At 52.1% G+C, this 67,583-nt stretch overlaps 5 protein-coding genes across 6 annotated transcripts in view; 2 read left to right on the top strand and 3 right to left on the bottom strand.

Moving 5' to 3' along the window:
- The window catches only part of Efs (embryonal Fyn-associated substrate), an 8,507-nt gene extending 6,857 nt beyond the window's left edge, over positions 1-1,650 (bottom strand). Inside the window, exon 1 of the mRNA XM_038310354.1 lies at positions 806-1,650. Within this exon, the coding sequence (XP_038166282.1) occupies positions 806-823 (18 nt within the window). The 5' untranslated portion in view covers positions 824-1,650. The remainder of the gene's footprint in view (positions 1-805) is intronic.
- Positions 1,651-8,053: 6,403 nt separating this feature from the next.
- Il25 (interleukin 25) lies at positions 8,054-10,919 on the top strand. The gene is made up of 3 exons (XM_038309574.1): positions 8,054-8,062; positions 8,234-8,469; positions 10,664-10,919. Exons 1-3 carry the CDS (start codon positions 8,054-8,056, stop codon positions 10,917-10,919), a joined length of 501 nt encoding a protein of 166 aa, XP_038165502.1.
- Positions 10,920-12,192: 1,273 nt separating this feature from the next.
- Positions 12,193-14,346, top strand: Cmtm5 (CKLF like MARVEL transmembrane domain containing 5). Its single transcript, XM_038309703.1, has 4 exons — positions 12,193-12,318; positions 13,105-13,257; positions 13,709-13,801; positions 13,978-14,346. Exons 1-4 carry the CDS (start codon positions 12,193-12,195, stop codon positions 14,344-14,346), a joined length of 741 nt encoding a protein of 246 aa, XP_038165631.1.
- Positions 14,347-16,752: 2,406 nt separating this feature from the next.
- On the bottom strand, positions 16,753-41,046 carry LOC119799779 (myosin-6). 2 transcript variants are annotated; one of them, XM_038309645.1, is made up of 37 exons: positions 40,846-41,046; positions 39,557-39,700; positions 39,237-39,393; positions 39,125-39,152; positions 38,771-38,879; positions 38,462-38,554; positions 37,681-37,744; positions 37,355-37,453; positions 36,807-36,910; positions 36,577-36,715; positions 35,884-36,152; positions 35,436-35,606; positions 33,709-34,018; positions 33,065-33,135; positions 32,732-32,819; positions 32,527-32,644; positions 32,256-32,379; positions 31,916-32,052; positions 28,874-29,129; positions 28,376-28,618; positions 28,030-28,206; positions 27,616-27,761; positions 27,296-27,386; positions 25,427-25,816; positions 24,960-25,086; positions 24,751-24,869; positions 24,269-24,465; positions 23,575-23,758; positions 23,261-23,426; positions 23,036-23,160; positions 21,981-22,289; positions 21,400-21,603; positions 19,904-20,029; positions 19,527-19,802; positions 18,138-18,233; positions 17,322-17,456; positions 16,753-16,776 (listed from the first exon to the last, which is right to left on the bottom strand). In XM_038309645.1, the coding sequence occupies exons 1-37, from the start codon at positions 41,044-41,046 to the stop codon at positions 16,753-16,755; spliced, it is 5,817 nt and encodes a 1,938-aa protein (XP_038165573.1). The 2 variants fall into 2 exon arrangements, with proteins under 2 accessions (XP_038165573.1, XP_038165574.1); XM_038309646.1 differs by having other exon boundaries at positions 16,753-16,773.
- A 5,164-nt stretch (positions 41,047-46,210) lies between these two features.
- On the bottom strand, positions 46,211-66,666 carry LOC119799777 (myosin-7). The gene is made up of 38 exons (XM_038309642.1): positions 66,466-66,666; positions 66,043-66,186; positions 65,676-65,832; positions 65,564-65,591; positions 64,693-64,801; positions 64,515-64,607; positions 64,345-64,408; positions 63,919-64,017; positions 63,596-63,699; positions 62,877-63,015; positions 62,667-62,785; positions 62,396-62,545; positions 61,961-62,131; positions 61,044-61,353; positions 60,708-60,775; positions 60,273-60,360; positions 59,555-59,672; positions 59,284-59,407; positions 58,944-59,080; positions 58,425-58,680; positions 57,447-57,689; positions 57,133-57,309; positions 56,201-56,346; positions 54,816-54,906; positions 53,526-53,915; positions 53,179-53,305; positions 52,923-53,041; positions 51,197-51,393; positions 50,559-50,742; positions 50,245-50,410; positions 49,987-50,111; positions 49,121-49,429; positions 48,710-48,913; positions 48,483-48,608; positions 48,106-48,381; positions 47,038-47,133; positions 46,788-46,922; positions 46,211-46,228 (listed from the first exon to the last, which is right to left on the bottom strand). Exons 1-38 carry the CDS (start codon positions 66,664-66,666, stop codon positions 46,211-46,213), a joined length of 5,808 nt encoding a protein of 1,935 aa, XP_038165570.1.
- Between the last annotated feature and the right edge of the window lie 917 nt (positions 66,667-67,583).

The raw sequence follows: 67,583 nt of genomic DNA, 5'->3' as shown, positions 1-67,583 counted from the left end.
AGCAGGTGGCGGCTGGCCTTCCCTGGGAATGCCCAGCAGGGCTGGAGAGGTGTCAGGAGGAATCGATTTGCTTGGATTTGTTCTACAGCCTCCAAGGCAGAGCAGAGGTGGGGCTGTATAGCTCCTCCCTGTATTAGGTTTGAATTCTGTCCAATGGGGCCTAGGCTTTGCAGTTTGCCTGAACCCAGGCCAGAATTGCCGAATGATGGATAATGGGTGTGACCACCCTATTCTGTCTCCTCCTAAGGGCCTAGCCGACTTATTCAGGGTGGAAGGGTGTCACTGCATTTTCTGGTAGGCCTCCTCCCACAATCCCAACAGGCCAACACTTTGTCCAGGGTTACCAGTAAGTGGCCCGAGGCAGGCTGATGTCCTCTCTCCTCCTCTATTTTTTTCCCCTGCCTCACTCCATTTTTTTCCAACCCTCTAGAGCTGGACTTCCTTGGCCGTCCATTTTCCGTGGGCTGCCTGGTCTCTGCCAGAAAACTCCTTTTACTTACCTCCCTGCCAACCACCAGGGGCCATCTGTTCCCACCCAGAAAAGAGCAGATAGGACGGGGGTTACACCCCCTCTCCCCCATCTAGTCACAGCTACTATAAAGAAAGAGAAGAGGGAGAGGGGAGGAGGGGCCAGCCCAGAACTGGAAGGCGGCACAGGGAGGGAGAGGGAGAAAGAAAACAAAAGAGAGAGGACACAGCTTTTGGGAGAAGAGATCACAAAGAATGGGTAGAAATAAAGGCGACTGTGCCATAGAGTAGGTTGGAGATCTCTGCCTGGCAAGCCTCCTCTCCCTGGCGGACTCACCGACGTGGCAATGGCCATGGCTCTGGCCTCCAGCGTTGCCTGCTTCAGACCAGGCTCAGTTTCACTGACTTCAGCGACGGCTGCCCCTCACCATGGTTCCCGGCCTCCAAGCCAGAAGGTCACCCCCAAGCTGTGTCGCTTGAGGAGTTGCCTCCCCCAAAGTTGGAGGAAGAGAAAGAAAACCCACGAAACTTTCCAAAAGGGAGGCAGCTTGGCCAGGCTGGAGGAGGAATGGGGCGGGCCTGGGCGTCGCTACGGGACCTCATCCAAGGGGCGCGCTCTAAACTGTCCCCAGGGTCTCCCGGGGGGCACTAGGCCCCCACGGCTGTGGCCTTAGGCTGAAGAGGCCTCTTGGACACACATGGGTCCAAAGCTCACGTCCCAGGCCGGCGAGGCAAGGAGGCAGGAGCTGCTGCTGCTTTCGACGCCTCTCCAGGCAGCTCAGGCTAGCCCCGAGGGCTGGGAGAAGCTGCCCGAGTGGTTGGGCTGGACGAACGACTCCAGGGGCCAACCCTCCCCCAGCGGCAGAGCGGTGCTCCCAGGACTGTGGTCGCGGCCGCCGGGGCACTGCGGCGGGACCCGCGGGGAAGGAGGAGGAGCGAGAACTGAACTGCGAGGCTCCCAATGGCTCAAGTCAGCGCAAAGGCAGGCCGCAGCCGAAGGCCTGAGAGCGCGTGGCGGTGCAGCCGGGCTTTCTGCCCAGGCCCGCGCCGAGGCGGGCTCTCTCGGCCACACTCGTTCTCAGTGCGACCGGGGTTTTCGAGGCGGCCGCCAGCCACTTCTCGGTCTCGGCACCGAGAAAGGCGCACGCCACCCTTTGCCCCAGGACACCCAGTCCCCGCTCACAGTCCCTAGATCCGGCCCTTGGCGTCCCCTTACCTCCCACCCCCCCCCCCAAAGCTTAGGGACGCTCCTGGTATCTGGGGAGCGAAGAAAAAGGCCACAGAGCCCAGGGAGCAGTGAAGGGGAGGAGCGGCCCTGTGGGCTCGCCCGGGGTCGGGGTGCGCACACTGAGGGCTAGAAGAGGTCCCGGGTCGCGCGTGGCCCCGCTCAGCCCTCCCAAACCGCGCCCCTTCCCTCCCGTGCCCGGGCTCCCGCTCCCCCTCCGCAAGCTCGCCCTCTTCCCCTCGGGCCCACCCCTCCCGCGAGGGGCTCAGTCCAGGGGATTAAGAGAATGGGGGAGGGGAAGCTGCGGAGAAGGGGGACGGTCCTTTCCGAGGCGGTGTTGAGTTTCAGCTCCCGACCCTCGGGCCAAACGGCACGCCCCAGCCCGGCCCCTCTTGCCCGCACCTTCTTCCTGGGGACCGCGCGGCCGACCGGCGGGTGGTCTGCTGTGCGCGCTCGGGGGAGCTCGGCTCGGCCCGCCACGCCCCCGCTCTCCCCCCCCCCGCCAGCCCCACGCCTCTCCCTGCCTCCCTTTCATTAGCCCCACATCTGTCCGTCCCGAGGGAGGGAACGCGCTTGCTTCCGGCGCGCTGGGGTCCTGGCGTTTTCACCGAGCTGACTTTGCAGGGGGTGGCGGGGGGCGAGCCGGGGAGGTCCAGCCCGGCCCAGGCTTGGAGTCTGGTGTGTTGGACAAAGATCCTGGCCCTTGAGAGAGGAGAGAGGACGTGAAGCCTGAGCGTCTGGCCCCAGATCGCAGGGTGTCGGGTTGCGCCGCCCTTTAGCCTCCTTTGCCAGTCTGGGCCTGTTTCTCTTCTTCAGGTTGACTCTTGCTGCTACTGGAGCAGTTGGGGTGGAGACCGTGGGCAGAAGAGGGCAGAACTCTCTTAGAGGGCCTGGAATCGAGAGTTTCAGCTCTTTGCCTCCTAAACTCCTCCTACCTGCCTTCCTCCGGTCACCCCTCTTCGCTGGCCCTTAACTTTGAGAAGATACACAGCAGAACTTCTTGGAGGATTGAGAGAGTTGTCTTCTTCCATTGGGGGTGGAGTGTTCCTGGTATTTGGAAAGCAGGCTGCTAAACAGAGGTGGAAAGCTGCAGTGTATCTCCAGTGTCTACGTTTAACAAATTAAAGCACAAGATAGACAGCGAGTTTAGTCGCAACCTCTTTAGGAAAGAACATCTGAACTCCTATTTAAAGACCTTTGTGAACTGGTGGCTTTGAGACCACTCTTTGTCACATTGCAGTATGTGGCAGCCTTACCCACAGGCATTTCCCGGGACCACCTGTGGGGAGAGTGTTTGCCCCAGACCTTCCCACCTTACTCCCTGGAAGCCTCTGCAGAGGGGAGAGGCAGCCCTGAGATGACTTGGAGACAGTTTCTGGAGGAACACAGGATGAATGGTGCTGGCTCTGGGCTCGCCTGGAGTGTAGAACTCATCCACTGGCTGGACACCTTGAACATACTCAGACTCCATTAGAACAAAAAGGAACCTTAAAGTGTCTTGGTGCATCTGAAGTGAGAGTTCTCCTACCCCAGTTCCAGTTTGGCTGGAGGTGTTCACTAGGGAAGACTTTCTATCCTCTAGACTCCAGTTCTGGGGGAGATGGTCTGGTTCAGCTGCCTTGGCACTGCTGGGAAGTGACGTGGTATGACCCCTACCCAGGGTCACCAGTACAAAACAAAGATGGGCAAGGCACTTTGGTCCCCAGACATAAGTGCTCTGATGGGCACAGAGAAATAGATGCAGGCAAGAAGCTAAGTAGAAAAGATGCCAATGGTCCAGGCAAGGTGATAATCTGAGCAATGGGCGGGGCTCTCAGTGCCTCAGAAACAATACAGGTAAGGGGCAGCTTCTGTATTGGGAGTAAGTCCTGGCTTTTTAGGTATGTTACTTTGGAGTTTTCATTCCTCCTTGCTTTGGTGAGAACACAGATGGAAAGTGCCCGGCACATTGCTTTTCTTCAAAGGGTTCCTCCTCCCTCTGACAGGGTTTTCATGAAAACGGGATGTTCTTTGCTGAGGGAGTAGGAGCCTTTCCCAGATCCGTATACCCTTTCCTCTGCCTTCTCTAATGTTGAAGGTACTCAGTTACTCATACTCGGAAGAGTTCTGGCTTCAGGGTGCAGATGAAGGAGAAAACTCAGGGGCTGGTACCTTGCGGAGAGCAGCCTCCTCTCGTCTTATGCCACGGTTTGCCCTGGCTCCATCTTCTAAAGAGTAGTAAGGAAGGAACTCTTTTCTGTCTCCCCAGGCCTCCATCTTCTCTTCTCTTCCCTCCTCCCAGCAGGGTCCTTTTCCCACCCGTATGTTCCACCCCCTCTCACCTCCACTCTCCCATCACCCCTAGTTTTCCATTCCCTTTGTCCTATGTGCTTCTGAAATGTGTCAAACCCTTACCCACCTCTAGGAGTTTGATTAAGCTATCCTTCCTCCAGACCCTTCCCGTCACCATGCCCAAAAGGCGTTCCCACTTAGAGTGGCCTTCCCACCCCCCTCCAGTCTCCTCAGCAACTCTGTGCCCTCCCTGTGCCATAACACCGGTTCCTTTTCTTCACCGCGCTCTCTGTTGTAGTCAGAACGTAGGTTTTTCATTGTTCTTCATCTGTCTCCTAGACTGTAAGCCTCAGGAGGAAGAGGCGCTCTAACGTTTAGGATGTCAGTGCCTGCTGTGTAGTGGGAGCTTAATAAATATTTGGTAAGTGGATGGATGGACATAGAGGCTGTGAATATGGGGCAGAAATGGCACCTGGGGAAGGTGCCTCTCCTGGGTCCTTGCACTCTTCACCTGCTAGCTCCATGTGTTTCCCACATCAAACTTGATTCTCCTTGAAGGCAGTCTCCTGCGCTTAATTGTTCTGTAGTTAACAACTATATTAAAAAACAATTAGCGGGCTGGAGAGATGGCTCAGTGGTCAAGAGTATGTACTGCTCTTCCTGAGGACCTGAGTTCAATTCCCAGTACCCACATCGGGTAACTTACAACTGCCTGAAACCCGCAGCTCCAGGGGGATCTCACACCTCAGACTTCTGTGGGTACCTACATTCATGTGTGTGTCCCCCATCCCTCATTCTAATAATCAAAATAATAAAAATAAATCTCTAAAAATGATTAGCATCGAGGGTCATTATTACCTACAAATCAGAAGTCTCTGTCTTTGCCATTGCCAGGCCCCTGGCAGAGTGTGATAGGGATGCCCCATTGCCAAGAGCAGCACCTGCTTAGCAGCAGGCAGATGAGGATCTCAATATCCTAATACCTCACATCCTAGCTTCTTAGAAGGTGAGTGAAAAGGAGCCCCGTGGCAGCTTCACTGTCTTAGGACCTTAGGTCCAGGGCAACTAATCTTGGTATCTCTAAGGTCACTCACGTCAATGTCACCTTTCCCCCCAGGGATGCATACAGTATACCACGTACACTCTTACCAAAGAGGAAGGACGTGCAGAAGGAGCATCCAAGGTCATGAACAGACTAAAATTTCAAGGCAGCAGGTAGGGGCATGAGTACCCTTTTAATAAGCTTTAGAGTAGTTGTATTCGAACTCACCGCAAGCCTCAAGAGCTTTCTCAAGCAAAGGATAAAAGATGTAGTTCATCACATCTCCCTGCCCTTTCCTGGTAGGTGCTTACCTCCTTTCCCAGGGGTACAGGGGTAGAAATTCCAGCCCTGTTTGGCTACCAGGTCAGTCCCAGGCAAGTAGGGACACGTTGGGAGGGTACTCCTTATGTCAGATGTTGGGCCAACCTTTCTTTGCTCCCGCCTCCAGGATTCTCCCCATTGCCACCCCCACACCCCCAAGGATTCCCTGGAAGCTGAAATGACTCAGGGATTCCAAAACTAGTCACCCCAGGAGGAAACCCTCTGGAAAATGTTTCTCATGGCAGGGAGTCACCCTAAAGAGTCCCACAAAGCTACTAATGAGATAAGGACAGAGGCTGAGCAAGCAGGGTGGGGTGGGGGCCTGTGGCTTAGAGAATAGGTTCATGGGTCAGCTTGGTCATCACCGTATGGGGAAAACCAACACTGGGGAAGACCGTGTACTTAGAGGGATATCCCATCTGCCTTCCAGAGGTTTCCTCTGGCCTGAGCTACAGAGCCAGAGGGAGACCCCAAATGCCTCTTGTGAAGAACCCAGGCCAGTTCCATTCTGCAGTGTCAGCAGCTGAGACAAGTTAGGGATCATTTTTAGTGCCTGAGAGCGCCCCCTTGTGCGTCGGTCAAGCTCTGCTCCCCAGGGTGCGGCTGGAAGAGACCTGTAGGAATCCTCTCTGAAACAGCTCTGCTAGCTAAAGGACCCTACTCTGGGCTTAGGGTTGCTAGGGAACACCACAAGCCACCTGAGGCCATGTGCCAGACAAAAGCCTGGGGAACAGGAAGCTGGAACAATGGATCCCAGCCACCAGGGCTGAACGCCAAAGCGGGCAGGAATGCCCTGTGGTCTTGGGCAGGTGCAAATAAAACATGTCCAACACAAGCGAACAGGCACACATTCCCCTCCATCCACTGCCAGCTGAGAAGTGGTTCATTCTAGGAGCTTAGGCTTCGAGTTATTGAGGGCTGGAATTGAAAACCAACTCAGTCTTTCTACATGCATAACCTTGGGTAGATTATTAAATTTTGTTGGGTCTCACTTTCTCCATCTGTAATATGAGGATTATGGTTTTTCTCGCCATAGTTTTATTATCAGGACATAATAAGATGATGTGCTTGGGTCTCAGTACCATGTCGGGCACACTCAAGTGTGTAGGAGCAAGACAAGGCCAGCAGCATATATAGGGAGACAGTGTCCGGAACCACTGGTGCAAGGGTGGGCACGTCGGGGCAAGGGTGGGCATGGGCATCAGTTGAAGATATTCCTGGTCGTATTGCTCCTCCTAAGTGTCCTAACCCTGGCCACCAGTGGTTTCTCCTCAGTGCCTTCCACTGTCTCAGGGCCCTAAGAGTTGCCAAAGCTGTTTCTTCCAACTTCTGAGAATGCTCTCTGTTGTCATGACAGCTCTCCTTTGGGGCTGTTTTGTCCTATGGCATCTGAAAGAGTGGTTCTTTAAGGATACACAATATTCCTGGTTCCCTTTGTTTACTTTCTGGTCCCTTGGTTACTTCAGGAGTATTTTCTGAGGGAAAGCACATGCAAATCAGCACACATTATTCTAGAGACAATGTGTATGAGTGTATTGGGGTGGGGCATAGATCCCTGGGCAAACAGAGAAAGGCCTGCATGAAGAGTGATGGCCGGTGTCTGCACAGCCCTCCCCCGCAGGCTGGACCGTGACCGACCTGTGTCTTCCTGGGGTTTACACTCTCACCTATCCAGCAGGGCCCCATGAGAATGCACAGGCTGAGTAGGCTGGCTCCCTTATGGCCCGAGAGTGACAGCTGTCCTTGCTGTGTGTTCCTGGGGCTCTGAACAGGGGTGAGACCTCTCGCTAGGTCTTAGATAACACGGTGTTCTTTTCTCCACGATCCACTTTCTCATTTGTGCAATGTGGACATTCACCCATGGCGTCTTCCTTCCGTCTTGCCCACCCAACCAGAAAACTTCTGCATATGCTTCTGGTAGCTCTGTCTGGTGACAGCTGCATCCTTATCCCAGGAAGAGGTCAGGGAAAGTCTAGGGACAGGGACTGGAACAGGGTGGGAAACTGAGAGGGCAAAAGTAAACTGGGGACAGTGACAGAGAATTCATGCTGACAGATGGTGGTGCTCAAAGAGTTGGGGTCATAAAAATGAGGAGGGGTTAGAGGACAGAGTGGATGAAAGTCAAGAGATAAGGAAGACGGAAGTGTTCATTTAGACAGGTGATGGGGACAGCTAGTGAGAAGAGGGGGACAGGTGGAGGTCAGGTCCTAGGAAGGAATAAGTAGCAGAAGTCTTAAAAGTGGTGCCCCTGGAAGGAAGACCAGACGACATTCTTTAATTTGAGGTAATAAACCAACCAGGGAAATTCCCATGATGCCAGTTCACACAGACAGAGACAGAGTTGCAGATGCTCTTACTACGACCCCCGCCCGGAAAGTGGTAAGGAACAGTTTACCCAATGGGCTGCCAGGCTGATAATGACGGCTATTACAACTTCCATGAGGGTAGCATTTAAACACCTTTTGGCAACACTTCCAGGTTTTATGTTATTGTTGGGTGGTTTTTCCTTTTTCCTTTTTTTTTTCTTTTTGGTTTTCTTTTCTTTTTTTTTTTTTTTTTTAATCTTAGGTCACTCCCTCCAAAAGATAGTGGAAATAAATTTGAATAAACAAAACAGGTTTGCTGAAAATAAAACCAGGGCACCTCCACCGCTCCAGTCAGCCTGCTTCCAGAAGGCCTGTCAGGCGGGATAGTACCTGTGGCTGAGTGAGCGAGCCGTGTCCAGCATGTACCAGGTGAGTGGCCCCGGTGTCTGTAGCGGATTGGCTGAGAGGGAAAGGAGCGGGGATGGTACTGAGTGTGTAGGGAGGCCTAGTGAGCAGGTTTCTGGTCCCAGGGAGCTTCCGGGGGTGGCTCATGTGCGACGGGGACCTGAGAGTAGCTTTCTCACTGGCCTTTGCTTATAGGTTGCTGCTTTCTTGGCTGTGATCGTGGGAACCCACACGGCCAGTTTGCACACCCAGAATGACTGCAGTCACTGGCCCAGCTGCTGCCCCAGCAAAGAACAAGACTCCACTCCGGAGTTGCTGACATGGAACACTGCCTCTGTATCTCTCCCAGAGCTTGAAGATCACACACAGTCCTGCAGGGCCAGCAGTGATGGGCCCCTCAACACCAGGGCCATCTCTCCTTGGAGCTATGAGTGAGTCTACTGTTTCCCTCCCGGGTGTATTCATGTGTCCTCCAGGGGATGGATGAGGGACCCAGAAAGTTCCACCCAATTTGACCTATCAGCCTCTTTTAATTGTAAGGACCAGAGAAGTTGGGAGTTGCACAGGCCTGGATTTGAGTCTCAGCTCTGTTCTCATTGCATTATGTTGGGTGATGTTTCCAAGTTCAGGCTGGCTTCTTTCCTTTTTCTCCCTAGATTACTTTCTAGAGGCTAGTATATAGATCAAACGAAACAATGTACGTAAAACTCACATTTGTGTTGATTCTGTTTCTTGTTTGGTCTCTACCATAACTCATATTCTTCTCACTAAAGTGTTAATAAGTGTCAAGCTGTCATATGTGATGCAGACACAAAGCACCACTATGTCAAACGCTGTCACTCAGCTCCTGTGAGGCAGGTGGGTGGCTAGATCTCAGGCTTCTTATCTCTAATCCAAATCATGGTTCTCTTGGTCTTCTACATAGTGTGTCACATAAATATGAGAATTCTCTACTTGTGCCATGATATGAAATTGGGGCAGAGAAATTAAGTATTTCAAATTAGGTTTTTAGGGGTCCTAAGCCTATTTCTGCAGGTCTGTTTCTTCCCAGGGTTCTGTGGTCTCATTCCCCACATGTCTCTGTTGCCTAGCCTGTCCTTTGAGAGGACTAGAGACGTTCCCTGGTATAGGGAGCAGGTCAGTTCTGATATTATGTCTAAGATACCAGTTCATAATACTTTGGAGTAGTCTTAGAGGCTGCCTGGAAGATGTGTCTATGGGGGTGGGCTCAGGTTACCATCCTCTTCTCTGAGAAGCAGTGAGCCCCAATTCCCTCTTAGCAGACCATTTCCTACCTAAGCTCTGTACACTCGTCTCACAAGCTGCTGTGCAGCAAAAAAAGTGATGGTATCGAGTGAGCATGAGAAAGTCGGCACAGCCTCACCTCTAGAGTAGTCTCCACGCATTAACCTAGGCAAGAAATCTACAAGAAGAGACCATCAGTTGTCCCCAAGCTTCGATTGCAGAAGCATTAAAAACAAACAAATAGCAAGAAACCCCCCAGGGTGTTTACTATGGACCCTGCTTTGGGAAGCATTTGCAGTAGCTGGACCCTAGTCTCCCCAGGGCTTGTATGGGAAATGGTTCTACCAGATTGGGGCTTCCTGTTAGGCTTCTGGACACAATACTTTTTTATATCTTCTTTTTAGTAGTTGGGTTCTTTTGTTTGGCCTGTTTTTGTTTTTTTGTTGCCACAAATCCTTTCTGAATAGGTAAAAAAAATTCTTGCCCAAGTCCAAAATGGGCTTGTGATATCTGCTTGGACAATATCTGGAAGGGTAGACATGAAGCAGCTCTCCCTGGGGAGTAAGACTAGTGCTTTGGAAATGGCCAGTGTTGGTTATATATCCGTTTATGCTAGGCTGTCAGGCTGTTGGGTTTTTTTGTTTGTTTGTTTTGTGACACAGGGTCTCATTCAGTACCCCTGATGGCCTGGAGCTCGCTGTATGGCACAGGCTAGCCTCAAACTAATGGCACTCTTTGCCCCACGCCTCAAGTGCCAGGATTATAGGCATGTGCCACCATACTGGTCATATACCAGTTTTTTAAAATATTTATTTATTTATTATGTATACAACATTCTGTCTGTGTGTATGCCTGCAGGCCAGAAGAGGGCAACAGACCTCATTACAGATGGTTGTGAGCCACCATGTGGTTGCCAGGAATTGAACTCAGGACCTTTGGAAGAGCAGACAATGCTCTTAATCACTGAGCCATTTCTCCAGCCCCCACATACCAGTTTTTAGTTTTGTAATAATTATAATTTTAAAACCCCACAAAAACATACAATACCTTACTGAGAAGCCTCGTGCCTATCAGAGAGATGCAGGGCTGGTCTGGTGGAGGCTGGCAGGAGGCTACTCACCTTCTTCTGCCTCTGAAAGAAGCTACTATGGCTATGGCCTGGCATTTGGTGCCACTGGGAAGGAAAGCCACTCTCTAGTTCTCCTACCTATACTATAGTTGGAGAAAATAAATCTCAGTGAGGAGGGGGTGCATTTAAAGGGACACAGTATCGGATGCCAGACCAGATTTAAGGAGCCAAGTCCACAGCCACACCCTTTTCTCCTTCCAACTTCTCCAGCCCACCTGTCCCTCGGGAACTCATCAGCTCTCTTCCCACAGGTTGGACAGGGACTTGAACCGGGTGCCCCAGGACCTGTACCACGCGCGCTGCCTGTGCCCACACTGTGTCAGCCTGCAGACAGGCTCCCACATGGACCCAAAGGGCAACTCGGTACCAATCTACCACAACCAGACGGTCTTCTACCGGCGGCCATGCCACGGACAGCAAGGCTGCCATCACGGCTACTGCCTGGAGCGGAAGCTCTACCGCGTCTCCTTAGCGTGTGTGTGCGTGCGGCCCCTTGTAAGGTCTTAGTCACGCCTGCCACCTACCTGAGGCTGATGTCTTGCCGCGGCGGGCCAGGGTACCTGGGCTCTCAAGCCCTCCAGAGCTCTACTGAAGCACCAGGGTCCTGGGACAAGATGGAGAACTCGGGGAGAAACCCCTACTTTTGCACTTTTGGAAAGAACTTTTGGGAAGGAGCGGTTTAGTTTCCGTTTGTGGCTGCTGGGAGATGCTGTCCTGGCTTCCCTCTCAGAAGAGATCTCCAAGGGCCTGCTGACCCCGGAAGCCACGCTACTGACTCTTCCTTCCCTCTGACTTTCCCTGCCCAGCACAGGCACTTTTTCCACGTTTTCCCCTTTGCCCTTCATTTTGTTTGCTTGTGAATACTGACTCTGTAGGCAGCCAGGTGTAACTACTTTGACATGGATGATTCTGAGGAGAAAACTGTTATTAAATGTGAAGAGATGTATCCAAATAAATATCCATATTCCAAAATGGTCTCATTTGTCTTTGGCATCCAGGGTCCCCAGCTGGATCCCTTTTCCTTTTCTGGTACTTTCTCCGCTCCGTCACTGGCCCTGGTATCCATTGCAAACACCCATCCCCTTAGTGGTCCATCCCCGAACGTAAGAGTGGGGGTCAGGCAGCTCAACATGGGGGAGAGACAGAAGCCCATTGAGGCACTGCAGGAGGCACACAGCGCCCCCTTGTCTCCCCAACAATCCGCCTTTGTCCTCTGGTCCTGGCTGTTGCAGCTTGGTCCAGCAGGGTAGTGCCTGGGCTGGGCTCCAGTTCCCACCTCCCTTAAAGGAAAAGAGAGAAAGGCCCAGCCAAGGAAGCGGGTTAAGGTTATGGGAGGGGGCATGAATGTCTTCAGGCTTTGGGTACGGGGGAACTCCTTGCTCTGCCTCTGTCTCTCTCTTACCCCCCCCACCTCGCCCCAACCCCTTTGGTTTCTTTCCCATCTCTTCCTCTCCCCTCTCTCTTTCTCCAACTTAGATCAGGCTGGAGGAAGAGGAGGGTTAACCTCCTCTCCCTCACCCCTCCCCATGCCTCCTAGGGGCCCTACAGGCAAGAGCAGAGGCACTCTGGGCAGCTGATTGAAGCCCATCTGGCCGAGCCTCCCTGAGCCTCCCCTGGGGACTGCCTTCTCCTAGAGTCCCACAGCAGGCCCCAGCTTCACTTTCAGGCTCTTGAAGCACCATCTTCCTCCTGTCTGCTCCCCTAATCAGATTTCTATTTCTTTTCCGGGGCTGTTGGGAGTCTGGTGAGGGGGAGTCTGTGCCCTGTGAGTCTCACAGACATGTTCAATGCTTGGGATTGCCGGGAGCGGCCCCCAGAGGAAGGAGCAGCTGCAGGGCTCCAGGGCTTCGGTGTGGACAAGAACTTCCTGTCTTCCCTCAAAGGCATCCTGCTGGAAACTGAGCTGGTAACAGCCACCTCCCCAACCTGGTGCCTCCGTCTCTCCCATCCCGATCCCTGCCGCAGACCTGTGCTGGCCTCCTGTGCTCACCCCTTCACAGCCCCTTTCAGCCCCAGGCACACCTTCTTCAACTCTTTCTGACGTCTCTCTAGAGACAGTTACAATGTGTACCATTTGCTGCAGGACTGAAGTTAGACGGAAAGACGGCTTTCCGGGATACTGAGGGAGCGAGACGTGGGTGCGGGGTGGGGAGAGGATATCCAGAAAGGAGGTTCACTGTCTCCCGCCAGCTTCTAGAAGGGTTACTTCTTGATGTGTCTGAGTTTGAGTGTCCAAAAGGGTAGAGTTCCTGCAGCCACACTTTATCTGTCAGCTGTGGCCCATGAAAGTCTCCTTTCAGGCTTTCCCTGGTTGCTGAGCAAGATCACAGTGCTGATATGGAGCCTCTATCCTGTCTGCTTTCCTCTGGCTCCTGTCATCTACGTTGACTGTCACAGCCTGGAGTAGGGAAAGCTTTGTGGGGCAGAGGTTCTGCAGCTGGCTGTGCTCTGTATCCTGTGCTCAGGAGACTCCCCTGGGGATATGCAGATTGGTCAAGAGTTGCTGGGATTCCTGGGATGGCAGAAGTGGGAGGATGGAGATGCCCTTGATGATCCCTGACACCAGGGATCTTCATTGAGAACTCTTCCATCTCAGTGAGGCTGGGTAGTAAGAGAAAAGGGGGCTCCCGATGACTGTGGCCGGACCTATGCCTGGGTCTCCTCAGAAAGCGCGCCATGCTTGGTCCCGCAGGCCCTGACCTTCATCATCTTCATTTGCTTCACGGCCTCCATCTCGGCCTACATGGCGGCAGCGTTGCTGGAGTTCTTCATCACGCTCGCCTTCCTCTTCCTCTACGCCACCCAGTACTACCAGCGCTTCGATAGACTTAACTGGCCTTGTCTGGTGAGGAACACTGCCTCTCCCATCCCATCCTGGTCTCTTCCCTCTCTCCAGTTGCCCAGGTTTCCTGCTGTCTCAGGGCTCCCCTTCGTCCCCACAGTCAAACTGTGTGTTGACTCACGTTGTGCGCTATGTTCAACCGTGAGCTCTGGCCCATCAAAGTGCCCCTGCCAAGGAGACTGTAGGCCTGCTCTCCCACACATCAAAGACCTGCTCAGTCCTGCTCCATCTGGCTGTGCTCACTGCTGTCCCATCTGCCTCCTGGCTGATCTAGATTAAGCTGCTCCCATCCTCTGTGTAGCGCTGTGAGCTCACTCCCTCAAGAGTATTTCACCTGTGTCCAGGGGTATCCCCTGGCAGCAATTCAGTCTCTGAGGATCAGACTGGAAAAGCTTACTAGCTTGGGAAACCTGCTGGTAATGACCCCCACCCCGTATTGCCTCTGGCTCCCCAGGACTTCCTCCGCTGCGTCAGCGCCATCATCATCTTTCTGGTGGTCTCCTTTGCTGCTGTGACCTCGAGGGAGGGGGCTGCCATTGCTGCTTTTGTGAGTCCATCCCTGCAGTGATCTCCAGGACTTGTGGTCAGGGTATTGGCACACTTCTGGTGTCCAAACCAAAGCCTGAATCTTCCCATACCTCATCCCTTTACTTCTTCCTGACCCCCTCTCCTAGTCTGACAACCTCTGCTGAGACACCCCCATTCCTTTTTTCCCCCACACAGGTTTTTGGCATAATCTTGGTTTCTGTGTTTGCCTATGATGCATTCAAGATCTACCGAACTGAGCTGATGCCTAGGACAACCGAGGGTGAGTGTCTATGCCCGGCAAGAGGAGATGCTGCTATCTCTGCCCCAGATACTGTAGTCATATATGGCTTCCCTGCCTGGCTACATCTCCACAGGGGCCCAGCAGTGATTCCAGGGTTACCTGGCTCGCACGACCAGACACAGGAACCACGGAGCTCAGACTCGTCATCTTTGGATTCACTGAACCTCCCAAGTGCCCATCATCTACTCTATGTCTATAGAGACGTGTGCTTGAGGAGTCCCAGGGGACCTGTGGAAAGTGACGGAGTTGTGGGGCTGGAGTAGGCTGCTGTGCCTCCAAGTCATTCCCAAATTAAAATATTCAAATCCTAATGGTGGGTCTTCTTCCTTGAAAATCATGCTGAGTAAAGAAGCCAAAGAGTTCGTTGTGATCCATAGGGAAGAGTGACCCAGAGAGCCACGATCCTGGGGCGAGGGAGCGAGGGTTAGACTGAAGAAACTGGAGACATATGTCAAAGACGAAACTTCATACCTAAGTCTGACACACCAGAGGAAGGTGCCAGAATGCTCTGTACTGGGCTGCTTTCCTGACGTTGACAGCCCAGCACACCTGTCAGTCATGGGCTAAGGTCCTCCTCTGGGGTTTGTGCGGAGCTCCCCCTTGTGGGTATGGTGAGGGTCGGACTGGCAGACCAAAGGGAAGAGGACCGCCAAAGGTCTTAGGAGAAATTCCTAAAATACCAGCACTGATCACATGCCCTCATCCTATACAGGAGAAAAGGGGGGCTTAGTTAGTGGGAGGTGACCTCCTTGTTTGTAGCAGAGCTGGGTCTAGAACATCTTGACACTGAAACAGAACTGTCTTGATCTAGATACTGTTTTGAGTTCTTTTGAAGCTCCGAAAACAGGGGCCCACCCCTTCGCCAGTGGATCCACTTCCTCAGGACACATTTCCTGAGTGTTTACTTGACACCAGAGATTTTGAGGTAACAGCTGGGCCTGAAAGGGCAAATAGGCTTGGAAAGGAGGAACTACTTGGTCCATGATAGTCTAGTATAGACAGTACTTCTCTACCCATTATTTTTTATTTTATTATTTTTCATTTTTATTTTTAATTTTATTATTTTATTTATTTTATTTTTATTTATTATGTATACAGCATTCTGCCTGCATGTATGCCTGCACACCAGAAGAGGGCACCAGATCACATCATAGATGGTTGTGAGCCACCATGTGGTTGCTGGGAATTGAACTCAGGACCTCTGGAAGAGCAGCCAGTGCTCTTAACCTCTGAGCTATCTCTCCAGCCCCTGTGCCCTGAATCTTGAACCTGGGGGCAGTGTGGTACCATGCTTTCCTCTGGTGACTACTCTTCTCTGGAGTAGATTTCCCCTGCCTCCTGCTTCCTGTCTTCCTATCTGTGTGTTCTGGTACCTCCTCTGGCCTGGCAGCTGCTCCGGGGAAGAAGCCAACTGGACTTTGAGTTTCCCTGGACTCAGGTTTTCTACTTAGTCTGCACTGGAGTCTAGCTGACTGCCATGGTCAGGAGGATGGAGGTGGGAGGGGCATAGTCCCGGAGGAGAGGAAGAGAGGCTGGGCTAAGGAGGCGGGATAAGACTGTAAGTAATGCCGTAGGGGTCTGGAGAACCTTGCCCAAACGCCCAGAAGAGGGCATGGGTTTGCCTTCCAGCAGACCTTAGTTCCATCCCCCAAGCAACTGTGTGTCTACTCCACTACAGAGCTCAGGACGAAGGGCCGTGGGTGGGGAGTGTTGGACTTGTACCCAGCTCTGGATCTGAACATGCACCTATGTATGTCTGTGCGAACGAATACAAAGTGAGGATTGTCCCTGTTTGATCTATACCCCCTCCTGACTTGGCTTCCGCATTATCTGGCACTTGAGTCCTGGAGTGTCCTCCTGCTGGGGCCTGGTTCACAGAGGCTAGGACTGATATTGGCAGCAGGAAGATACGTCCTATGGGCTCGGGCTAAGGAGCTGAGTAGAGTAGGGTCTCGGCTGTCTCCCGAGTATCCCACAGCGGTTTCCATGCTTCCATCCTCGGCAGTGCAGAGACCTTTTTGGTATCAGTGGGAAGTTCACTTTAGAAAGAACACATGGCCTGAGACATCTTTAATTTCTGCCAGCTCAGCGGTGGAGCAGTGGAGGGCGGCTTCAACCTCCACACCAAATTTCCATGCCTCGGTGTCTAGAGCCAGCTTGCCCTTGCAGTACCTTTCTTCTTTCTCCTCTTTGAGGGGGTTGCTGGTTTTTTTTTTTTTTTTTTTTTTTTTTTTTTTTTTTTTTTTTTTTTTTTTTTTTTTTTTTTTTTTTTTGTAGGGTCTCACATTGCCCAGGTTGGCTTTGAACTTGCTTTCTAGCTGGGTTGCCTCTTGCTTCTACCTCCTACACCCTCCTGAGAATACAAGCTTGGGTCATTGCACCCGGCTCTTGCTTCTCCTACTTTTGAACTTCTTGTTCAACTGACGATGCTGGAACCATAGCTAGGCTGCCCGGGACAGGGCAGTTCACTTCTCTTCTGGTCTTCCTCCACAGATATGGAGTGCTTTTGATCCCACAGCTGATACAGAGGCTGTGGCCACCCTCCTCCTGGGCCATTGAAATTCCCACCTTAGATAGACCGCTGGTAGAAAGGACAGAGGGAACAGGCAGAATCAGGTAGGTATTCGTGTTTATTGTGGGCTGGCAACAGAAAGGCTCTGCAGGCAGCATCATTCCTCGTCGTGCATTTTCTGCTGAAAAGGTAATAAGAGGCATGAGGGCATGGGCAAGATGGCCTGGGGAGGAATCCCTAGAGATTTCGGTGGCTTTTAGAAGACACCCTTGGGGGCTGGAGAGATGGCTCAGCGGTTAAGAGCATTGCCTGCTATACCAAAGGTCCTGAGTTCAATTCCCAGCAACCACATGGTGGCTCACAACCATCTGTAATGGGGGTCTGGTGCCCTCTTCTGGCCTTCAGGCATACATGCAGTCAGAATATTGTATACATAATAAATAAATAAATAAATATTTAGAAGACACCCTTGGAAAGATAGGGGTATCTCAGGGTTAAACGGAAGTCTCGCGATAGGGTTGCTTGTGATTTAGAATACAGACCTAGGTCTGCTGTGAGTGGGAGAGTGGATTCTCAGGTTTAGGTGTCTGTGGGACCCTCAGGTTTCCATTTTCCCTATACTCCACATGTCTAAATGCACGCAGGATATACATACAGCTGTTCAGAGCATCATGCATGTAGGGACATCCTGGTGAGAGCATGACTAGAAATCTCAGGGGAACCCACCTTGGCACCAATGTCACGGCTCTTGGCCCGCAGCTTGTTGACCTGGGACTCAGCGATGTCTGCCCTCTCCTCTGCCTCATCCAGTTCGTGCTGCACCTTGCGGAACTTGGACAGGTTGGTGTTGGCCTGCTCCTCCTGTGGGATTGGAGGGGATGATTGGAGGATGGGGTGAGAGGAACCATGGACTCCCAGATTCGCATGGTTCGTGTTCCTGAGCCTCTCCTCACCCAGCTCCTGCAACAACCCTCCCAGGGATGTCCTGTATTGTACCCTCCTCAAACTGGTTCTGTGCTTAAGATCCTTCACGGCCACCTACTGCCCGCAATGAACCAACCCATGTTGCCTAGCATACCTGCTCAGACTCCAGATTCACTACATCTATTCCAGTTGTGCCTCAGATCGATGCCTGCAGACTTGGGGGATTTCTTCACAGCAGGGCTCATCCACACAGCACCCACCATTTCTGCCCAGCCAGATCTCTTCTCTGTTGCTCTGTGTCTAATTGGCTCCCTTCCAGTCCCAGTTCCAACTCCTGGCCCTCTCCTGTCCTCAGCGGCACCTGCCCCCGTTCTGTCCCTACTCCTCGCTTGGCCTGACATAGGTGGGCTCTAAGCAACGAGTGGACAGACACAGGGCTCATAAAGCACTGGCTTTTGAACTTGGGGTACCAGATATAGCTCTGATTATACTAGACATGCAGGATAAATGCCTGGCCTGAAGGCCAGAGCAGAACCCCGTCTAAGCCCCACTGTGGCAGATACTGGCTCTCACTAGTAGGTGTGTTGATCAAAGAGGGAGAGAAAACTATCAACTCACCGCCTCCTCAGCCTGGCGCTTGTACGCCTTCACCTTCAGCTGCAGCTTGTCCACCAGGTCCTGCAGCCGCATCAGGTTCTTCTTGTCCTCCTCTGTCTGAAGGTGGATGGGAGGGAAAAGCCAGTTTTGGGAGAGAGGAGCAAGAGCAATCATCATTTCCTCCCTCCCTCGTTCTATTCTGCTCCCCGGGCCTCAGCTGCTTCTCCCTCCAGTGGCTGTCAAGGGATGCTGTCTCTCTTTGTACATCAAAGAGAATTTTACTCGGGGACCCAAAAATTAATGAGTGTTGGGTGCTGTAAGTGGAGGGAGGTTCACAGAGCCACAGGGAACTTCTTAATGTGGACGTATGGAGGGACAGGGTCTGCTGGCCTCCATCTGGTGAATGGAGGTCCTCTTGCAGCAACACGGGCACTTTTGGCCAGTGGGTCTAAGGTGACCAGAAGAGGAGTGGTAAAGAAAGCAAAAGAAAAGCTGGTGTCATCAATGTCTAGATTATTCTGATTAACAAGCCAGAATTTGGGCAGCAAGGCCAGTGGCTCCGATGACCCTGAGTTAGTCCTGTCTCTATGTCATTTGATGCTCTCGGATGCCGCTGCGCTTTTGTCCCCATGCCTCTTGTATCCACTTTGTTGTTGTTGTTGTTGTTGTTTTTTGTTTGTTTGTTTGTTTTTTCGAGACAGGGTTTCTCTGCAGCTTTAGAGCCTGTCCTGGAACTAGCTCTTGTAGACCAGGCTGGTCTCGAACTCACAGAGATCCGCCTGCCTCTGCCTCCCGAGTGCTGGGATTAAAGGCGTGCGCCACCACCGCCCGGCTGTATCCACTTTTTAAATGGACCAATTTACCCATCTCCTTAACATTCTCTTCCCAAAAATTGACACTAGCAAGTCACTGGCCAATGTCAGCTGTGCAATTGGAGCCCTCAGACAGTCTGAGAGGGTGCTCTGAGACCTTGGCTTCCCTTAGCTGTTCCAGTAGTTCCACAGGGGATCTTTTTTCCCCCATGAACTGACTCTTGTTCCTAAAGTGCCATATGGCATTTCTTTGTGTCTGGCTGGCAGAGGGTAGAACAATTTTCTGGACTATTCTGAAACATCCATTGTAGTGCTTTGAAATACAAAAACAAACAAACAAACAAACAAACAAACAAACCCTGAGAAATATTAAGTGAAATAGTTTGGGAAAAACAGGAGTCTCTATTCACGTAAAAATTCCTGGGTTCAAGCTGAACTGGCTCCAGAAACTGTCAGAGAAACTGCAGAGAGCACCTAGACGTGCTGGTGAGAAGTGGTCCCTGGCCTTAGTGAGGGATGGCACAGCCCAGAAGGGCCCTGTCTGAGCCCAGAAGTGGGCTAGGAAAGCCTTTGCTCTGTCCTGGTGTGCTCTCCCAACCTGGTAGGTGAGCTCCTTGATGCGCCGCTCGCTCTTCCTCATGCCCTTCACTGACTCTGCATTGCGCTTCTGCTCAGCTTCTAGTTCGTTCTCCAGCTCCCGAACCCGGGCCTCCAGCTTCTGCAGCTGCTTCTTGCCACCCTTGAGAGCAATCTGCTCAGCTTCATCCAGCCGGTGCTGCAGGTCCTTGATGGTCTGCTCCATGTTCTTCTTCATGCGCTCCAGGTGGGCGCTGGTGTCCTGCTCCTTCTTCAGCTCCTCCGCCATCATGGCGGCCTGTGCACGGGAGAGGGGGCACGTGGTCTGTTCAGATCCCCGTGGGCTCACTGAGCAGGCTGGGGAGATGCTGGTCTGGAGTGGGTAGGCAGGGGACTCACATCTGTGATGGCCTTCTTGGCCTTCTCCTCTGCGTTCCTACACTCCTGCACTGCCTCTTCCACCTCAGTCTGGAGCTGGGTCAGGTCTGACTCCATCTTCTTCTTCTGGTTGATGAGGCTGGTGTTCTAGATATGAATAAAGGAAAGATCAGATACATGCTTTATTGCTTGGTTCCATATTTTTTTTTTTCAGAGAAAACTAGAAGATGTCATTGGAAGACAAATGGGAGGAGGAGGAGGCCACAGCAGCAGTAGCCGTCCGTCTAAGGCTGGGGAGATGGCTCAGTCAGTGAAGTACCTGCCACACAGACATGACCTATGTTCAGATCCCAGAAGCCATGTGAAAGCTGGTGTGGCAGCAGCGCACATCCGTAAACCCAGTGGCGCACATCTGTAAACACTGTGCCGGGAGGTTAGAGGCAGATGAAGCTCATCAAGTGCTCAGCCAGTTGGTGAGCTCCACACTCAGGTCTCCCTTCTCTCAAGAGAGAAGAAGATGCCCAGGGTCAACCTTTGACCTCTACACACATGCACACTTATATTCACATGTGCCGTGCACATACATGTACATACACAAATAAAAGTTAAACAAGCTTAGCTTCCAGGATATTCCTTACTTTCCCTTCCCCATGGGAATGAATATGGTCCAGGAAATTACTCAGCTCTGAAGAAAGGCTCCAGACTCCAAGGTCTGGAGTTTCACCCTTGAGCGCTTTAGTAATACATGTTTGTGTATGGAACAGGGTAGTGCTCCAGGGGAAATGGAAAGATTTTAAGGGACAATAACTAGAAATGATTATAATTAGAGGAATGTGTACTTGACTAAAGGAGAGGGTACAGTCAGGGGATGGTATCTCTTACACATGTGCTAAATTATGGAACAAAATCACACAAAGCACTGCAATAGTATATGGTCCACTCGTTCTGAGTAGAGCCGGATACAGTGGGGGTTTATAAAGCGGCATCCTCTGCACAGTTTGCCTGGCAAGAAGATGTAGTCACAGTTCTTAAAAATGCTTTTTAAAGTCCGGGTGTGTGTGTATGCACATGTGAGTCCAGGTGCCCACAGAGGCCAAAACATCAGACCTTCTGGGGTCAGAGTTATAGGACATTGTGGGACACCTGACTTGGGTGCTGGGGACCAAATTTAGGTCTTGCAAAAGAGCAGTAAACATACTGAGCCATCTCTCCAGCCCCAGCTACATCTTTAAACTCCCAAGCTCCTATCTTTACAAATCAAGCTGGAGGCTTCCCTCTAGGTCAAGACTATCAGATGACAAAATGGAGTCCATGGTGCCCAGATTTGTGACTTGGTCATGACACACTTAGCTTCTGAGTCTATTGCTCTTTCTCAAGATAACAGTTCTCCCAGCTGCCACCAACAGATGAGAGTGGACCCAAGAAGTAAGATACTTTGCAATCCTGCTTGACTTGTTCTAAAATTATCCTGGGTTCTGACACTCTGTGCATTTCTGCACAGGGCCTAACTTAGTCACCTGGGAGTGCAGCAGCTGCACCCGCTCGCTGGTCTCAATCAGCTCCTGCTCCGCCAGCTTCCGAGACCGCTCTGTCTGCTCCACCACAGCCCGCAACTCCTCCAGCTCGGCCTGCAGCAGGTTGTTGCGCCGCTCCACGATGGCAATGTTCTCCTTCAGGTCATCGTTGGCATGGACGGCATCGTCCAGCTGGAGCTGGGTGTCCTGTGGGGAAAGTATGATGGGAAAGGGCTTAGATCGTATGCCATCAAAACCTCCCATTTTGGGTCTGGCACACCCCACCCATCCCATCCAACAGCCTCTTGTCACCAGGAAGGTAAACACCTATCTCATTGTTTATTCTCTAGTCCTGAGGCTCTGGTCCAGGAGGTAGGTGGCTCCTACCTTCTCATATTTGTTAACCCACTTATTCCCTGTCCGTTACTATCTCCCATTCAAGTGTTAACCAGGCCCAGCCCTGCTTAGCTTCCAAGATCGGACAAGATTAGGATAAAATGTTTTGGTTGTAGATCTTTTAGCATCTTTCTGGGCACTACACACACTCTGACTCACTACCTTCTGAGAGCCCTGGCTCCTGTTACCTTCAAGTGGGCCTGGGCATTCTTCAGGTGCTTCTGGGACTCTGAGGCTATTCTATTGGCCTGACTGAGCTGGATCTCCATCTCGTTGAGGTCGCCCTCCATCTTCTTCTTCACCCGCAGGGCCTCGTTGCGGCTGCGCGTCTCTGCATCCAGGGAGGTCTGCAGGGAGTCCACCACCCGCAGGTGGTTGCGCTTGGCCTGCTCCATCTCCTCATCCTTCTCTGCCAGTTTCCGTTCAATATCTGCCTTGATCTGGTTGAACTCAAGCTGGGCGCGGAGGATCTTGCCTTCCTCGTGCTCCAGGGAGGCCTGGAAAGGGAAGAGGAGTCGGAGATGGGTAATCAGGGCTGAATTAGGTTAGGTGTTGGGGATGAAAGGATGACAGACTTTAACCAGGACTGTGACCAAGAAAGGAGCTGTGGTGATAGGCCCTGTACCCAGACGGCTGTGGGAGAGGAAATACTGGACCCCTAGAACCTCCTGACTCCTGGACTGTCCTCTGAGAAGGAAAGAATCTGTCTTCTCAGTCACTAGACCTTTGGGACTAACATAGCAGGAGTCCTGACCCACCAAAATAAAATAGTAGAAAAGGTTGAAGTTTCTATAGCCCCGTGGCTTCGTAGAAAAGCACAGTTACTATGGCTAATAATAACAAATCCTTGACTGTGTTATCTTGCTCCATCTTCATAATAATTATACACAGTCTTATGAGGTGTATATATTACTTCCACTTTACCAGTGAGGACAGCAAGGCACGCAGACAGTCTCACGCCAGGGTTCAAACCCAGGCCATTTGGCTCTGGAGCCTGAGTTCCTCCCCAGCTGTTTGAGCTGTCATTATGATGGCCAGATTCCAACTGGGAAGCAGACCTCCTGCCCTAAAATCAGACCGTGGCATTGTCCAGTGTGAAGACCTCAGCTTTGGAGGCAGTAAATGGTTACTGGGTACGTGATCTTCTAGTAAGAATGGGAGCCAAGAGATTTTTGTCTTTGGATCAGGGTGACTCCTGTAAGGACGGACACAATGGGAGGTGCAGGGAGAGCCAGCCCTTTACCTCAGCCTCCTCCAGGGCCGACTGCAGCTCCATCTTCTCCACCTCCAGCTGCTTGCGGACCTTCTCCAGCTCATGCACGTTTTTCCCCCCTTCTCCCAGCTGCTCAGTCAGGTCTGAGATCTCCTCTGAGGATCAGAGGACCAGAAAGATCAATACTGGAGGGCTGTGCAATCACACTTGGTCCTCCCCTGCCCTAGTGGCCCTTCCCGCCCCTCGGCCACACACCCTGGAGGTTCTTGTTCTCCCTCTTGAAGGTCTCCAGGTGCTCCAGGGACTCCTCATAGGCATTCTTGAGCTTGAAGAGCTCTGTGCTCAGGGAGCGCGCCTCCTTCTGGGACGACTCCAGCTCTGACTGGGACTCCTCATACTTCTGCTTCCACTCTGCCAGGATCTGCAGGGCAGGGGCACAGGGTCCAGAGCTGCCCCAGGCCCCTCCCCTGCCTCCAAGGAGAACGATCTGGCCTTGAGCCGGCACTGCCCCCACCAGCCCCGTGCCCACTGCCCGCTGCCCACTGCCCGCAGCCCCGCCGTGAGCCCACCTTGTCGAAGTTCCTCTGCTTCTTGTCCAGGGCTGCGGCGGCGGCGTTGGAGCGTTCCACGTCCACCATCAGGTCCTCGATCTCATTCTGCAGCCTGTGCTTGGTCTTCTCCAGGGAGGAGCACTTGGCATTGACAGCCTCCACTGCCTCCTCTGCATCCTGAAGCCTCTGGGCCAGCTTCTTCCTGCCCAGGGGAATGTATGTGACTGTACTTGGGGCAACAAGGCCTTGACACGATCCCCTTAAAAACCCAGTTTCTCCCCACTGCTCTCTGAGATCCTTGAACCCCAGTCTAGAAGACAGAGTCTTCTAGCATAGGCTTCTCAGGCTCCCCCTCCCTTGCCACAGCAATCTGGGTGGCAGTGCCCCCCACCAGGTTAAGTCCCCCCTCCCCAGGCTGAATGACGATAGGTCCTCTGACCAACAAGCTTTTTGCTCGTCTTATACGTGAGTGTCAGGTATAACCCGGGCCAAAAGCTCACCCGTCAAAGGAAATACATCAGGGTCGGCCAGCCGGATGTTCTGGTGTGCAGGAGTCAGGCGTTCTCTCAGATGCCTCTGTTGATCACCCGCCCTCCCCGTTCTTCTATCCTCCCGCTCCAGAACCCTTTCCTGTGTCTACTCTGCCTGTCTTCACAGAAGATGCCCCGCCCCTTTCTCTTGCAAATCCAGGTGGTAGCCGCAGAGGACTCACTTGGCTTCCTCCAGCTCCTCCGTCCTCTGGATGGCGTCCGTCTCATACTTGGTCCTCCACTGGGCCACCTCTGAGTTGGCCTTGGACAGGACACGCTGTAGCTCAGCCTTGGCCTCCATTTCCTCCTCATACTGTTCCCGCAGCAGGTCACAATCATGCCGGGCTGACTGCAGGGCGTGGGCCAGGGCGTTCTTGGCCTGGGAAGAGGTGGGCATCAAGGAGGTGAGAGCAAAGCCAGCCTCCCTATCCTCTGGTTCTTGTCTCTACTCAGTCAAGGCCCAGACTCACCCAAATAAAATGGATTCTCAACATCCTTGAGTGATTTTCATATGCCTACCTCTCTTCCTTATAAATAAGGAGTTGTTAAATGACCTAGAAGGGTCATTTAGTAGGGAGATAGGTGAGTAGACTATCTCTGGTTTCCAGGTGCATTTTTGCAGTTAATGTCATGACCAGGCATGCTGTCATCACCTGGGCCTCACCTTGCCTTCCTCCTCCAGCTGCCTTTTGAGGTCCTCCATCTGCTGGGTATAAGAAAGTTTCCCTCGGGTCAGCTGGGAAATCAGCGCCTCCTTTTCTTCCAGTTGCCTAGCCAACTCTCCTGGAGGTGGAATGACGGGTTTGTGGGTCACGGAACAGGGAAGCCAAAGCTCTACCAAGGTCAGGCGAAGAGACGGTCAGGGCTACCCACCATTCTCCGTCTGTAGTTTGGCCCGCTGTGTGGTGAAGTCGTTGAGGGAGCGCTGGGATTCTTCCAGCTTTACTCGGTATTCATTGGCCTGGTCCTCCAGTGTCCGTGACACTTTCTCCAGGTTTGCCTACAGGCCGTGACGAGCAGATGAAAGGTGAGTGTGGGAAGGGCTATGACTGGCAGGGAGGAGGAGGAGCTGTGTGAACCCAGACCAGAGGAAGGAAGGGAGGTGGAGGGAGCACAGAGGACAGTCAGGAGGGTGACATAGAGTAGAAGGGGCTCAGTCTGGAGGGCACACGAATTAAGGAAAGATTAGTAGAAAAATGTAGGCGAAGGCTATGGAGAGGCAGAGCAGACAGGAGGCAAAGGCCAATGGGGAACAAAGGGAATAAGAATGACAAGAGATGGCAGAGAGGACAGGAAGGCACAGCTGTAGGGGAGAGGATGGGGCGGCTGAGAGGGCCCACCTTGGCCTTGATGATCTGCTCCATGTTGGAGGTGACATCATCCAGCTCCAGCTTGAACTCGCTCTTCTCCTTCTCCAGCTTCTGCTTCACACGCTGCAGGTTGTCGATCTGCTCCCCCAGCTCGGCCACGCTGTCTGCGTGCTTCTTGCGCAGGGCCGCAGCTGTGGCCTCGTGCTGCAGGGTGGCCTCCTCCAGGTCCCTCCGCATCTTCTGGAACTCGGCCTCCCGCTTCTTGTTCATCTCTATCTGCACAGATGTGGCCCCACCGGCCTCCTCCAGCCGCTCACTGATCTCCTCCAGCTCCCGGGTCAGGTCTGAGCGCAGCTTCTCCACCTTGGCTCTGGCTGTGCGCTCGGCCTCCAGTTCCTCCTCCAGCTCTTCGATGCGTGCCTAGTCAGGGACACGGAGGTTCAGAACGGACCTTGGACTCCTCCACTGAGGTCCCCAGAACTCTGAAAGACTCCCAGGTACTAGGTCTCTAGCACTGGTTTTTAGCCATTAGGTACAGCTGGCAATGCCTGGAGACATTTTTCAATCATGTGGACTTGGTGGAGGAATGCTATGGCAGCTGTGAGTAGAATCAAGGGGTGCTGCTAAACACCCTAACTTGAACTGTCTATCATTAGGAATTCATCTGATGCCAAAGTTTTGAGAATTTCCTAAAACCATCCGAGTCTCATCTTGAGCAGCTGCAGCCTAAGAGCTGAGCATATGTGTTTGGAGGGGGATCCTGAGACCTCATGAGTTATGAACCCCGAAGAATCCACAGTTTCACCCGACTCTGCTCCACTAACCATAATGCAGGAAAGTAAGTATTCATATCTTTATAAACATCTGCAGCAAGCTGCCTCGGGTGCAATCAAATACTGTTGCCGTTATCTGAGTTAACCTTGAAGTCTAACCAAATGCATTCCTCACTCTCCATGGATTCCTTAGCTACGCTCAGGCCTGAGTTCTAGCCTGATTGCTGCTTCCCAAGCCAGCCATGTGCCTGCAAGGTTCCCTCTTCTCTATACCCCCACCTTGTTGTTGTAGCCTTCTTTGTCTTGGTCTTGGCTAGAATCAGAGAGTGCCTTGCCTACCATTTTGGTCTTTTGTATATGTAGGAAAGATCTGGGGGATCCCATTTTTTGGGGTGTAATGGACAACTTTAATGGACCACAAAGTGACTCCTGGGGTAGGAAAGAGGGGATCTACACTTCTACTCTCAAGATGGAGAAGCTGGGACTTGACGCTCAGGGCCTACACTAAAGAGGGAGATGCTGTATCCCAGAGCCAAGTCCTGGTGAGGATAGCAGCATTACTGTCTTCAAGAGGCCAAAGATCCCGGGGATGGCTCAGTATTCTGGCTAATCCAAGAGGATGGGAGAACAAACCACTCATGAATGTGGGTAAGCCTTCATTTACAGCCTTACTGCCATAGTACAGCGAGAAGAACATTGACTATAAGGGAGGATAGGTGACTTACTCCAGGATGCCTGTGGGCGCTAGGCTGTGGTTGAGGTTAGTACCCAAGGACTGTGAACGAAGCAGCCTATGGGGGGGGGGCTTTGTGGGGGCTTGCCTCACCCCTGTGCAGAGGGGGAGCAGAGAGGATCAGAGGAGCCCTCTCAGTTGTTCCAGAACAGAAAGGCCAACAGGCAGAGTGCATCTTGGGAAAAAGAAGCCCTGTTTCTAGGTATGATTCTTCCTCAAACAGCTTCGCGAAGATGACATATTCTTACTCAGTTGTGGGAAGGCCAGTGTTTCTGCATTGAAGAATGCTTGGGTCTTGGGCTGCCTGGAGTCCCAGATGTTGTCTAGAACCTTAAGCAGCCCCCACAGCCTCCAGGCTCTGACTCCCTTTGGCCACACTGGGGGGAAGGTCACCTGGTTTTCCTTCAGCTTCTTCTGCAGCTGAAGAGCCAGGGCCTGCTCATCCTCAATCTTACTGTTCTGCTGGTTGATGTCGAACTCTTTCCTGGAGAGGAACGGACATGGGTCTGGTGATCTTTCTTTCACTGGGCCTGTTTCCTTTTATTGCTTTATGCCAGAACCCAGTCCTGGACCTAACAGTGAAGGGGAGCAGCCTGGTGGCTCTCCCTTCCACTGTGCCCAGGGCAACCAAACCGGTGGAAATACAGCACTCTGTACCATGGTTACCAGGCCAGACGCCCTCGTCAGTCCCTCCTGCCCACCACAGGTCATACTTCTTGAGTTTTTCTTCCAGCTGAAGTTTGTCATTCTCCAGGTCCATGATGCTCTCCTGGGTCAGCTTCAGGTCACCCTCCAGCTTCCGCTTGGCTCGCTCCAGGTCCATGCGCACCTTCTTCTCCTGCTCCAGGGATCCCTCCAGCTGGTGGACAGAATAAAATGAATAAACGCTGGAGAGGCCGAAACCCACAGTGTATGTCTTAAAATTGAAGTCTGGTGAGGTTGGTACTAAAGCCTGCAAAGAAATCCTGAAGACGCAAAGGACTCAGAGATGACTGACCAGGAACCACAGGCAACGGGAAAGCCCCGGGGCTATAGACATTAGATGCCGAGGGAAGAACTCCTCACCTATGGGCACCAACTATGAAGTCTTGATCTCAGAGAAGGGGAACTTGGTTCTTGCTACTTACATCATCCACCTGCTGCTCCAGCTTGACTTTAGACTTGGTCAGAGTGTTGACCTTGTCTTCCTCAGCCTGCAGGTCATCCAGGGCCTGCTGGTGGGCCTCTTGCAGAGCTTTCTTCTCCTTAGTCAGCTTGGCAATGATCTCATCCAGTCCAGCCATCTCTTCTGTCAGGTTTTTAACCTGTCCCCCAAAAATGAATAAAAATAAGTTTTAAAAAACTCATCGCATTGCTTTTAGAGTCAAAAGATGTCATCCCAGAGACACCTATAAAGATGCTACCAACTAGGCCCATCTTCTGGTCTGGAAATCTCCAGGAGACCTGGGCTGACCCGGAGGAAGCTGGCCTCACCTTGTTCTCTGTGGCGTGCTTCTCCTTCTCCACCTTGGCCAGTGTCAGCTCCAGGTCATCGATGTCCTTCTTGAGCTCCGAGCATTCATCCTCCAGCTTGCGTTTCTTGGCCGTGAGCTCAGCGTTCATTTCCTCCTCGTCCTCCAGCCTCTCGGTCATCTCCTTCACCTTGGCCTCCAGCTGGATCTTGTTCTTGATCAGCTGGTCACAGCGCTCTTCTGCATCATTGAGGTTGTCTTGTTCCTGGGGGAGGAGGGAGAGAAGAAGCTCATGATTAAAGAGAAGAAGGGTTCCGGGTCTTTTAGAGGGTGAAGCTTCTGCATTCTCAGACTCTGGAGATGAGATGGGCAATAGTCCAGGAGACAGAGTGAGAGGGAAGAGAAAGTATGTGGCTTCATGTGACAAGATGGTGCACTCTTGGTACAGAGAGGTGTGGGGTTGTGGGAAGTGTGACCAAAGTGTGGGGTGGGGAAATTAACAGTGGCTATGGGGCCTCACCGCCTGCACTTGGAGCTGCAGGTCGTTCTTCTCCTGCAGCAGGGACACCATCTTCTCCTCCAGCTCCTTGCGGCGAGCCTCAGACTTCTCTAGTGATTCTTTGACTCGTCCAAACTCCTCCTTCATGTTGGCCATCTCCTTCTCTGTCTCTGCACTCTTTAGCAGTGGCTTGATCTTGAAGTAGAGCTTCATCCATGGCCAGTTCTTGACCCCCATGAAGGCCCGGATGTTCCACTGGATAACTAGCAGGGCATCCCTGATGAGAAAGTGCGGAATTAGGCAGGACACCAGAAGGAAGTCTCCTCAGTCATGGTACCAGTTGCTTTGGCTTCCTCTACCTACGCAAGTTTGTGGACACCAAGGACAAGGGGCACTGTAGCCTCACCCCCGTGAGTCCTCCCAAACCAAGATCTCTACACTGAATGGGGATTCATGACCTGGTGATTTCAACAAAAGGGAGAGTTGTCTACTGGGCTCAATGTTTCCTTTTCAGGAGACCTTCGAATAAGTTACAGATTATGTGACATTTTACATCTCAGAATGCCTGTGATATATATGTCATGAAGCATAAAAACAAAATAACTGCTTGGGAACCCACCCCGTGAGCAAGAGATGGAGCCTCCAGACGTCAAGGTAGCGACGTGCTCCTCCTTCTACCCTTCTCGAGCCTCTACCAGAAGCAGTCACTGCTGCTGTCCATCTTGGTTTTCATTTTCTTAGTTAAATTTTTTTTCTGTGTGTGGTAGTGCACACTTTTTATCTCCACTCAGGAGGCAGAAGAGGGCGAATTGCTGTGGAGGCCAGCCTGCTCTACATCGTGAGTTCCAAACCAGCCCTGAATGCATAGTGAAACATGGTCTCGATTTTTTAAAGTTTGCACATGTGTGTGCATGTGTTGTATATAGACACGTGTGTGTGCATGTGTTGTATATAGACACGTGTGTGTGCATGTGTTGTATATAGACACGTGTGTGTGTGCATGTGTTGTATATAGACATGTGTGTGTGCATGTGTTGTATATAGACACGTGTGTGCATGTGTTGTATATAGACACGTGTGTGTGCATGTGTTGTATATAGACACGTGTGTGCATGTGTTGTATATAGACACGTGTGTGTGCATGTGTTGTATATAGACACGTGTGTGTGCATGTGTTGTATATAGACACGTGTGGGTGTACATTCCCATGCGTGCCTAGAGGCTAGAGGAGGACAGTAGGTGTCTCTGTCATTCTCTGCCTTCTTCTCTTGAGACACTGCAGCTGGGATTCACCATTTCGGTTAGGCTGGTATCCAGCCAGCCTGAGTGATCCCCCTGTCTCTCTACCCCACATTGCTGGGGTTCCAGGTTTATGCAGCCACACCTGGCTTTTCATGTGACTGCTGGAGACGGAACCTAAGTCCTCTTGTTTGTACAGTAAACACCTACTGTGCCATTTCCCCAGCTCCTCATTACCTTCTTCAAACAAACATTTCAACAACATACACAAGTAGCTTGAATCAATGCATTTCTGAGTGGGATGGTGGTGGCACACACTTTGAGTTCCAACACTTGTGAGGCAGAGGCAGGAGGATCTCTGTGAGTCAAGACCAGCCTGGTCTACAGAGTGAGTTCCAGGACAGCCAGGGCTACACAGAGAAACCTCGTTTCAAAACAAACAAACAAACAAACAAAACCAAAAAAATAAATAAAATGCATTTCTGTAAATAACTGTAAATATTTCTGTAAATATTTGTAAATAACTACCGTGTACTACTGAATGTCTGCTGTATGACTTGCTTTTCTTCCCTTAGTGACTTATGCTTTTAAAGTTCACATGCGTTGTCTCCATGTAATTGAAGTTTAGCCATTTTCGCTGTTTTATAGTATCTCACCAAGTGGCCAGAATACAATTTAGCCACTCCCCTTTAGAGGGAAACTGAGGTTGTCTCTAGGTGTCTGCTCTTAAAGTTAAGACCTCTGTGAAAACTGGCGTTTTGTCTCATGGGTGCATGTGAAGGGGTTTCTCTGCGGGGTGGTATTCAGGAGTGGAATGGAGAAGTATGTGCTGATTAAAAAAAGTAAAGACATGAAAGCAAGAGGGGACTAGTTAGGAATAAGAAGGGGTCAGCAGTAGTGCTGGGGGAGGGGCAATGGGTGAATATGATCACGGTGCATTTTGTGTGTGTGTGTGTGTGTGTGTTTATGAATTTGTCAAAAGCTTAAAAAATTAAAAGTATCTGATAGTTCAATTTCAAAGAAAAGAACAGGGCTGGTGAGATGGCCCAGCAGGCATAGACTCTTGCCGTCAAGGCTCATGGCCTGAGTTCAGTCCCTGGAACTGACCACGGGAAAAGCAGAGAACTGACCCCTGTGAATTGTCCTCTGACCTCTGTATGCGCCATGGTTCATGCACAGACACACATGCACACATACCACTACACGGGCACACACAAAATAAACACATAAATGTAACATTATTTAAGAGAGAAAGAGAGAATAAGAGCTGGTGAGTTGGCTCAGCAGGTAAAAGCTGCAGTCCTGCAGACCTGTGTGACCCCTTGGACCCTGACTTTCATAGATGTGACACAGCACCCCCATACATAAATGAATCTAACTGAAAAACTACATACATTAAAAAGAGAATAAAATGTTTTTCAAAATCCTATACCAGTTTATACATCTACAAGTATTAGGTCAGACTTCTTTGTTAATCCAGTGTTTTTTTTTTTTTTTTCGAGACAGGGTTTCCCTGTAGTTTCTAGAGCCTGTCCTGGAACTAGCTCTTGTAGACCAGGCTGGCCTCGAACTCAAAGATACACCTGCCTCTGCCTCCTGAGTGCTGGGACTAAAGGCGTGCGCCACCACCACCCGGTTTAATCCAGTGTTTTGATGCGTCGTTGGAGCCTTTAAAACAGTAGTTCAAAATGAAACCTATTGGAGTAGATGTACTTGTCTAAATCCCTAGCAAGGTGGCGGAGCCAAGATCTGGACCAGATCCTCTGACTGTTCAGCACTGCTGACCTGCCTCTCACCTGACACCCTTCCCTCCACTTCTCTCACCTGCGTTCTACCATCTTCTTGAACTCAATGCGCATGAGCTGGCCTCGGGACTGGGCCTGGATCCTGGTGATGATGCGGCTCAGCCTCTCATCACGCATCTCCTCCAGCAGACCCAGCAGCCCCGCCTTGAAGAACACCTGTGGGCAAGTGGGTAGAACCAGCGTGGTCCAGCCTCAAGGGAGGGTGACCAGGGTAGAGGTGGGTGGAAGATTGTTCAGTGAGCTTCCAGGTACCCACCACCTGTGCATTCTGGGTCTGACTGTGGGAATGCAACCGTCTCAGCTGCGGTACTCAGTATGGCTACCTGCTCTGCACCCATTCCATGGAGTTCTAGACTCACCTTGGTGTGACCAAACTTGTACTGGTTGTGGTCAATGTCCAGGGAGCCCAGCAGCTTCTCAGCGCCTTTCCTGCTATCAATGAATTGGCCCTCAGGGATGGCTGCTGGGTTCAGGATGCGGTACCTTGGGAGGGAAGTTCTCAGAGTTATTTGTGTTCTGGGTGGGTGTGGGTCTGTTCTGCCTGCAGAATTCCAGGGCCACCATGGGCCCCCACTCCCAGCAAAGCAGCCCACCCCTGGCTCCCTGAGCCCCTGGGCACCCCTTACCCACCTCTGCCGGAAGTCCCCATAAAGAATTCGGTTGGGGAAGCCCTTCCTGCAGATGCGGATGCCCTCCAGCACGCCATTGCATCGCAGTTGGTGCATGACCAGAGGGTTGTCCATCACCCCTGGGGCAACAGGGCAGAGGGGAATCAGTCTCTGGGTAAGTGGATGCCAGGCAGCCTCCCCTGACTAAAACTTTCCCCATGGCTCACCTGGCGCCTTTCGCTCATTGGGGATGATGCAGCGCACAAAATGAGGGTGGGTGGTCCTCAGGTTTGTCATCAGCTTGTTCAGATTTTCCTGGATATGAGTATAGTGAGGGAATCAGGAACCTTACATACCTGCCCTTGGGCCCCTGAGCCATGGGCTACAGAGGCTCCATCACCAGGACCACCCAAAGGAAGCAGGGTGAGTTCCATTTCATGTAGTGTTGAAATACCAAAAAATGATCATGTAACTGGCTTCTGCCCTTCTCACACACAGAGCATCAGGACAGAGGCCCGGGTTTACCCACTCCAGGTGTTCTGCGATCTCTGGGTCCTTACCCGGTGGAGAGCAGACACTGTCTGGAAGGATGAACCTTTCTTCTTTCCTCCTTTGCCTTTCCCGCTGTCGCCTAACAACATGAGAAGGACCCATGAGCAAGAACCTAAAAACACAGGCACTCCTGGGCAAGGGCAGAGCTCTGGTCCTCAGGGGTTGTGTGACTTGGGCAAGCTATTTTCCGTGAGGGTGGAAGTCGCTGCCTCCAGAAGCTAAGGAGAGTGCAGGCTAAGAGAAGGCTGGAGTTCTGAAGACACTACTACTGCCCTGCCTTCCCCTCTCCTAACCCTGCCTTCAAGCTCTTTCCGTTTTCAACTCTTTTTCTCCTTCACTGTAGTCATTTCAAACCACACCTGTTCTTCGTTCTCTGGAGGCTCATCTGTCCGACCCTTTACTCAGCGATCTTCTCAATGTGTACTAAAATCTACATTGCTCGGTGCTGGGCGTCCGACGGAAATGTGTGTGCCACCCTTGCTGACCTCCAGCTACTCCCAGTCTTCAGGAGACAGACATGCATTCCAATATCCATGGCACAAGGTAGGGGAAAGTGCAGGCCAGTGCAGAAGGACTGGTGGGGCCTGGCTGCTGCCTCTGGACCCCACACCTGTGGAAACTCCGTAGCCCATTGTAGGGGCTGTTCCCTTACCAGTGTCGGCAGACGCATAGGTGGAGAAGAGTGTGGCCATGAGCTTGAGGGAGGACTTCTGGTACAAACCCACCACCGTCTCATTGAGGGGGTCCTTGTTCTTTTCCAGCCAGCCCATAATGTTGTAGTCCACGGTGCCAGCGTAGTGCACCAAAGAGAAGTGGGCTTCCTGCTTCCCTTTGACATTGCGAGGCTTCTGGAAGTTGTTGGACTTGCCCAGGTGGTTGTCGTACAGTTTGGCCTTGAAGGTCATGTCTGTGGCCTTGGGGAACATGCACTCTTCCTCCAGGATGGACATGATGCCCATGGGCTGAGAGTACAGAGCAAGGAGAGAAAGAATTCCCGATTACACTTCCAGTTTTCTGGAGTCCCACACCCTGACAGGAAGACCCTACAAACCTCCATTGTCAATGAGGGTGCCTGGGCAGAGCCTCTTGGCCCCAAATAGGAAGATGATGATGATGATTATTATTATTTTACTATTATTATTGCTATTATAATTACTATAATAATAATAATTATTATTATTATTATTATTTTGAGACAGGGTTTCTCTGTGTAGCCCTGGCTGTCCTGGAACTTACTCTGTAGACCAGGTTGGCCTTGAACTCACAGAAATCCTTCTGCCTCTGCCTCCCAAGTGCTGAGATTACAGGCATGCGTTACCACTGCTTGGCTGATAATATCCTTTTTTTTTTTTTGAGACAGGGTTTCCCTGTAGTTTCTAGAGCCTGTCCTAGAACTAGCTCTTGCAGACCAGGCTGGCCTCGAACTCAGAGATCCACCTGCCTCTGCCTCCCAAGTGCTGGGATTAAAGGTGTGCGCCACCACCGCCTGGCTGACTGATAATATTCTTAATTAACCTATATCCAATTGCATCTGGAGCTACCCCACATAATTCCCCCCCCCCAATAACAAAATAGATATGCATTCCTAATGACTCCCCTCAAGGTCTGCAAAGACTAGAAACAAGCTACTTTTCAAGCTAGGGAGAGATACGTGTCCACAGAACTAGGCTACAGGGGCAACCAGATCCCTGTCAGCAGCATTTCAAAAGTTGGTTGGGGGGGGGGGGCATCTAGGTTCTGAAAACCCTTTTCTCCTTTAAAGAATGTATGCTTTGGCTTTCCTTGGAGCTAGGATTCTTTTGAATTTGATGAAGCTGGAAACTACTACTCTAGAAAGATGCATATGCCTCTCTCATAGTTTAGGGAAGTCTGTGGTCCCTGGAAGATGAGAACCTTGGTCTATAATCCAAGCAATGACTCAGCTTGTGGGAAATTCCTGTTTTTGGAGGATAGTGACTGACTGCATGCAGGTCAGACGCTGGGCTGTGGCCTGTATCAAAGAGCAAGGCACCCTGCAGGCAGTCACCATGGCACAGGAGAGATGGGCTAGAAACTGGTTATTTCTTAGCAAGCAGGAAGCACAGACATTTCCAGGCTCTGTCTAGGATCCTTCCATGAACGATGTCTCTTATGTGACAGAAAAGGGTAAGGAGTCCCTGGGAGGTGACCATCTTATACTGAAAAAAGAAAAGAAGCTTTCTTCCACGTCTGAGGAAAGAAGAAAGCACTTGTAGGTGCCTGTGACCTCACCACAGTGGGTAAAGCTGGGTCTGGGAAGCAGCTTGGGATTCTGGGGACTGTAGTTTCCTGAGGGTGGAGAAGATGGAACTACGACTTTGTCTGGATTGTCAGGGAAGAAAGCTCAGGAGCATGGCACACCTTCTCGATGAGGTCGATGCAGGCCTGCAGGTCCATGCCGAAGTCGATGAACTCCCACTCGATGCCTTCCTTCTTGTACTCCTCCTGCTCCAGCACGAACATGTGGTGGTTGAAGAACTGCTGCAGCTTCTCGTTGGTGAAGTTGATGCACAGCTGCTCGAAGCTGTTGAACTGGAGGGTGTGACAGCCAGTCAGGCAGGCTGACTGAGGGTCTGAGTGGCCATGGGGCCAGCCTAGGGCTGTGCCACACACCTGCCCCACACAGAGCCCAGCACAGGCATAGCTGTTTCCCTCTCAGGTCATGGCAGAGAAGGTACTGGCTCTGTCACTATATGATCCCCACTGCTATCCTGGGCCTGGCCCACAGCTGACCCTCCACACGTGACCAAAGATATGAGTGAGTGGGTGAGGGACAAGTGGCGTCCCAGGCCAGGGTTCCCAGACTCACATCGAAGATCTCAAAGCCAGCGATGTCCAGGACACCTATGAAGTACTGGCGTGGCTGTTTGGTCTCCAGGGTTGCGTTGATGCGGGTCACCATCCAGTTGAACATCTTCTCGTACACTGACTTGGCCAGCGCCCCGATGGAGTAGTACACCTGCTGGACACTCTGCCCCTTGGTGACATACTCGTTGCCCACTTTGACCCGAGGGTGGCACAGCCCCTTGAGCAGGTCGGCTGAGTTCAACCCCATGAGGTAGGCGGACTTGTCAGCATCTGATGGACAAGGACAGTAGAAGTGATTTCGGTGCCTCCTTTCCTTGTCCCAATTAACTTCTGATCAGTGTGGCCATGGGTCCACTTTCCAAGGCCTCGTCCCACCACATCTGCCACTCCCTCTCTCTATTCACAAGCCTCCATTCCTCCAGCCTGCCTGGGACCTTACTGAAGAGCAGACACGGAAGCAGGGCCTGGCCCTGGATGAAGACATTGTCTACTGATCTCATACTGCTCCCAGCTTCCCCCTACTTTCTGTATGATAGTTCAAACGACTTTGTTGCCAGCCTAAGTCCGTAAGGCTTGTTGAGTGAACCGTTGGGCACAGCATGGAGGATTCAGTGACTGTCCTCTGCATGTAAAATCAATAGGCCTCTTCAGCCCATGCAGCACCTAGGGTTCTAACACTGCACCTCCCCCACACCTTCTGTGCCGTCCGGCTCCGCCTGCTCCTCTCGCTGCTTCTGCTTGAACTTCATGTTCCCATAGTGCATGATGGCGCCAGTCAGCTTGTAGACACCAGCCTTCTCCTCTGCCGTGAAGCCCAGCACGTCAAAGGCGCTCTAGGACAGAGGGAGAGACATGGGGGTTGGGTGGAGGGACATCCAGGAGCTCTCCAGAACCCCCAAAGGCATCTCCAGCTGCCTCGCTCACGTCGGTGGCTAGAAGCTCCTCGGAGTCATCAATGGAGGCCACAGACACCTCTCCCTGAGATACGAAGGCGTAGTCGTAGGGGTTGTTGGTAACCAGCAGCATGTCTGTGCCAAGTAGGGAGGGCAAGGTGGGGATGGGGGAGAAGGAGGGAGAGAAGGGGAAGGAGGAGAGAATGGAGGAGAATTGGGGGAAGATAGGACGGGGGGGGGGAGGTAGAGAAGAGGACAGTCATTGAGGGCCAATGAGAGAATGCAAAAGAAATGAAAACACGCAAGCAAAAAGCCCCAAGGCCACAGTGAAAGGGAAGAAGAAGAATGACAGTGAACCAAAGAGAAGTGTGTGGAGAGAAGGAGGAAGTAAACGGGGAGAAAGACAACACGGCAGGCAAGAGAGGAAAGTCAAAAGGAGGGGCAAGGCACTTGACAACGCATTCAGAGAGGTGCCGTCCAATAGGGAGGAGGAAGACAGGAGCAGAGGAAAGAGGAGCCAGGGGAGGAGCCCACGGGAGCCTTTGGGTAGGCCATAGGCAATGGTCAGGCTGGCCTTACCCAGCAGCTCTGGCTTCTTGTTGGACAGGATCTGGTAGAAGATGTGGTAGTTTCTCTCAGCCTTTAGCTGGAAGATCACCCGGGACTTCTCCAGAAGGTCTGAGGAAAGGAGAGCGAGGAGGACAGACAGGTGAGAGGAGAGAGGCCAGTCAGCAACAGAGCGGGATCAGAGAGAGAGGCTCCCACACCACGGTGAAGATCCCAGGGAAAGACTGGTTCAGGAAAGAATACTAACACCAAAAGGCAGGCAGAGATCTAGGCAGGGACAGAGGGAGTGAGGAGATGTGGCTGTACGGCGGGACGGGAGCAGGTATGGCGGTACTCACAGGTCTCTATGTCGGCAGAAGCCAGCTTTCCAGTGGCTCCGAAGTGGATCCTGATGAACTTCCCCTGTGGGCAGACCAGACAGAGTAAAAGCGCTGGTCAGAAATACGGACTCACATCTTGGAAGTCAGCCCAACCTAGAATGCCCTGGATGATTCTAGAAAGTATTTATGTTGTAGTTTAGTATTAGCAAAACTAGGAGACAGCAGCTCATGCCCAGACACCAGCGAGAAGCTGGGCGGGAAACAGCAACCAGGCTTGTTCTTGGTCATAGCCCCTCTCTGTGGCTTTCTCCTCACCCCATCCTGCCAGTGTTCTGTAAGGCAGCTGGTATTACCCCTGTTTTACAAGTGAAGGGCGTGGGGCTCAAGGAGGTTGGTGACTTACTCAGCATGTAGAAATTCGGGCCTTTGGGCCCAGGGTGTGGGAAAAAGGGAAGAAATGTTGAAAATGTTCGTAAGAGATTTCAAATATGACCCAAATCTACTCTGCCACACCTCTGGAGAGTTTGGGTCTCTTTCCTGGGTTCCCAGAACTCAAGGAGCCAGAATGGGTCAGGAGGGTGTGTGTGTGTGTGCATGTGTGTGTGTGTGCATGTGTGTGTGTGTGTGCATGTGTATGTGCATGTGTGTGCGTGTATGTGCACACACGTGTACTTAATGATATCAAAACCCAGGTGCGATATAATCAACCAAATATGTTGACTGTTGGCAGAACAGAACTGCCATCAACTTCTTGACAAGTTCGGATGAGACCGTTTGGTAGTGGTCCAGCATCACTCACGAATCTGGAGGAGTTGTCGTTCCTGACGGTCTTGGCATTGCCGAAGGCTTCCAGGGCGGGGTTAGCCTGGATGATCTGATCCTCCAGGGTGCCCTGTGAAAGGAGCAGAAGTTTGGGAGTTCATCTTCCATTCACTTCTAGACGGTTTTGATTGGCCGGATGCCCACACTGCTCCTCAGGAGTAGGGTTGGATGGACAATGAGTCTTCAGGCCACACGTGTGTCCTGCCAGGCAGATCTTCCGCACTAATCCCACAAGCCCTCCTCGCAACCCCGCAGCTCCTCCGCTGAGCCTGTGGCCCATGCTCACCTTGTTTGCGCTGGGATTGTCCTTCTTGCGGTCCCCTATGGCTGCAATGCTGGCAAAGTACTGGATGACACGCTTTGTGTTGACAGTTTTCCCTGCTCCGGATTCTCCACTTGAGGCAACAAGGGACAATCAGAACCCAGGAATTCCACTACTGTTCATACAGAATTCTCCATGCCCTTTCTGTCCTAGCCCTGGCCACCAGAGCCCAGCACTACATAACGTTTGCCTTCTAAGAAGAGACCAGGTCCCATACCTTTGAATTATACCCTGAAAGTACCCTTTCCCATCTGCACCCCAAGAATCATCCTGGACAAACCCACCCAAAACCCCTGTGGAAGATCAGCGCTTGCTCACGTGATAAGGATGGACTGGTTCTCCCGATCTGGAAGAGAGAAGAGGAGCCACAATGGGTTGGGGCTAGGTGGGGGCTGGGGTGAGGGGAGGCAGGCCAGGACACCAGGCTCACCGGTCAGCATGTACTGATAGGCGTTGTCAGAGATAGAGAAGATATGGGGCGGGGCCTCGCTCCTCTTCTTGCCCCTGTAGGCAGCCACGACTTCAGCGTTATACACTGGCAGCCACTTATAGGGGTTGACAGTGACGCAGAAGAGGCCTGAGTAGGTCTGAGCAGAGACAAAGACAGGTGTGGTCGATAAGGGGAGTCTAGGCCTGGCTGGGGGGGGGGAGGTCAGAGGCGTCCCTGGCTACATCAGCTGGGTGAGAGGAATCTGGGTTTGTGAGCCCTCTGGCCTGTGTAGGCCTCTGCAGTGTGAAGCAGCCACTCACATAGATCATCCAGGCTGCATAGCGCTCCTTGAGGTTGTACAGCACGGCCGGCTCATGCAGGAAGGTCAACATGGCCATGTCTTCAATCTTGTCGAACTTGGGCGGGTTCTGCTGCAGCACCTGGTCCTCTTTTACGGTCACCGTCTAGAGGAGGAGAATGGGTGAGGGGATGGGAGACCACTTTCCCGTGGGCTCTTGTCAGATCTTTCTCTTCCTAGGGCACAGCTCTGACATGCCACCATTCCCCTAGTTCTTAGAAGACAAGGGTCCCAGCTTCCTGCCCCTAACTCCACGAGGACTCGGGCCCCAGGTGGTTTCCTGCCTACACCCTAAACATATTCTAGAGTTCCTTTCTCTTGCCAACCCTGTCCCTATCCAGTGACCATCTCTCTTTTGCTCCCATGTTTTAAATATATAAAAGCAAAGCTGGGGACTAGCGGCTCTAAAATCAGGGTCCACTTGTCATGTGTGACTCTTGGGCTGTCTCTCCTGGACACAGTTCTCAAGGGCACCGCTGCTCAAGGAAAACCTTTCCCCCTATGGGAAAGCAGCACACCCCAACTCTGCACTCCTCATCAGTCACAGTTAGGGCTCGATTGATATCAGTTTGCTATGCCTTGGTGCCAATAGCATCTGGTAATAGGGATCCAAGTGTTTTTACAGAGGAAGAGGATGTGCTTTCATAGTGGCCGGAGTGGGCTGAACCAGGATGGATTAGAAACCTTTGTGGGTTGTAGCTATCAATCCACACATCCTTGTGAAGCAAACCTGTGAGGCACATAGCTCTGAGCCCTGCTGGTGACAGGGTGAGAGTGTCATGGGTAGACCCAGCAAACCAGGGAAAAGGGGCATTTAGGTACATCGCTGGCCTTAGGATTCAGCTCTGGGCTCAAAAGTTCTGCTCTTAATGCCCATCTGAGACTGCATCTGCTCTTGGTTTAGGGGAAGGGAATTGGAGAGAGGGGATTCTTGGAGGAAACTGAGGCACAGACAGGAAAGATGCAACTGCCAGAACAGAGGTCTGTCTTTAATGCCGTTCTTGGGTCCTTAATCTACAGACCTCCCTGAGGAGGAAGACAGCATCCATCCTTTCTGGCAAGAGAGCTTCTCTTGGGTTACATTGTGATGTACCTGCTTAGGTTCTCCTGAGAAGGTTCTGATCCTGGGGCTCTCAAGGGGACATACCTTGGCATTCTCAGGTGCCTTAGATCCCACTATAGGTGGCTCCACCCTGTCCCCTCTCCCAAAGCTGCCCCACCCCACCCCTGGCTTGCCACAGGTGCACATACCTTGCCATTATCAGTTTCAGCAGTGACCTTGCCCCCCTCCCGGGACACTATCTTGGCTTTGACAAACTCCTCCTTGTCATCAGGCACAAAGCACTCTGTGCGGATGTCAAAGGGCCGAGTCTGGGCCTCTAGGCGCTCCTTCTCTGATTTGCGGAGGTACTGGGCCGCTGCCCCAAAGTCAGCCATCTGGGCATCCGTCATCTTGTCAGTCTGAAACCCTTATGGGGGAAATGGGAAGGGTCTGTCATTCCTGGTGCGGGCCAGGCTTCGGTGTAGCCTCATCTTTCCTACCCCACCCCTGTGCTGCCTCTTCTGTGCCAGTTCCTAAGGATCTGCCACCACTGCCCCATGTAAAGTGCCTGCCTCCCCGACCTGTCTGCCCTGTCTGTAGTCATCTGAAGGAGGCTCTCTGCAAGAGGTCTGTATGGGGTAGGAGTAGCTAGAGTTTGTTATGGGAGGGTGCTGGGCTACTGAGGGGGAGGTCTGGTGGCCTGGTTTCTGGAAGAATCATGACCTGCTGTCTGCAGGGGAAACTTGGGGGCATTCTCACCTGGTTAATCTTTTCACAGATAATCCTGAAGAATTTGAACCACAGCTGGGATGAGGCTCCACAGAGGTGCAGCCAGACAGAAAAAAGAATAGGCAGGATGAAGAACAGCAGATGCCGGCGGGCAGGCGGCGAGTCCTACTAGGCTAGAACAGGCCAAGATAGAGAGAGTGAGGCAGATAAGAAAGGACGCGGCGTGGCTGAGGCTGTGGCTCATTGGTAGACTGCTTACCTAACATATGTGAGCCCTGGGTTTAATTCCCAGCACTGTGACATAGAAAGGAAGGAAAGATAAACACGAGAAGGGGGCAAGGGGAGTGAGAAATGGGTGGGAAAGGAAGAACATACAAGAAGGCAAGGCAGAGAGACAGCAGAGAAACGTGGTCAAGGCAAATCTTGCTGAAGACCAGGAGGGAAGATAAGGCCAAGATAAGGAAAGCAGGCCCAGGAGGGAGAATGAGAACCGGGCATCTGATGTTTCCTGTGGAACCCCTGCCAGGGAGAACTTCCCAGACTGATGGAAGGCCATTCTAGCAGATAGATCTCCAGGGAAGATGGTTTCCTCCTAGCTGGGGACAGTCTGGTGTGGCTGGAGAGCCCCCACTCTAAACTCCCTCTTACCTGGGCTGCAGAAATCTCTGTCTGATGGCTCTCAAGGCTCCGGTTCCTTTATATCCCATTTCGTGTGCCTGCTGACTAAATTTGGAGTCCATCTGGAGGACCCTCCCTCCCACTCTCTCCTGGCTCCTCCTCCTTTGATCCCTTGGCTCTGGAGGTGACAGGAGGACAGCAGGGCCCCAAGGTTTGCCCATGAAAGGTCTGTTGCCCTAGCCCCTCTAGCTCCAGGGCCTTTTTTTAGTCCTTGGGCACATTCCTCCTCCCCAAAGGGCCGATGGGCAGAGGAGGGGAGACCAGACTGTCGCACCTCCCCACGCACATGGCCCTTACCTCGGTTATTTTTAAGCTGAAGGGTGAAGTGAGCACACTGGGTGAGGGTCACCTTCTCTCGCAGGCCTAATATTTATCCCCTGCCTTCAGCTCACAGGCTTCCTCCCCTCCCCTTCCACCCTGGCTATCTCCACAGCTCCAGGCTGAGGGACATCTCCTACTCTCTCACACCTGGAGTTCCACAGCGCTAGATCCCAGGGGTCAGAGTCAAGATGTTCAGGGAGGGCATCTTGTTCGGGTGCAAGACTCAGTTTCCCTTCATTAGTAAAAGAATTCTTTCTCTCTCCCTTCCTCCCCCCTCTCTCTCCTTCTCCCACCCTTCTCTCTTCCTCTCTCTCTTCCTCTTACCCTGTACAGATGCTGTCTATGGTCTCTGTTGCCCATGTCTCTAGACAGCTATCCTCCAAAGGCCTTGCTCCCTCGGTTTGGGACACATATGGAGTCTTCATCCTATTCTTGCTTCTCCCCGACATGCAGGCCATCATCCAATCTCTATAAACTATGGGAGGGACTTACCTCACTCTGCCTTGGACATTTACACACACAGACTAGTAAGCTTCGCATACAGAACTGAACGACTGCACATCCATGCCCATTTTCAGACACACACACACACACACACACACACACACACCTTTACACATTAACCCAGTTAAGCCTGCAGATTTTCTTTCTCGCTTCTACACATACTGATGCATAGATCTGCACTCCCATGTTTGGACACACAGGTTTTTCCTCTCCTTCAACCCTCTACTCTTGATGGGAGGTGGGAGGGTGGAAAGGCCAGAGGTGTTAATCCTGGGGCTGAGGGAGGAGGGGTGTAAGTGAGGGGTTGCTCCCTTCCGCCCCTCCAAGCTGCCAGAGGATGCAGGTGCTGCTTGGGATGGCTGGCTGGGGCGCCTGGCAGGCCCAGAGATTTATACCCGTTGGCCCCAGGCTCCAGATTCCATGGGTGGGGGCTCTGCAGACTTTCTCCTTGTCAGGTAGAACTCTGGTACCCCTTTCTAACCCTCCTGGGCCTTATGCTCACATGCCTTCTTTGTGGCACCCTCAAGCACTCAAACCCTAGAGATCCTTCCTGTCCTCCAGGGCTGCCATTTCTCAGAGGCCGTAGGTGTTAGGCCTGTAGCAGGCCATGGCTGTTATAACTAAGCAGACATTGTGTTCAGGAGACAAAGCCAGACTCCCCTACCCTGGCTTTCCTTACACCCTCACACCCAGCTTCCGCCCCATCTACTGTCACCTCTCAATATAGCTCTAGAGTGTGGTTGTGGGTAGGACACTCAGCGGTCAATTTCTCTGGGTACAGCACTCTCAGCCTTTGATGTGGTGTCCTCCCAAGGTCACCAGCCCCCTAAGATACTCCATTGCCCCATCATGGGCTCAGGGACACACACTATCCTCCAGGGGTCTTAGATCTTGTATGCTTGAAGGGACCTGAGCCAACCTTGCATTCCCATCTGCAGGTGGCTGAGTCAAATGGTTGCCCTCAGAGGATGCAAGCCACTTGTCTGCAGCTAGGTCACTGGAGGTCACTTGAGGCCCCTGTGTGCAAGCTGCAAGATTAGCCTATGGCCTAATATGTCACTGCCTGGTTTCAAGGTCCTTAGGACATGATAAGGGACTGAGAACGTTGGGTCAGCCTGGGTCAGGTCCAAGTGACAAAGACCAGGCTCTGTCCTCAGGGAACCCTACATGCCAAGCAGGCCAAAGTTGGTGTAGGTAGTGGGGGGCCCATGGAGGGTTGTGGGCATGGAGTTCCCGTTGTCTCCCACGGAAGGTGTGACAAGGAAAGAGTTAACTCATTTCTGGGCTCTGCCTGCTTCTGTGGCCTGGTTTGGCCTTTTCTTCCTTTTCTAGGCCCCCTTCTCTCCCCTGGCTCTCACACGCTCTTTGCAGCTGCTTCCCAAACCAGTCCTGCAGTCTGATGAAAGTTCCAGAGTAGGTGGACACAGATGGATCTTCTGGTCACAGGTGAGAGGGTCCCAAGGGCCGAGCAGGCCTTTGAGGTGCAGTCCATCCCTTTATTACCTGGCTCCCTGTGTCTCTGTCTGCTTTCGTGTCTTCCTTCTGTCCCCTGTCGTGAAATCAGACCTAGCCTCTGCTGTGCAGGCGTTCATACCTGGGCTCTGCATTCGGCAGGCTAATCATATGGAGCACTCGGCCTGGCTTGTCCTTGCTTCCATGTTCTTCCTCAGCTCTCTCCAGCCTTCCTTCTCCTTGACTTCCATGATTTATATCTAAAGGTAGCCCGAGTTATTCCCTTTATAGCGTCACCTCCAGTGCCTCCCAAGAGTCTGTTCTGGTCTTCTCATTGTCCCCTCTCACCCATTCTCGGCGCCTCTGTCTGTGCCCAGCCTGGCTACCTTGACAGCACCTTTATCTCTTGCTCTTTTTGGCCCTGGCTCTTAGTTTTCTTAGGCTTCTCCACACATCCCCCTTCTTCCGGTGTGCTCCTCTTTGGACTCTACTGATCCAATCATGGCTGATCAAATCCGTTCTAGGGAGAGGTGTGGTTTTAGAGAGGGAGAAGGGATGAGGGTGTAAAGAGGAAGTGTGGGGAGCTGGGCTCTTTCTGTGGCCTCCTTGTACGCAGGATCTCTTTCTTTTCCCTGTTTCCTCTGCTTGAGCCATCCCTGGGTTTCCTGTCTATTCTGATTAGGATGCTCCTTCTTCCTTATCATACTCTCTGTTCTCCCTCCCCTGCTGTTTCTGCTATTGCTGTCCCCTTATTTGCAGTACAGGGCCCATGCTCTGGCTGCCTCTCTGAGCAATTAGAGCCCAGAGAGAGTTGGTGAACAGGAGTCAGGCCACACACAAATGTGTCTATGGGTATGGCTGATGGGAGATTCAGTCCAGGGCTGAACCAGGTTCCCAGAGATGGATTAAAATCCCATTGTCTCTCAGACCCACATCCCTAGCCCTGCCCTCAGCCCCAACTGTGGCAGAATGCCAAGAGAGCCAGCCTTGCTTAGCGGGAGAGGACTTGCTTGCTCTTTTTTTCCCTACTTCCAGACTCTTCAACGATTTAGTCCCCCTGCTTCCAAAATCTGGTCCCTGTGTTGCCTGCTTCCTCTTGAGATAGTTTGCCAAACCCCATTTTCCAGCTGCTGTGAGGTAAAAAGCCTTGCAAATGGAAGTCTCAGTGGGGATTATGAAGGAGAAGAAATGAGCACCAAAGACTAATGGTCTGGGTCTTGGGAGGATGGGGAGAAAGGGGAAAACAAGGTAGGCCAAGGCCACTATCCTCCTGCTTATGTGGGAAGGACATGGGCCACTGCAGATGGCTATGTTTGGAATGGCATGTGACTACATCTGAGACCTGCCTAGGATGGGATCTAAGGGGACATTACCACATCTGCCGTGGGGGTTGTACCACCACAAACTGGAGTTACTGGTCAGTCCCTGTATTCCGGGCCTCCTCCCATGGGCCAGCTCTGGGTTTTACCAGTGTGGGGTACTGATTAGAATGGGCACGAAAGCGTGTGATGGATGGACTCAGTGCTCCAGATGAGCTCCGAGTCTCCTCTAAATCCTGTTTCTACCTGACAGGCACTGGGCCTGGGGAAAGGTTGTCCTTCTTGCTATGTTCTGCTGGAGGGGGATCCATGGACCAATGCTGCGCCAGCAAGGCTCAGCACTTCACAGGGTCCTGGGCAAAGGCCTTCACCTCTGAAGATGCCCCTCCTGCTTCCAAGCCCCACCTCCCTACTCCAGAGCCCCAGGGTTAGAAGACAGCGAAGAAGAGACTAGAGGCAGGGTCTTGGCTTCAAGAAAAATTGCTTTATTCTGTTTCCTCCTAAGGGAAGTTACAAAGGCTTCCAGATCTAAGGGCTTCACAGGCACCCTGAGGGCCAGGCAGTTCAAGATCTACTCCTCATTCAGGCCCTTTTGAAATAAAACAAAGTACAAATTAGCTCTGGGGTGGCCAGCACTCTGAGGACAGTGCTCAGAAACTGAAGCTGAAACTAGGGCTTCTAGTTGGTGGAGCCCCTGTGTGATCTGGCGGGAGCCCCTGTGTAGGCATGGATGTATTTCCAGGGATCAGTTGAGGAGGGGAAAGTTCTGGAGAAAAGAGTTCTTCAATAGGCTAGAGGCAGGCTGTCTCTGTGAGATCCGGGCAGTCTGCGGGATATTCTTTCCGTGTTTGAGTTTTAAGGTTAGCAGCCAAACTGAAGTGGGAACTAGAGGCTGGTAGTTGGAAGGAACTGGATCTAAAGGGTGTATATAAACCGGGGCCGTGTAGGGTTTCTGACTTCACTTGATCTGAAATACCCAGAACCACAGAAAATGAGAAGCACCTTAGAAGTCCCTGGGAACTCAATTGTCTTAGCCTTTGGGACTTTGTAGGTCAACTAGGGAATAAACTACATGGTATTATCTGAGGGAACAGAGGCATCATGTGGGCTGTGGGAGGTGACAAGTGAGGTCCAGGGGAGGAACCCACCTTGGCACCAATGTCACGGCTCTTGGCCCGCAGCTTGTTGACCTGGGACTCAGCGATGTCTGCCCTCTCCTCTGCCTCATCCAGTTCATGCTGCACCTTGCGGAACTTGGACAGGTTGGTGTTGGCCTGCTCCTCCTGTGGGCAGATAAAAGAGATGGCTAACAAGGGATCTGGTCTCTTAGCCTTCCAGTCTTGGGGACTGGCACACTGTGTCCCTCCTCCAGGCTTCAACCCCAGCAAGGTCACTCACCGCCTCCTCAGCCTGGCGCTTGTACGCCTTCACCTTCAGCTGCAGCTTGTCCACCAGGTCCTGCAGCCGCAGTAGGTTCTTCCTGTCCTCCTCTGTCTGCATGGCAGGGGACAGCCAGAGGTGAGAGGGCACAGTTCGAGGAGGCAGCACCCACCCTGGCTTCCCTTGACTTCTTCATCCTGAATGCTACATTCTGAACCAATGCTACTATCTGGTCCTCACAGAATACTTGAATTTGCTTATAATTTCTCAGCCAAGGAGCATCTTTTTGAGACATGGACTCTCTAGGCAGCCCAGGCTAGTCAAACACATGATCCTCCCGTCTCAGCTTCCTGAGTATTGGAATCATAGGCCACTAATCTCACTTTGAATGTGAGCATTTTAAATAATTATATAAAGAAAGAACCCAATGTGGTAATGGGATTCCTGAAAGAGTACAGTGACTTATGACTTATGTGTATTGTCCCAGGGAGCAGGCTCCTGGGGCCCTGGAACATCACGGAGCGGAGTGTAAGCCCACTGGCTCTGGGCCCAGCATGTGCCGGGAGTGACTACGGGGTTGTGAGCATGATGGAATTTCCTGGATTGCGATGGGCTGACACGAACTTGAGCTAGGCTAAGGACAAAGTGTGCTTGGAGGGCACACCATGCTAGACTGAGTCACAAATTCTAATAGGGAGTCGGAAAGCTGGGTTTATATTGCTCTGGGTACCCAAAAAGTTTTGAGGCTTATTTGAATGGCTTTGGCATCTTTGATAGCAACTTGTCTATAAATTATCTTCTGGGGAAAGGCATTGCTGGTTGAAACTGTGCCTGTATAGAGCATATCTCTGACAAATGGCCTGAGGGTGCATGTCAAGGTGGAACACACAGGCTACAAGGCTCAACCACTAACCTCTGGGCCAGGGGACAAGAGTTGGCCATGCTAGGGCAGGGTGAAGAGCACCCAGGGGCAGCACGCCAACTATAACTAGGAAGAAGTAGCAACACCTCTCCGTACCCCTTGGTTGCTTGTTATTGTGGCTTTTGGACATTGTGCATGGGCTGGGATCACAGTACTCTCCCAACCTGGTAGGTGAGCTCCTTGATGCGCCGCTCGCTCTTCCTCATGCCCTTCACTGACTCTGCATTGCGCTTCTGCTCAGCCTCCAGTTCGTTCTCCAGCTCCCGAACCCGGGCCTCCAGCTTCTGCAGCTGCTTCTTGCCACCCTTGAGAGCAATCTGCTCAGCTTCATCCAGCCGGTGCTGCAGGTCCTTGATGGTCTGCTCCATGTTCTTCTTCATGCGCTCCAGGTGGGCGCTGGTGTCCTGCTCCTTCTTCAGCTCCTCCGCCATCATGGCGGCCTGTGCACGGGAGAGGGGGCACATGGTCTGTTTAGGTCCTCGTGGACTCACTGAGTGGGGGGAGGGGATGCTGGCCTGGAGTGGGTAGGCAGGGGACTCACATCTGTGATGGCCTTCTTGGCCTTCTCCTCTGCGTTCCTACACTCCTGCACTGCCTCTTCCACCTCAGTCTGGAGCTGGGTCAGGTCTGACTCCATCTTCTTCTTCTGGTTGATGAGGCTGGTGTTCTGGGATGATAATGACAGAGTAGGAAACACTCTGGGCATCTCTGAGGGGCTCCTTCCCCTGTCACCTGCTGAGCTCAGGAATGCACAGGGCACCTCCTCACCTGGGAGTGCAGCAGCTGCACCCGCTCACTGGTCTCAATCAGCTCCTGCTCCGCCAGCTTCCGAGACCGCTCTGTCTGCTCCACCACAGCCCGCAACTCCTCCAGCTCGGCCTGCAGCAGGTTGTTGCGCCGCTCCACGATGGCAATGTTCTCCTTCAGGTCGTCGTTGGCACGGACGGCATCGTCCAGCTGGATCTGAGTGTCCTGAGGATCAACAAAGTGAACATAAGATAGAAGGCTGGCCTTTCTCAAGGCTGTCACATAGAATTGAATGGGGGTAGAAAGTTCATTGTGGTGGCTCAGGGTTGACTTAGCTCTCTACAATGACTGTGTGACAAGAAAGAGCTAGTACCTCTGCCATCTAATTAGTCCCCTCTCTGGGTGACCCTGTTTATGGAAGTCTCTGGGTACCTTCAGCAAACTCTGGAGGCTCTTCACTTGTTTCTGGGCCTCGGCAGCCATGCGGTTGGCATGACTGAGCTGGATCTCCATCTCGTTGAGGTCTCCCTCCATCTTCTTCTTCACCCGCAGGGCCTCGTTGCGGCTGCGCGTCTCTGCATCCAGGGAGGTCTGCAGGGAGTCCACCACCCGCAGGTGGTTGCGCTTGGCCTGCTCCATCTCCTCATCCTTCTCTGCCAGTTTCCGTTCGATCTCTGCCTTGATCTGGTTGAACTCAAGCTGGGCGCGGAGGATTTTGCCTTCCTCGTGCTCCAGGGAGGCCTGGAAAGGGTGTGGGGGGGAAGGGTTGGCAGGCATATATAGTCAGTGTCCGGGGCAGAAGTGGGAGTCTGTTTAACAACCATCACACAGAGAGAGTTCGGCAACAGTGTACACGGCTCTGCAGTCGGGTGCAGAGGAAGGAGGAGAGGGTGTACACAAGAGAAATGAAAGCAAGCTGAAGAGAAGGTGAGGCCGACTCCCAACAGGGAGAGCCAGATTGGAAGACAAAGAAGAAAATGAAAAGTGTTGCCAAGGAAACAGAAGCAATCAAGCGCAGAGTATAAAAAAACACAGGCAGGCAGAGGTGGAAAGGGGCTGGGTGGAAATAGGAATGCCTCGGAGACGCAGTAAATAAGATGTTTGCATGAAGGGATTTCGGTGACCCTGAACTTGTTCATTGACAAATGTTTGCTGGGTGCTGGCTGTGTTGTCCAGCACTGGCCAAGGCCCTGGCAATGAGCCATGGAGGAGGAAAATAGGCTAAGGGAAAATAGGAACAGGGACCAAAGTCTACATCCCATCCCGCACCCCAGCCCTGCTCTCCCCTGCACGCCCACCTCAGCCTCCTCCAGGGCTGACTGCAGCTCCAGCTTCTCAGCCTCCAGCTGCTTGCGGATCTTCTCCAGCTCATGGATGCTCTTGCCAGTGGAGCCCAGCTGCTCAGTCAGGTCCGAGATCTCCTCTGTGGGGGATAGGTAGCCACTCAGTCTGGAGTTTCTGTGGTCTCAGTAGGGCTGGGCACGTTTTTTTGTCTCGACTGCAGTTGGGGCCCTCAGGCACTGGGACTTGGCCCTTCCTGCCCCTCGGCCACACACCCTGGAGGTTCTTGTTCTCCCTCTTGAAGGTCTCCAGGTGCTCCAGGGACTCCTCATAGGCATTCTTGAGCTTGAAGAGCTCTGTGCTCAGGGAGCGCGCCTCCTTCTGGGACGACTCCAGCTCTGACTGGGACTCCTCATACTTCTGCTTCCACTCTGCCAGGATCTGCAGGGCAGGGGCACACGGTCCAGAGCTGCCCCAGGCCCCTCCCCTGCCTCCAAGGAGAACGCTCTGGCCTTGAGCCGGCACTGCCCCCACCAGCCCCTTGCCCGCTGCCCGCTGCCCACTGCCCGCAGCCCCGCCGTGAGCCCACCTTGTCGAAGTTCCTCTGCTTCTTGTCCAGGGCCGCGGCGGCGGCGTTGGAGCGTTCCACGTCCACCATCAGGTCCTCGATCTCATTCTGCAGCCTGTGCTTGGTCTTCTCCAGGGAGGAGCACTTGGCATTGACGGCCTCCACTGCCTCCTCTGCATCCTGAAGCCTCTGGGCCAGCTTCTTCCTGCCCAGGGGAAGTAGGAAGGGTGGCAGGGTAGAAGGGGATGGGGAAAATGGAGGAGGTAGATTTGGACAAGAGAAAAACATGTGAGCCTTCCAAAAGACTCTCCTTGACAACCCAGAAGCACTCAGAAAAGCCCGAGGACAGGCTCCAGCAGCTGAGCACTTAGCAGGCAGATCTTGGTAGCTGAACGTGAAGACTTAGACACCTGTGAAGATTGCGTTCTCGGCTGCAGCTGCCATTCCCTACAGCACCCTACCCCAGGTGGGAGCACTCAGCCCTCAGACAAACCTTTTGTTCGTCTTATATTCGGATGAGAAACATAACGCGAGCAAAAAGCTTCCCTGAGAGGAGCAGGAGGTAGGGCTGGGGCAGGCCCTCCTGCACAGCCACACACTAAGAGTCCCCTATGTGGGGCCTACAGACCATCAGCCAGAGCTGGCTGCCCAGGACTTACTTGGCTTCCTCCAGCTCCTCCGTCCTCTGGATGGCATCCGTCTCATACTTGGTCCTCCACTGGGCCACCTCTGAGTTGGCCTTGGACAGGACACGCTGTAGCTCAGCCTTGGCCTCTGTCTCCTCCTCATACTGTTCCCGCAGCAGGTCACAATCATGCCGGGCTGACTGCAGGGCGTGGGCCAGGGCGTTCTTGGCCTGGGAAGAGGTGGGCATCAAGGAAGTGGATCAGCTTTTTCCATAAGGTTACCCCTGGCATACCTTTACCACGGTCTCAACATGCTTCCTTGACCACATCTACTTCCAAGTCTCCGGTGAACCTGGAGTGGCTTCCTGAGCTAGAATGACCCTATAGAGTAAAGCACTGCTCCTGTGCCCGCTGCCCAGTGTTCCTATGCCTGCTGCCCAGTGCTCCTTGTAGCAGGTCTAGTTATCCATTGCCTTTACAGGGACACCCAGGGACATCAGGATATTTCTACGATCACCACGCTATAAGAGGTACGTCAGTAGGGACTCAGCTCTGGGGTTTTATTGGGGGGGGATGTTGGGTGTTTCTGCATGAATATGGTGGCCCGAAGTCAACCTTGGGTGTCATTTCAGACACTGTCCACCATAGTTTTTGAGACAAAGTCTGTCACTGAGACCTAAGGATCACCACTTTGACTGGACTGGCGGGCAGTCAGTTCTAGGAAGCCTCCCTGTCTCTGCCTCCTCAGTGCTGGGGTTACAAGTGTGGTACCACACCCAGCTTTTTATTTATTTATTTATTTATTTATTTATTTATTTATTTATTTATTTATTTATTTATTATGTATACAATATTCTGTCTGTGTGTATGCCTGAAGGCCAGAAGAGGGCACCAGACCTCATTACAGATGGTTGTGAGTCACCATGTGGTTGCTGGGAATTGAACTCAGGACCTTTGGAAGAGCAGGCAATGCTCTTAGCCGCTGAGCCATCACCACTGAGCCATCTCTCCAGCCCCCCACACCCAGCTTTTTACATAGGTGTTGGGGACTGAACTCGGGCCCAACCATCTCCATCCTTACATGGCGAGTGCTTTACTGACCAGGCTGCAGCTCTAGCCCTGGTGTATTTGAGAACTCACGCTCTTGTCTCTCGTTCATGAACAGTGCTGTGCTAGGCAAAGACTCCAGCTTACTTTCCTTCTCCAGCCTTCAGATTGCTCTCATAACCCTGCACCCCATATCTGCACCCAAGAAGGCCAAAACCTGTCTCCTTAGATCAGTGGTTTTCAACCTTCCTAATGCTGTGATCCTTTAATACAGTTCCTCATGTTGTGGTGACCCCAACCATAAAACTATTTTTGCTGCTTCAGAACTGTGATTTTGCTACTGTTATGATTGTAACTGTAATGCAGATATCTGATATGCAGGATATCTGATAAGCAACCCCAGTGGAAAGGTCCTTTGACCACCCCCCCCAGGAGCTGTGACCCACAGGTTGAAAACCACTGCCTTAGATTATTTCTTCTGTGCCTCTTCACCCCATCCCCCACCCCAACACGGCAGCAGGAGGACAAAGGGCTCCTCTCAGTCTGGGGAACAGATTTAAAGGACACTTAGGAAAGGCTGAGCTATTATTTCTTTTTATAATTTGTAGAGAATTGTGGCTCAGATAAGCCTCTTTCTTAGGGAAGAAAAAGGTGCAGACTCAAGGGCAGTTGGTACATTCTATGCTTGGGCGAGGCAGAGCCCAGGCCTCACCTTGACCTCCTCCTCCAGCTGCCTCTTGAGATCCTCCAGTTGCTGGGTATAGGTGAGCTTGCCTCGAGTCAGCTGGGAAATCAGTGCCTCCTTCTCGTCCAGCTGCCGGGACAGCTCCCCTAGGGAGGCACCGAGGTATCTTCAACCCCTCCCCACCCTCAACCGTAGGTTCCATGCTCCGGAGACATCGTGGGCACGTGAGGGGCATGTGCACCCAAGGTTGGGGCGACTCATGGAGCTCCAGCCCCCGTCTCACCGTTCTCGGTCTGCAGCTTGGCCCGCTGGCTGGTGAGGTCGGTGACAGAACGCTGAGTCTCCTCAGCCTTACTCCGGTGCTCATTCATCTGGTCTTCCAAGGTCCGGCACATCTTCTCGAGGTTAGCCTAAGAGAGGGAGGAGTTCCACAGTAGGTACAGGAAGGGAGCAAAAATGGAGTAAGGCTACAATTAAAGAAGAAATGGAGAGGGATCCATGGAAGGAAGGGGGTAACCAGAGAACAACTTAGGGGAAGGAAGGAGGAAAAAGAGCAGTGGAGGAAGACAAAACGTAACAACCGGAGGTTGATGGAGGGAACCAGGGGAGGGGACAGCTGGGAGGGCCCACCTTGGCCTTGATGATCTGCTCCATGTTGGAGGTGACATCATCCAGCTCCAGCTTGAACTCGCTCTTCTCCTTCTCCAGCTTCTGCTTCACACGCTGCAGGTTGTCGATCTGCTCCCCCAGCTCGGCCACGCTGTCCGCGTGCTTCTTGCGCAGGGCCGCAGCTGTGGCCTCGTGCTGCAGGGTGGCCTCCTCCAGGTCCCTTCGCATCTTCTGGAACTCGGCCTCCCGCTTCTTGTTCATCTCTATCTGCACAGATGTGGCCCCACCGGCCTCCTCCAGCCGCTCACTGATCTCCTCCAGCTCCCGGGACAGGTCTGAGCGCAGCTTCTCCACCTTGGCCCTGGCTGTGCGCTCAGCCTCCAGTTCCTCCTCCAGCTCTTCAATGCGTGCCTAGTCAGGGACACAGAGGTTCAGACCGGCTTCCTGGACCCCTCCCTTGAGGGCCCCGTCATGTCCCCCACCCCAGGGCTCTAAAAGACCCTGGCCTATGGAGAACATCAAGTGAGTTTGCTGTATTACCAGAGAGGTATACTTAGAAGGATTGGGAGGAAGGTGTCTTTTTTTAAATGGTTTATTTAACTTTAGTTTATGTGCATTGGTGTGAAGGTGTCAGATCCCCTGCTGTCAGATTGTGAGCTGCCATGTGGGTGCTGGGAATTGAACCCCGGTCCTCTGGAAGAGCAGTCAGTGCTCTTAACCACTGAGCCATCTCTCCACTGAGCCATCCCTCCAGCCCCGGGAGGAAGGTATCTTGCACAGCCCAGTCAGCTTTCCTTTATGCTTGAGAGTTACCTATTATCTTTATTAGACGGAAACAGATCTCTCGGAAGACAAAGAAATTTGTGTTTCATGGGTTTTTCCAAGCAGTTTAGTGGCAAGAAAATAGCAAAAGTCTAACTGAGAAAACCACACCTGCTTGATAAAATACTGAAGGTCTAACTCAACGCCTGCTATAGAGGAAAGAACCATAAAGGATGCAGGGATCTTCAGAGTCACCAGGTGACAGGGTGGGCCTTGAGACCATACAATTCTATGATCACGTGACTAGCCAGAGCTGAGACAGAAAGTCAGGAGGGCTGCCCTCTAGACCTGTTTCTCCCCCAGGCTCTCTTCTTCGGATCTATAAGCCCCTCTTGTGGGAATCCCATGGGCAGACTTGTGTATTTTGTCCCCTTTCATGGACACAGAGCTCCTATTCCTATGATGCAGGAATAGCATACGCTGGAGGGGATCCAGGGAAGCTGAGAACCAGCCAGGCCCTGCCCACACAGCTGGAGTCCCCCGCCTTACCTGAAGCTCTTTGAGCTTCTTCTGCAGCTGGCTGCCCAAGGCCTGCTCATCCTCAATTCTGGCATTGAGTGCGTTTAACTCAAAGTCTTTCCTGTAGGGAAAAAGGGGGTGGGATGGGGTAGGAGGCCAGGTAGTCACCTGGAGTATCCACCAGAGATCAGAGGCTATAAAACTAAGTGTGTGGGGGGGGGGGGAACCTTCCAAGAGTGATTTAGGTTACCCAAAGAGTACCACCTGCTGGAGGATTCAAGTCCAGTAAGAATGTAGTAGGAAAGCCCTGGAGAGCAGCAGGGCTGGCCTCTATGGGACTGTCCCCTCTAGGCTATGTTTTCCATCTGTGAAAGGGTGAGACTATTTCAAAGACCCCTCCCCCCCCTCTCTGTGTGTGTGTGTGTGTGTGTGTGTGTGTGTGTGTGTATGTGTGTGTGTGAGAGAGAGAGGGGGGACATAGTCTTCAACTTGTCACAGTTAGTTTAGGCAACTCAGTAGCCTCTTTTTTTTTTTAATTGAGGAATAAACATTGTATCTAGCTCCAGATTCATGTCCCTACATCGTGTATTTTGATCATACTCATTTTCCTCTCAACTCACTGACCGTCCTGAGCCTTAGCCACCTCTATGTCATCTTTATAAGGAGATGGAGCAGGGGCTAGAGAGGTGGTGTCACAGTTGAGACTGCTGCTCTTCCGGAGGAAGCAAGGTCGTTCCCAGCACTGACCTCAGGCTGCCCCCAGGGATCTGATGCCCTCTTCTGATGTCTGCGGGCACTACACTCATAGACACACACATTTACATATAATTCAAAACTCTGTGTCTAGGGAAGTGTGAAGATTCCTACGCAAAACCAAGCTGAAGTATGATAAGATCCTCAAATATCAAAATATGTTTTTGCAACTCACTATTAATCAAGTCTGCGTGTGCACCTTTTGGAAGGTCTTGCAATAAAGACTGGGACAAGAAGTGACCTAGAAAAAGAAATGGCCCAACCCTTTCATTTTTTTTTTTTTTTTGAACAGCAGAGCCATTTCTTTGTGATTCAATTTCCTTTCTGTAGAAAAACCCAAAGGAGACTTTCCTGGGAGGCTTTTGTGTGCAGCCTTCCTCCCTGTCTAACTAGAGTGCTCACAAAGAAAACATGTTTTTATTTTCACCTCTCCCAAGGGCCTAGCAGGAACAAGGGGCTTGAGGGTTCCAAGCAAGACTCCTTGCCAGGGAGAACCTCAGGGCCATAACGTGTGTGTTAGAGAGGAAAGCACTCTTCCTATAGGTCTTTGCCCTCAGTTTGAGCATCCATTGCCTCTTAGCATGGCTCCTGGGTGAGCTTATACAGTTGTGAGCTAAGCTGGGCTGAAAAGAAGGAACCATGGCAGTGTGGGAACACAGTACTTTTTAAGTCGCTCATCCAGCTGCTGTTTATCATTCTCCAAGTCCATGATGCTCTCCTGGGTCAGCTTCAGGTCACCCTCCAGCTTCCGCTTGGCTCGCTCCAGGTCCATGCGCACCTTCTTCTCCTGCTCCAGGGATCCCTCCAGCTGGCGGAGAGAAGGGCCAGCTATGCACCACGAGGTATAGCATTCTGACCTTTGCTTTGCTACTCTACATTTTGGAAATCCTTGGGAAATCCAGGACTCTGGAAACTCCCCTAGAAAGGAGCAATGTTTCCAGGTAACCATGACAATGTTGAGAACGGAGGGTTTGCTCAATAGATATTTTCTGAATGAATGAAATTGGGATAAGATTCCAAAACTCTAATCATTCATTCAGCATCCTGTAAGTACCTACTAGTTCCAGGCTCTGGGCGGGGTACTGAAGACACAAAACTGAGCAAACTCAAGTTCCCATCTGAGGGGAGCTCTTAGTCCTACGGCTGAGACAAATACTTAAGTTATTAGAGCAGAATGGTAAGGGGTTTGATGGACACAGATACACATATGAGCGACCAATGGTCCCTCAGGATCAGACTCTGCCAAGATCCTCTTCAAAGAGTCTCACAAAGAGATATACAATGTTCTTATAAGATAATTCTTTAAACCCTATGGTCAAAGATAGAGTTATGTGGGTTTAAATTTTAAAGTTTAATTATGTTAAAAAAAAAACCAACAGCCTGACTCTGTGATTAATCATAAATAACAGTGAGATTAGATACATTATTTGAAATCGATAACCCTCATGCTTTTTATACCCCGGTTTTATTCTGGGAAGATATCAGTAGAATAAACACTTTCCAATACCTTCACCCAAACACACACTCATGCATACCTCTCAACACAGATGGACATGCTTTGATGTACCAACGCCATTACACCCTGTCTACTTACGTCATCCACCTGCTGCTCCAGCTTGACCTTGGCCTTGGTCAGAGTGTTGACCTTGTCTTCCTCAGCCTGCAGGTCATCCAGGGCCTGCTGGTGGGCCTCTTGCAGAGCTTTCTTCTCCTTGGTCAGCTTGACAATGATCTCATCCAGTCCAGCCATCTCCTCTGTCAGATTTTTCACCTGCCAAACAAACAAAAAATCTGACATTCCCCTTAAGTCAAAGGACACCACCTGGGGACACCTAGAAGAACCTCCAGGCTACAGCAATGTGGTTTGGAACTACTGTGTGGTTTGGAACCGGAGGAAGCTGGCCTCACCTTGTTCTCTGTGGCGTGCTTCTCCTTCTCCACCTTGGCCAGTGTCAGCTCCAGGTCATCAATGTCCCTTTTGAGCTCCGAGCATTCATCCTCCAGCTTGCGTTTCTTGGCCGTGAGCTCAGCGTTCATCTCCTCCTCATCCTCCAGCCTCTCGGTCATCTCCTTCACCTTGGCCTCCAGCTGGATCTTGTTCTTGATCAGCTGGTCGCAGCGCTCCTCTGCATCAGCGAGGTTGTCTTGTTCCTGGGGTCAAGGTACAGAAAGGGAGGCTGGGCTGATGATGGGTCCCTGTCCTCACAGGTGGCAGAAGGGAGAGGTGCATCACCCAGATAGGAGAGGGACCCAGCTTATTCTCAGCCGAAAAGAGCCTCAGGAGGACAGGGAGGGTTTTTAGGATGGTATGGCTTGGGAGCACTGGGGGAAGAGCAGAGGAGGAAATCGAAAGTCTTCTCATGGCCTTTCCTCCAGTTTCCTTGCTTGAAGAAATTGCATTTGCTGTCGTCAAACACTGTGAATTTAACCTGCAAAACCTGTAGCTTAATTTCTGTGTAAGCATGAAGAAATTTAGGCTTGAAGATGGTCTACAGTTTCATCTAGGAACCCCCACCGTGTGTGTGTGTGTGTGTGTGTGTGTGTGTGTGTGTGTGTGTGTATGTACAAATTCATATATATTTTAAAGACAGGATTTCTTATGGCCCACGCTGGCCTTGAGCTCACGCTATAACAAAAGCTAACCTTGAACTTCTGCTTCTCTGGTCTCTACCTCCCAAGTGCTGGGATAACAGGTGTGTGCCACCTTATATGACTAAGCCTGTGTATTTAAAAGGGGGTTCTTTTTGCCTTTTCTCCTCCTGAGAGATCAGTTTGGAGGCTTTTGAAAATGTGCTCCCAGAATCCTCTGCCTGTGAGGGACAAGATGGTGCACTCCTCAGTACAGAGGGGGCAGTAGGGGAGCTAACAATAGCTATAGGGCCTCACCGCCTGCACTTGGAGCTGCAGATTGTTCTTCTCCTGCAGCAGGGACACCATTTTCTCCTCCAGCTCCTTGCGGCGAGCTTCAGACTTCTCTAGTGCATCTTTGACTCGTCCAAACTCCTCCTTCATGTTGGCCATCTCCTTCTCCGTCTCTGCACTCTTTAGCAGAGGCTTGATCTTGAAGTAGAGCTTCATCCATGGCCAGTTCTTGACCCCCATGAAGGCCCGGATGTTCCACTGGATAATCAGCAGGGAGTCTCTGTCGGCACAGTGAGAGGAACGGCATGAGAACCACTCCTGTTCCTTCCCATCTAAGATCCTTATTCCTAGATAAAGCCCCTTTTCCTTATCTATCTCACCCTCCCCGAGGCCTTCGGATGCTAAGGACCATCTTGTGTTCATAAGGTCCCTTCCTAATGGTTTCCTCCTGATGGCTTGCTTGCTGTTGCCTTTCTCTTGACACTGTCACTGAACTAGCCTGGACCCCAGAAGGTCTGGGGACCTCCTTTAAAGTCCTCTCACCTGCGTTCCAGCAGCTTCTTGAACTCCATTCTGGAAAGCACACCTCGGGACTGGGCCTGGATTCTGGTGATGATGCGGCTCAGCCTCTCATCACGCATCTCCTCCAGCAGACCCAGCAGCCCCGCCTTGAAGAACACCTGTGGGCAAGTGGGTGGAACCAGCGTGGTCCAGCCTCAAGGGAGGGTGACCAGGGTAGAGGTGGGTGGAAGATTGTTCAGTGAGCTTCCAGGTACCCACCACCTGCGCATTCTGGGTCTGACTGTGGGAAGGCAGCCGTCTCAGCTGCGGCACTCAGTATGGCTACCTGCTCTGCACCCATTCCATGGAGTTCTAGACTCACCTTGGTGTGACCAAACTTGTACTGGTTGTGGTCAATGTCCAGGGAGCCCAGCAGCTTCTCAGCGCCTTTCCTGCTATCAATGAATTGGCCCTCAGGGATGGCTGCTGGGTTCAGGATGCGGTACCTTGGGAGGGAAGTTCTCAGAGTTATTTGTGTTCTGGGTGGGTGTGGGTCTGCTCTGCCTGCAGAATTCCAGGGCCACCATGGGCCCCCACTCCCAGCAAAGCAGCCCACCCCTGGCTCCCTGAGCCCCTGGGCACCCCTTACCCACCTCTGCCGGAAGTCCCCATAAAGAATTCGGTTGGGGAAGCCCTTCCTGCAGATGCGGATGCCCTCCAGCACGCCATTGCATCGCAGTTGGTGCATGACCAGAGGGTTGTCCATCACCCCTGCGGCAGCAGGAAGGAGAAAAATGATTGGGGAGAGAGCTAGACTAACACCAAGTCCCTTGGGTTCCCAACCTGGCTGGGGCACACATTAGTTAGTTACTTTAGCAAGCCAATCCGTCAGTAAGAATTCTTTATTTGTTTCATTTCCTTCCCCCACCCCTGGCCACATTTTTAATAGTAACCAAAAGATTTTGTGTCTGTCTCTTCATATAATTTATACTGTTTTTCTTGGTTGGTTCCAGGACAGATGTATCTCATCTTCCAGGTGAGTGAACTAAGGGATTTGTAGAAGGGTCAGTGAGCTAATTGAAATTGGAGCCAGATTTTGAACCCAAGTTCCCTGATATTTTGTTTTCTATGGTTTAAAAACAGATAGACATCCCTTATATGCCTCTTTAAGGGCTTTAAGTCACTCATGAGCTAATAGCCATAAAAATGCCTTACACATCACTCTGAGGTATGCATTCCCAGCATAAGGTAACACTGGAGGGGTAGTCTGGGAGAAGAAAATGATTTGGAAACCAAGGCTTGGAAAGTACTTGGTCCTGTCTCTGAGACAGTGCATGCCCAGTGTGGGCTCGCTCAAGTTCATGGACTCACCTGGAGACTTTGTCTCGTTGGGGATGATGCAGCGTACAAAGTGTGGATGGGTGGAGCGCAAGTTTGTCATGAGTTTGTTCAGGTTTTCCTGTGTCAGAAAAAGGGAGAAATAAAAGCAAGCAAGAAGGAGCAGCAGCAAATGGAGAGGAGAGGAAGGAATGGAGAGAATGGAGAGAATACAGGAAGCAGGGAGGCTTTCGGGTTCTTGGGAGAGCACAGGCGAGGGAGAGGCTGATGGCAGATGAGAAATGGGAGAGCTGAGATGGGGAGCAAGAGTAGAGGCTACGAGACGACCAAAGGCACAGCCGTGAAGTGGGTCAGGAAGGACTGAGGAGAGCTGGTGTTGGCAGGAGCTGGGGTAGGCAAGGCAAGGAGCTGGGGCTGAGGAAATGGACGGATGGGGACCCTGCTAGGTGTGGCTCTACACACACTCACCCTGTGCAGAGCAGACACAGTCTGAAAGGATGAGCCTTTCTTTGCCTTGCCTTTGCCCTTGTCTACAGCTGTGGGAGAAGAAGCCAAGAAAGGGGGCATGTAGGGAGGTCAGGACTGGGGCATGGAGGCCAACAGCCTCTCCTCACATTTTGTCCTCTTTGGCTACCAGACAGGGTTTTCAAAGTGGCTGTGTCCGTGTCTCCACCCAGTTCTATCTCACTGAGTCTATTCCATTCACCTCAGGGCATTCCATGACAGGGAAGGGGTGGAGTTTTGCAATTGATGTGCCTCAGAACTAGGCATAAACCTCAGAATGCTAACACCTGGGACACTTACGTGCATCAGCTCCAGCATAGTTGGCGAATAGATTGCTGAGCAGCTTCAGGGAGGACTTCTGGTACAAACCCACCACCGTCTCATTGAGGGGGTCCTTGTTCTTCTGTAGCCAGCCCAGGATGTTGTAATCCACGGTGCCAGCGTAGTGCACCAAAGAGAAGTGGGCTTCCTGCTTCCCTTTGACATTGCGAGGCTTCTGGAAGTTGTTGGACTTGCCCAGGTGGTTGTCGTACAGCTTGGCCTTGAAGGTCATGTCTGTGGCCTTGGGGAACATGCACTCTTCCTCCAGGATGGACATGATGCCCATGGGCTGAGTGTAGGGAGAGAATCATTGAGTAAACTTCACTCAGGTAGGCATATATTCTTCATGTCAGCATTTTCTCATAAGCGGGGAGGGTAAGAAACTAAGCTTGTCTCAAGAACAGCAGCTGTCTACTGTTTGACACCTGTCAAGCCTTCCACAGGTGGGAGTTTGTTTTTTGTTTTGGGTCTTTTTTTGCAAGTCTCAGTCTGTGGCTGTTACTAGTACCTTTAACATATGTCCACCTCCTGGATCCCTACAATGCTGAGGTTAAAAACAGTGCCCTCTCTGACTCCCGTACCACCTTCACGTTCCCTGAACCTTAGATGTGTGTAAGTCAGGGTCAGTAAACACACTTAGTGGGGACAGCCAGCCTCTAGCTGTCCTTCTTTTATGTGTTAATCTGCACCCCTGGGAACACAGCTATTAGTGGGAACGCAGCTGTGGGCACTCTGTCATGGACATTCTGGACAACACAGGACTCTGGAAAATAGAGTCCCACTTCTGATACTTAGACTGAACTCATCAGAAGGGAGAAGAACCACCCCTCATCTGGAGTTCTCAAGTGTTCATGTGGAGTGTGGGTGGAAGACTCGGGTCGCGGATCCCGGCACACCTTCTCGATGAGGTCGATGCAGGCCTGCAGGTCCATGCCGAAGTCGATGAACGTCCACTCGATGCCTTCCTTCTTGTACTCCTCCTGCTCCAGCACGAACATGTGGTGGTTGAAGAACTGCTGCAGCTTCTCGTTGGTGAAGTTGATGCACAGCTGCTCGAAGCTGTTGAACTGGAGGGTGTGACAGCCAGTCAGGCAGGCTGACTGAGGGTCTGAGTGGCCATGGGGCCAGCCTAGGGCTGTGCCACACACCTGCCCCACACAGAGCCCAGCACAGGCATAGCTGTTTCCCTCCCAGGTCATGGCAGAGAAGGGAGTGGCTCTGTCACTATATGATCCCCACTGCCATCCTGGGCCTCCACACGTGACCAAAGGTGTGAGTGAGTGGGTGAGGGACAAGTGGCGTCCCAGGCAGGCCAGGGTTCCCAGACTCACATCGAAGATCTCAAAGCCGGCGATGTCCAGGACACCTATGAAGTACTGACGTGGCTGTTTGGTCTCCAGGGTTGCGTTGATGCGGGTCACCATCCAGTTGAACATCTTCTCATACACTGACTTGGCCAGTGCCCCGATGGCGTATGACACCTGCAGGGTAAGGGGAAGATCCAGATGAGTTGTGCTAATGGGAAGGATGAACTGGAAAGCTCATACCCCAGCACACGCCATGATCTCTCCTCCATTCATTTCTCTTCCGAAGACAACCCACCTGCTGGACATTCTGCCCCTTGGTGACATATTCGTTGCCCACTTTGACCCGAGGGTGGCACAGCCCCTTGAGCAGGTCAGCTGAGTTCAGCCCCATGAGGTAGGCAGATTTATCAGCCTCTGGAAGGAGAGGGCAGGTGGCAGAGTTAGTACAGGACACACGTGCTGCAGACGTGACCCGCAGCCGCCCGGCAGCTTTCCTGCTTCTCACCCTCAGTGCCGTCTGGCTCCGCCTGCTCCTCCCGCTGCTTCTGTTTGAACTTCATGTTTCCAAAGTGCATGATGGCACCAGTCAGCTTGTAAATGGAGTTCTTCTCTTCTGGAGTGAAGCCCAGCACATCAAAGGCGCTCTGTAAGCGGGTCCCATATCCGTGAATTCCAGAAAAGGAAGTGTGACTGGTTAATGAGATCCCTCGAAGGCTGGAGAAAGGACTTGAGTGTGTCTCCCTAGTCCCTGTCAAGTATGGCTTCCACACCCAGAGAGGGACTCCAAAACCAAGCGAGACAGCAGAGGATCAGGATCCTTGTCACTGCCTGCTGTCAACAGTCACACCTGTGGTCCCAGCCCTTCCTCTCACTCCCCTGCCTAGGCTTCACACCTGTATTCATCCCTCAACCCATAGCTCCTTTCAGCCCCATGGGGTCTATGGTTCTCCTTCCCACTTCTCCTGCGGCATCACTTTGTCCTTTGCCTTTCCGGCCTCTCGGTCCATGGTTCTCAGCACTCTGGTGTGACAGCACCCGATACTGGCCACTCTCCTGTTTCCTAGCACGTATCTCAGCAGGCTCTGTCCATAGGGCACATTCTAGCTCTCAAGGAGGGTTGTATTTCTTTAGAAATCAGATAGCCAGTGCCGTGGCTCTGCTCCTAAGCTGGCACCATGGGCCACTCCTCCCTGTTTACCCCTGGCTGCGTCCTCACATACTTACATCAGTGGCCATGAGCTCTTCAGAGTCATCGATTGAGGCCACAGTTGTCTCTCCCTGGGAGATGAATGCATAATCGTAGGGGTTGTTGGTGATCAGCAGCATGTCTAAGAGTGGGAGGAGAGGGGTTCAGATGTGCCATAACCCCTGGCTATCGGGGCAGTTGCTGGCTATAGCACACGGGGACCAATGCTCAGAGTTTGACTTGACCCACAAAACTGGATCTAGCAGTGTCATTAGGCCCGCCCGAGGCATACCAACAGAATCCAGCCTCTAGCAGAGGGGACTGGGTTGCCATGGAAATAGCTGGTCTCACTCTGACTCACCTAGAAGCTCAGGCTTTTTATTAGACAGGATTTGGTAGAAAATGTGATAATCTCTTTCTGCTTTCAGCTGGAAAATAACCCTGGATTTTTCCAGAAGGTCTGTGAATAGAGAGAGGGGGAGGAGTGAGAGGTCAGAATGCAGGTGCAAAGAAATGGAGGAAAGGGGGTGAGGAGCGTGCCCACAAAGGATGGATGCAGACGTCACGCACGAAGACTGGGTGGAGACCCAGGAGGAAAGAGCATCTTAGAGGAAAATCCCAATAGAACATGCACTGGTACCCGCGACAGAGGGAAAGCCTAGGGCAGACAAGCATAGAGTCAGGAAAAGAAAGCAAAACTGGAGTATTGGGGAAAGGTATTGAGACCAGACAGTGGGGGGCAGGGTGGGCGCAGCCTAAATAGGCCCAGTAGCTTCACAGAACTTACAGGTCTCTATATCCGCAGAGGCCAGTTTTCCAGTTGCCCCAAAATGGATTCGAATGAATTTTCCCTGAAGAGATGGATAGAAGAGGGTGGAGTAAGCCCAGGAAAGGCTCATAACTGAGGCCGATCCTCAGCCAGCCTAAGTCCCAAGTTCAAGGTGGAGTGTCACTCACAAATCGAGAGGAATTATCGTTCCGGACTGTCTTGGCATTGCCAAAGGCCTCCAGAGCGGGGTTGGCTTGGATGATCTGGTCTTCCAGGGTGCCCTGTAAGAGGTCATGAAGGATGGGGGGGTAAAGACTTGCCACTTTCTTTCTCATCATGCAGGCCCTTAGGTGACAACAGGCCTACCTTGCCTGGGGTCTGGTCCTTCTTGCTGCGGTCCCCAATGGCAGCAATAACAGCAAAATATTGAATGACCCTCTTGGTGTTGACAGTCTTACCAGCTCCGGATTCTCCGCTGTTGTGAACAGGCAAAGGCTCAATAGGCAGTAAATACTGCTACTTGCGGTCAACAAACCTCAAGTGAGGAGAGAACACCTAGCCTACTGGAGAGGGGCAGTCTCATCGGGAAGTTGGTAGAGAATGGCACCGAGGATCCAGTGAGCAGGCAGGAAAGATGCCACAAGAGAATGGGCTCAATCAGAGGGGAGGACTGTTTTGGAAGAGTCGGTGGAGGAAAGAAGGTTTTGGAAAGGAAAGATAAGGAAGAGGAAGCGGTGAAGACGCGCGGACTTTACCGAATGGGCTTAGAGATGAAGGAAGAGTTAGAAGGCAACGGGTGAAGGAAGCAAGCGAGAAAACCGAGAGAGATGAAAAGCAGAAAGGAGGGGCTGGAGATATGGCTCAGTGGTTAAGAGCACCGACTGCTCTTCCAGAGGACCCTGGTTCGATTCCCAGCACTCACATGGCAGCTCATAACTGTCTGAAGATCCAGTTACAGGGGATTTGACACATTCACACCAATGCACATAAAATAAAATTAAATAAACCATATATATATGTATATGTATATATGTATATGTGTGTATATATATATGTGTATATATATATATATATATATATGAAAAGCAGAAAGAAAGAGGGACACAAAGGAGCCAGGGGAAAAATCAGAGAAGAGAGCAATGGGCATGGGATGGCGAGAAAGAGAATCATAGGCGTATGCAAAGGAGTCTGGGTTCCCCCTGGGGGCTGGGATTAGGGAGTCTGGAACTGTGCTCACGTGATAAGGATGGACTGGTTCTCCCGATCTGGAAGAGAGAAGAGGAGCCACAATGGGTTGGGGCTAGGTGGGGGCTGGGGTGAGGGGACACAGGCCAGGACACCAGGCTCACCGGTCAGCATGTACTGATAGGCGTTGTCAGAGATAGAGAAGATATGGGGCGGGGCCTCACTCCTCTTCTTGCCCCTGTAGGCAGCCACAACTTCAGCGTTATACACTGGCAGCCACTTATAGGGGTTGACAGTGACGCAGAAGAGGCCTGAGTAGGTCTGGGGGTAAGGAAGAGGAAGCGTGTGAGGGTGATTTTCAGAATTCGAGAAAGACCCCAGGAGAGGAAGAAAGCAAAGAGAAAGCTCAGAATGTGTCCAGCGGAACCATTCCAGTGTTATAACAAGGAGAAGGAGCCTGGCTTGGCTTCAGGAGGCTGCTCTTGCCCAGGAAGCTCTGGGTTCTGGGGGACAGACTGGTGCCACACTCACATAGATCATCCAGGATGCATAGCGCTCCTTGAGGTTGTACAGCACGGCCGGCTCATGCAGGAAGGTCAACATGGCCATGTCTTCAATCTTGTCGAACTTGGGCGGGTTCTGCTGCATCACCTGGTCTTCCTTCACAGTCACCGTCTGTAACAGCCCACACAGGCACTGTCAGCCTGTGTCTGTCCTGCTCTAGCAGCAACGCAGGGAGTAGGGAAAGTATGGGTGGGTGAGATGGTATTTAGCTGAGAAGGGATCTGGAATGCAGGGTGGACGCTGGGGGTCAGAGGGATCATGGGAGATGTTTGGACCTACCTGAAGGACAGGAGGCTCAGTGGCCCACAGGTGTGCATGCATGTACCCTCTCTGTGCAGCCCAGTTGTGGGACTCTCTCAAGTGGCTTCCCACACTGGTACCTACACCTACCTTGCCATTCTCTGTCTCAGCAGTGACTTTGCCACCCTCTCGAGACACAATCTTGGCCTTGACAAACTCTTCCTTGTCATCAGGCACAAACACATCTTTCTTGAGGTCGAAAGGCCTGGTCTGCGCCTCCAGCCGCTCCTTCTCAGATTTGCGCAGGAAGGGGGCTGCGGCCCCAAACGCGGCCATCTCGGCATCTGCCATGGCTGAGCCTGGGGTGAGGAGCGGTTGTTACCTACATGCCTTCTCCCTCCCTGGGCTGTCTCCTTCGCTGGCAGCTCCCAGACCTGGTACCACGCTCAGCACTCGGGAGGAGTCACCCGCGAGTTCCTTGCTCTTCAAGCTTACCACTAAATGAGAGATCAGCCTGACAACTGCCAGGCAAAAGGGACAGCTTCACCTTGTTCAAGATGGAGCACTCTTTGAGGAGTGTCCTGACCTTCTTCCTGGGCAGGATTCTGTCTGCCTCTACCTCTCCCTGTCAACAGACCCCGTCCCTCACTGGACATAGGCAAGGAGCTCCTGGAAACCAGGCCATTGTCTCCAAGCAGGGCAAGAAAGGACAGCCCCAGTTTGGCTTTGGGCTACCATGTTCAGTCTTCCCGGATGCTCCAACACTTGAACTTCAGCTTTTCTTACCTTGGTTTCTCAAACGTGTCTAGTGGTGAGGAAGTAGGCCCAGGCCTGGAGGAACCCTGGAGAAAGGAAAGGGGCTAGGCAGGCTGTAGGCCAACCTGGCCACTGCCACCCCCATCCGGTCCTCTGTGTTCTTCAGCTTCCCGCTCTTCCACCCCCAAGACAGACCAGAAGTGCTGCTCAGCCCTCTGGTCAGTCTCCTCCTTCCTTTCCAAGCACTCTTTTCTTTCTCCCCAAAACTAATTCAAACAACTTTCTGCTGCCTCTGAACTCCAATCTTCTATCCCTAGAAGTTCTATCCTTACCTGTACCCAACTGGTGAGACTTCCTTTCTTTGAGCCACCTACAAAGCAATAATAGTGATATTTTTTTAATATTTTTCAGACAAAGCACTTTTATTCTTTCGCTCAATGGTCACCCCTTGGACACGTGAGGAAACCGAGGTCACATGCTTTGCTCTTCTCAGGGCACAAAACAAGAGTCAA

This window comes from Arvicola amphibius, chromosome 13 (assembly GCF_903992535.2).
Source record: "Arvicola amphibius chromosome 13, mArvAmp1.2, whole genome shotgun sequence".
NCBI classification, from domain to species: Eukaryota; Metazoa; Chordata; class Mammalia; order Rodentia; family Cricetidae; genus Arvicola; species Arvicola amphibius.
The sequence above is the reverse complement of the archived record's forward strand: the minus strand, read 5'-3'. Positions and strand labels throughout refer to the sequence as shown.

Coding starts and splice junctions, on each gene's coding strand:
- Il25 (XM_038309574.1), top strand. Junction 8,470..10,663: donor ATCTCTCCTTGGAGCTATGA/GTGAGTCTACTG, acceptor CTCTTCCCACAG/GTTGGACAGGGACTTGAACC.
- Cmtm5 (XM_038309703.1), top strand. CDS start 12,193: ATGTTCAATGCTTGGGATTGCCGGGAGCGGCCCCCAGAGGAAGGAGCA. Junction 13,258..13,708: donor GACTTAACTGGCCTTGTCTG/GTGAGGAACACT, acceptor CTGGCTCCCCAG/GACTTCCTCCGCTGCGTCAG. Junction 13,802..13,977: donor GGGCTGCCATTGCTGCTTTT/GTGAGTCCATCC, acceptor TCCCCCACACAG/GTTTTTGGCATAATCTTGGT.
- LOC119799779 (XM_038309645.1), bottom strand. CDS start 41,046: ATGACGGATGCCCAGATGGCTGACTTTGGGGCAGCGGCCCAGTACCTC. Junction 39,394..39,556: donor ATGCAGCCTGGATGATCTAT/GTGAGTGGCTGC, acceptor GTCTCTGCTCAG/ACCTACTCAGGCCTCTTCTG. Junction 32,053..32,255: donor ACAAGTTTGGTCACACCAAG/GTGAGTCTAGAA, acceptor ACTTGCCCACAG/GTGTTCTTCAAGGCGGGGCT.
- LOC119799777 (XM_038309642.1), bottom strand. CDS start 66,666: ATGGCAGATGCCGAGATGGCCGCGTTTGGGGCCGCAGCCCCCTTCCTG. Junction 59,673..60,272: donor CAACGAGACAAAGTCTCCAG/GTGAGTCCATGA, acceptor CTGCTGCCGCAG/GGGTGATGGACAACCCTCTG. Junction 53,042..53,178: donor CAAGCTGCAGACCGAGAACG/GTGAGACGGGGG, acceptor GTGCCTCCCTAG/GGGAGCTGTCCCGGCAGCTG.